Consider the following 72,089-nt stretch of genomic DNA (forward strand, 5'->3'; position numbering starts at 1 on the left):
AATAGACACAGAAGAGGCCTATCTAAAAATGATACAAGCCATGTATGACAAACCCACAGCCAACATCATACTGAATGGGGAAAAATTGAAAGCACTCCCACTTCGAACTGGAACCAGACAAGGCTGCCCACTGCCCCACTACTTTTCAACATAGTGTTGGAAGTCCTTGCGAGAGCTATCAGGCAAGAGAGCAGAATCAAGGGAGTCCAAATAGGGAAAGAAGAGATCAAACTCTCACTCTTTGCTGATGATATGATGTTATATCTGGAAAACCCCCAGGATTCAAGCAAGAGACTCCTGGAATTGATCAATGAATTCAGTAAAGTCTCAGGTTACAAAATCAATACACACAAATCAGAGGCATTCATACATGCCAATAACAGTCAAATGGAGAATCAAATTAAGGACTCAATACCCTTCAAAATAGCAACAAAGAAAATAAAATACCTAGGAATATATTTAACTAAGGAGGTAAAGGACCTCTATAGTGAGAACTATGAAACACTGAGGAAGGAAATTGCAGAGCATGTAAATAGGTGGAAAACCATACCATGCTCGTGGATCAGAAGAATCAACATTGTTTAAAATGTCTATTCGGCCCAAAGTGATCTACAGATTCAATGTAAATTACCTACATCAATGATCTACAGATTCAATGTAAATTACCTACCTATTAAATTACCAACATCATTTTTCACAGATATAGAAAAAATAATTTTATGCTTTGTATGGAACCAGAGAAGACATCGTTTAGCAAAAGCAATTTTAAGCAACAAAAACAAAATGGGAAGTATTAGTTCGCCAGACTTCAAACTATACTACAAGGCTGTGATTATTAAAACTGCTTGGTATTGGCACAAGTGCAAGGACACAGATCAGTGGAACAGAACAGAAAATCCAAAGATAAAACCATCCTCATATGGCCATCTAATCTTTGACAAACAGAAAAAAAACATACTCTGGGGAAAAGATTCCTTATTCAATAAATGGTGCTGGGAAAACTGGATAGCCACATGTAGAAGACTAAAACAGGACCCACAGCTGTCACCTCTCACAAAAATCAAATCACGGTGGATAACAGACTTCAAGCTTAGGTGTGAAACGATTAGAATTCTAGAAGAAAATGTAGGAAAGACTCTTACAGACATTGGCCTAGGCAAAGAATTTATGAAGAAGACCCCTAAGGCAATCACAGCAACAACAAAAATAAATGAATGGGACCTGATTAAATTAAAAAGCTTCTGCACAGCCAAAGAAATAGTCATGAGAGTAAACAGACAACCTACAGAATGGGAAAAAATTTTCGCATACTACACATCAGATGAAGGATTGATAACAAGAATCTATGTAGAACTCAGGAAAATCAGGAAGAAAAAATCGAACAACCCTATCAAAAAGTGGGTGAACGACATGAATAGAAATTTTTCAAAAGAAGATATAAGAATGGCTAACAAACATATAAAAAATGTTCAACATCTCTAATCATCAGGGAAATGCAAATCAAAACCACAATGAGATATCACTTAAGTCCAGTGAGAATGGCCTTTATCAAAAAGTCCCAAAACAATACATGTTGGCATGGATGTGGAGACACAGGAACACTCATACACTGCTGGTGGGACTGTAAACTAGTGCAACCCCTGTGGAAAGCAATATGGACATACCTTAAACAGATTCAAGTAGACCTACCATTTGATCCAGCAATCCCATTATTGGGCATCTACCCAGAAGAACAAAAGTCATTCTATAAAAAAGACACCTGTACCCGAATGTTTATAGCAGCACAATTCACAATTGCAAAGATGTGGAAACAACCCAAATGCCCATCAATTCATGAATGGATTAGCAAAATGTGGTATATGTATAACATGGAGTATTACTCAGCTATAAGAAATAACAGTGATATGGCATCTCTTTTGTTCTCCTGGAGAGAGTTGGAACCCATTCTATTAAGTGAAATATCCCAAGAATGGAAAAATAAGCACCACATGTACTCACCAGCAAATTGGTTTCCCTGATCATCACCTAAGTGCACATTTGGGAATAACACTAAGTGGGTATCAGACTGAGGTGGGGGTGGGGGAGGGGATGGGTGTATACCTACATGATGAGTGCGATGTGCACTGCCTGGGGGAATGGACACGCTTGAAGTTCTGACTCGGAGGGATGGGGGTGGGGGGAGGGGATGGGTGTATACCTACGTGATGAGTGTGATGTGCACTGTCTGGGGAATGGACATGCTTGAAGCTCAGACTCGGGGTGATGGGGTGGGCATGGGCAATATATATAACCTGAACTTTTGTACCCCCATGATAAGCTGAAATAAAAAAAAAATGTGGCCATAGTAGTTCATAAAACTGAAAAACTAATGATGAGTTAACAATTCAAATATATGTCCAACCATACTATTTGTGTAAAAGCAAATTAAAACCCTAGCAAGATGCTGTTCTGTGCTCACTGCTTTAGAAAACACAATATATATAAGTCTGACAAGTAAAGGCTTGACAAAAATGTGAAGAGATGAAATTTTTTTTTACTGCTGTTTGATGTGTGAGTAGTCTACCTACTTTGGAGTGTCATTTGGAAATATTTAACAGAGTTGAAGATGTGAACTTTTTTTTTTTTGCTTTGAGTGCATATATTAGTCAGAACACTGCTGTATAACATGCTCAAGTCTTTAATATGCATGAAACAATATTCTCTGATGCGACAGATGATTAAAGAACTATATTAAAGCATTCATTCTGAATGAAAATACACGGACAAGGTAATCCGAAGGCTCAGAGCAACTATAGGGAGGAATATAAGCTGAAGTAGGTCATTTCTCCCCAGAGAAATTCTACGAAGATTGCTTTCAATTTTTGGTTTTAAATCTAAGAAGTTTCATCATAGAGAGTTGAAAAATAATGTTTCTGGCTTGTTCATATGCAAGCTCTAGGTTTTTCGTTATTTATTTACTTATTTCAGAATATTACAGGGGTACAACCATTTTGGTTACATAAATTGCTTTGTACCGTTTGAGTCAAAGTTATAAGTGTACCCATCCCCAGACAGTGTGTATTGTACCTGTTAGGTGTGAATTTACCCATCCCCTCCACCCCCTTACACCTCCTTGATTATCGGGGACTACGTTCTGCACATTATGATACTATTTAACAGTGCATAGTAATTTAAAACTGATTTTTGTTCTGCCTTTTTATTATGAATAGAATTTAAGTGAAACAAGTAGCAAAATGGCTGTCCATTGGTTGTATTTAAAGTGTCCCAAACAACCAAGACTTTTATCTCCTCTTTAAAGCAAGCCAAAGATTACACATCCTTCCAGGTTGAGTAAGCAATAGGATACTACCATACAGGTTAGCTTGCTAGCAGTAGATGTAAAATTCCACACATTGTCACATGGCAAATTCCTCATAACATATTATCTAGAGGACAAGAAAATAGTCATCCTGTTTCCCCAACTCTAACAGTCACATTTCCGTGCTTCTAAAAGGTAAAAACATCATATACCTTCCATATTGTTTATACATAATTTATATATAATTACTGCTTATTTATTGAAATGGTGTTATTAAATCAAAATATTTTCTTGAATTGTAGATGATTTAGAATTGAGGACATATGGGACAAGTTTATAGAGATACAAACATAAATGTAGTAGCATTATGATATATAAATTCATACATATGTAGCTATTCAAAATATAAGCAAATCAGTATATGCATTCATTAACAAAAACTTGGTAGTTAACACATCTATTAAAAAGGCAGAATATGTCCAGACTTGTTCTTTTTGCTTAATATTGCTTTGGCTATTCAGGCTCTTCTCTGGTTCCAAACAAAGCACAGAATTATTAATATTTTTTCTAGGTCTGTGAAGTATGACATTGATAATTTGATGGGGACTGCATTGAATTTGTAGATCACTTTGTGTAGTATGGACATTTTAACAATGTTGATTCTACCTATACATGAGCATGACATATTTTTCCATTTTTTGTGTCCTCTGTGATTTCTTTCCTCAGAGTTTCATAGTTCTCCTTGTAGACATTTTTCACCTCCTTGGTGAAGTGTATTCCTAGGTATTTCATTTTCTTTGTAGCTATTATGAATTGAGCCTTTGATTTGACTTTTGGCTTGACTGTTATTAGTATGTAGAAATGCTACTGATTTATGCACACTAATTTTGTATCCTGAGACTTTGCTGAATTTATTTATCAATTCTAGGAGACTCTTGGTGGAATTTTTGGGGCTTTCTAGATACAAGATCATGTTGCCAGTAAAGAGCAATAATTTGACCTTCTCTTTCCTGATTTGGATATACCTAATTTCCTTCTCTTGCCTGATGGCTCTCAAACTATACTACAAGGCTACAGTCACCAAAACAAAAAATAGAAACATAGACCAATAGAACAGAACAGAGAACCCAGATGTAATACGATCTACCTACAACCAACTGATCTTCAACAGAGCAGACAATAATGTACGCTGGGGAAAAGAAACCCTATTCAATAAATTGTGCTGGGAAAATTGGACAGCCACATGCAGAAGAATGAAACAGGACCCCTACCTCTCACCACTCACAAAAATTAATTCAAAATGGATAAAAGACTTAGAGCTAAGGCATAAAACCATAAGAATTTTAGAAGAAAATGTAGGAAAAACTCTTCTAGATATCGGCCTAGGCAAATATTTTAAGACTAAGCCCCCCATGGCAACCATGACAGCAACAAAAATTAATAAATGGGATTTGATTAAACTGAAAAGCTTCTGCCAGCTAATGAAACAATCAACAGAGCAAATAGACAACCTACAGAATAGGAGAAAATATTCACAAGCTACACATCCAATAAAAGACTAACATCCAGAATTTACAAAGAACTCAAGCAAATCAGCAAAACAAACAAACAACCCTATTAAAAAGTGGGCAAAAGACATGAACAGAAGCTACTCAAAAGAAGAAAGACAAATGGCCAATAAACATATGAAAAAATGCTCAACATCACTAGTCATCCTAGAAATGCAAATTAAACCACAATGGATATTACCTTACCTCAGTTAGAATGGCTTTTATTAAAATGTCCAGAAGCAATAGATGCTGGCATGGATGCAAAGAGAAAGGAATGTTTGTACCCTGTTGGTGGGACTGTAAATTAGTAAAACCTCTACAGAAAACAGCATGGAGATTTCTCAAAGAACTAAAAGTAGACCTACCATTTGATCCAGCAATCCCACTACTGGGTATTTACACAAAGAAAAATAAATCATAATATTAAAAAGACACTTACACTCGAATGTTCATTGCAGCACAATTTACAATTGCAAGGATGTGGAATCAACCTAAATGCCCATGAGTGGATTAATAAAATGTGGTATATGTGTATCATGGAGTATTATTCGGCTCCAAAAGAGTTGAATTAATACCTTTTGCAATAATCTGGATGGAACCAGAAGCATTCTCTTATGTGCAGTATCTCAAGAATGGAAAAACAAACACCACATGTACTCACTACTAAATTGGAACTAATCAATGAGCACACATGTGCACAGATGGAAGTAAAATTCAGTGGAAATCAACCAGGAGAGAGGGGGGAGGAGGGAGGGGCAAAAACCTGCCTAATGGGTACAAGAAACACTATTTGGGTGATGGGCACCCTATAGCTGGGACTCAAGCATTATAAAAATGATCCATGTAACCTGAAACTTTTGTGCCCCCTTAATATTTTGAAATAAAACTAAAAAATAAATAAAGTGTTGATAAAGTAAAAAAAAAAAATTAAAAATTAAAAAGCACAATATGCTTCCACACACACATTATTGTTAGATATAACTTTAAATTTTGAATGTCTATTTTTTACTGTAAAGCTTACCAATTCAAATATTTATAAAGGTTTCCTGCTCCCTATTTTAAACTCTTAGATTATCTGAGGAACAAATGGATAGCACTGTGGGATTCTCTTCATGTCAGAAACAACAATGGTTTTATAAAATTTATAATCATCTTTTTACATCTTGGATAAATGTACCTTGGCCCCTCCTTCTGCTTTTGACAGGAGAGTGTTAGGGTCAAGGAAGGACCGCTGTCTAAATGCCATACACAAAGAACGTGGGAGGAAGGGGGTTGGTTCTAAATGCAACTGGACGTCAGCTTCGCTGTGTTCTCGAAGACTGCCCAAAGGCAAAGTGACATGTATGCAATAACTCTTTGTTCTACAGCAGTTTCTGGTCATTATACTCCTGCCCATTTTATTGAGGATTGTAGTGATGTCTAAAAAATTTAATGACTTAGCCAGAACATTGCTGGTATATCGCACCGGCTGAGTGGAACCCTAGACTTTCCTACTCACCTGGGGTCATTTTCTTCCTTCTGGCTACACTGTCTACAATTTGACTACATCAGAATATCCTTACTCCAAATTTGGCCCCTCTGTATGCCTCAACATTTCACTCGAAAGAGTAGTAAGTCAATTTTACAAAGTCAATAAAACAAAGTACACCCAATGGTATGGTGGGTAATGGGATTGAAGGAAACCTGAATTGGAGTCATGTTTTGAAACAACTGAGTTGTTTAAATTGGGGAAGCCACAAATACAATTTAATTTCAATTTACCCAAATGCAAAATCACGCTAAACAAGATGGCCTCTGCTGCCCCACCAGCTCTGAGAGCATTTCTATCCAATCCGCAGGGAGCCGCCTCACGCCTTTCAGGGCAGCCCTGTCTGAGTGGCCTGAACCCTGAGGGGCTGCGCTTTGCCCCCTTTATCCCACTTTTATCAAGAAACAGCGATCAGTGCTGAGGACAAAATCAACATTTCCTGCACCAGGAGCCAATTCCTTTCCATCCCAAGTTGAAAACAGATCTCTCCAAAATTGATTAAAATGATAAATATTTATTAAATTATTTTGTTTGCTTGTTTCATTGGGAAAAAAAGACGAAACATAATTACTAAGGATAAAATCACTTTACTCAAACAAGTCTTGATGTTTTTCTCATAAAGAGTTTGAAATGACTGCTTACATAAATCTCATGCAGATAAATTCAATTTCCTTATTGAGTAAAAATCTGAGAAATACAAGACCAACAATACCTTGGTGAAAGAACATACAGCTTCTCAATATGTGTTCACTTTCTGGAAAAACGATAAAAAGAAATAGTTCTGATGTCTTCCTCCGTGTACCACCAGAAGAAATGACCCAGTATAATACGCAACTCGGTGATGGAGAAAACCCGATGCTCACATATTAAGGCGGGAATCTCCTCCTCAGTTTCCACAGAGACGGGCCCTGGAGGCTGAGGGGTAGCAGTCCGGCTCCCAGGGAGCAGCCCGGGACGTGCTTTCGGGCGGCTGGAGACCTTCTCCAGGGCAAACGGTGCGTTCCTGCTGAAGGCGGAATACGGCGTGTGCGGTAATTGAACTCTAAGTCCGTGGGGAAATGGTGAACATGAGAGAGACAAAGGTTTTAATTAAGAGAGTGAGGAAAAGTAAGCAGAGAGCATTTTTTTAAAAAAGGATTTATATTTTCACATTTCATAAAACGGTCTTTGATAAAGTACAAAACCAAGACATTTGCGTGGACTCAGACAATAGCAGTTAGTGGCTTCGCTTTGTCAGCACGCCTGCTCAACGCGCCTACGGCCAGCGTGCAGCACAGTCGCAGCAGCCGCGTTGCACACTGCACCCAAACGCTCAGAAAAGCATTGACTGACTGCAGACAACCACTGTGCTTGTCTCCCCCCGAATCTATCTGTCCCACAACCATCAATAAACCAGGAAGGAACGAATAATGGATCTCACTAAACATAACAGTGAAGCGAATGGAAAAATCTGTCAGAGGTTTATGAGATAGATATTTCATTATCCCATTTTTCACATGAGAAAAACAAGTGTGCAAAGAAAACTCTAGACAAATTAAACTTAGTAGAGTTTATTTGAGCAAGGTGTGATTCCCGGCCAGGCAGCAGCGGGAACCAGAGGGCGCCGGGCGCTGGCTCAGCCTTGAGAACGGTGGCTTTTGCCGTCCAGACACAGAAGCGGAGTAGACAAACGGCCTGGTTAGCGACAGCTAGGACCTGCCTTATTTGGACACGGTGTGGTTTAATTTCGCCCATGCTGTAAGGTGGTGGGAAAATATTTCACATACATAGCACACATGCAGATATAGACAGACATAGGAACAGAAATATACAACAATTTTAACCATGTGCCAGGTGTAATAGTACAAAGCTTACTGGTTTATTAAAAGATATCTGGATCCAAATTGTTTATCTGGCCAATGGAATAAGGTTTTCTGTCCAGATGGTGAAGGCTTTTTATTGATATTTGTGGAAAAGATCATTAAGCTTTTTTAAAATTTGCCCAATTTCCAAACATCTTTTTCTTCTAATGTGTTGTGTACTCTAAACTTGCATTTTAAATGAATAGCTGTTATGTCTTAGAGAAAACAGCATAGAAAATTTAAATCCAAAAGTCACAGAGCTTAGACTTCAGGCTTATATACCATAATTTGCCTAAACCGAGAAACAGGAGTGTAGACAAAAGACCAGTTAAGAGAAGATAGCTGGTAAAAGACCATAAACAAAAGTAAGGCCTATTTTGTAGATGTAAGCCAGTATCTTCTCCATTGTAAGAATTTCTGTTGACTTAGTTCTCCCTCTCTTCCAGTCGCAGAAAGGGAGATCCTCTTACCAATGGAGATTTCCTTTAGAGATATGTTTCTCTTACATAAAGATCTCAAAATAACCAGCTGACAAAAGTCCTTATGCCAAAAAGTTATATTTTGGAGATCAGAGATTTTCCAAGGCAATCTGTGTCTTTTAACTAGAATACTAAAAGAAGCCTACTGAAGACCAGGACAGGTATTTATGCCTTAAGATTCGAGACTGTTACATCCTTTCTGTCTTGTTTTGTTTTCAAGATTGTATGACAGAACAATTAGGTTTCTTTTTTCAAGAAAGAATTTTGGGGCAAGGCGAAGATCATGACAACAAGAAAAAGGGAGACAGAGTTAGCAGAACATGTACTTAGCAGGGCTTTGAGAAGAGCTGTTTCAGTTGACTGAGAGGTTCTGGGGGAGAAGAGGATCAAATAGAGAAAACAAAGCCGACTAATTCCTATGAATGTTTTTTGCTTTTTTTTTTGGAAATGATTCAAGTGTCAGTTGGACAAGTTTAGGCATGAAGATCTTTCAAACTTGATTTGAAATCCAAAACACAGAAATATTCTTTTTCTCTGTGGGATTGGTTGATTATTGTAATGGGAGTGTAGTTCTTGGGAATTTTCTCCCTGGGGGAACAGTCCAGGCCAAAGGGAGTGGGTCCATCAGATGACTGGTATAAAATTTGTTTTTAAAATCTTTTCCAAAGATCTGGTTGTTTAAATTAAAGGTAGACTTCTTGGGACACAGGGTTTTGATGACAGGAAAACCAAATTCTGCCAAAATATTTAAAGAGGTCTATTCTGAGCCAACATGAGTGTCATTGCCCAGGAAAGCACAGTCTCAAAAGGTCCTGAGAAAGTACGCCCAAGGCAGTCAGATCACAGTTCGGCTTTTATGTTTCAGGGGGACAGGAATTGTAGGTAAAATTATAAGTCAATACATGAGAGACATGCATTGGTTTGGCATCTCGAAGTGGGAGCTTACAAGCCACAGGTAGGTTTAGGGATGCTTTAGTTGGCCATTGGTTGAGAGAGTTAAGCTTTGTGTAAAAACTTCGAGTCAGTAGAAAGGAATGTTTAAGTGAAGACAAGGGGGTCTGTTATTTGTCATGTAATTTCACGCTAGAGGCAGAAGACACAGAGGTTCAGCTGAATAGAAGAACTAAGAGATAAAAGAAAGAAGGAAGAAAAGAAGAAAATGGGAGGGGAGAGGTCATATTCCTATGGAGCCAGTTTGGGTAGATCTTATGTTTTTCACATAACCCACTGAAGGTCCAAGTTATTCACAGTCAAGTCGCCCGCCAGGAAACGCGGCAGGCAAGTCAGCATTGCCATGCATAAGTAGAGCGGGAATTCGGTTAACTGGGAAGTCCCCACGGGAGAAGCAGTTTCAGAGAGAACAACCAGGCCTCACAAGAAGCGGGGGGCGGGGGGAATTCAAGCACAGAAGTTAGGAAGCGAATTCCCGCTCCATACAAGGATCTAGGAAGACGAACGTACATCCCAGGAGGTATGTTTCAAAAGAAGACTAAAACTCTAACCCAGCCTCAGGGAGTATACCCAGAAATGTAAGAATAAAATACATCCTCACCATGCTTCAATACACATTTGTCCAGAACATTGGATCAGAAGTTGGACTCGCCACCAGATGCCCAAACAAGCAAGCAAACTGGGGATGGAGAAAGGGTTCAGTGTATGCAGAAAGGTCCGATCCTCCTGTCCAAGGGCCAGATGGTGGTTCCAGCCCAGATTTGATTGGAACTGCAATTCCAATTGGAACGGAGATTGCAGTGCCATATAAAAGTCAAATACAAGGTTGGAAACTAGTTAAAGTGGAAAGGTCTTATTTTAATCATTCATATACTACTTAAATAGGTAAGAGTACGGCGTGAACGAAATTCAACTTTGGTGTAGACAGGATTGACAGGGCAGCTGTAAAGGGAGTATGAGTGAAGAGGAAGGGACGTGATGGCAGGCTCGGCAGGATCATGGATGTAAAAAGCTACAAAAATTAAGAAGGGGGAGTTGGTTCCTGTGAAACCCCTCTGGGTTTAACTGATGCCTGTTACTATTGGGCACCTACCCTGCCACACAGGTTGGGAGACAGACCTATCCTCAGGTGTTGGCTGGAACAAACACTAAATTCTTTTGGCAGTGCTATAGATTGAGGGTGTCCTGGTGTAATGTGTGTGTTAAAATCACAAATCCCAATGTGATGGTATTAGGAGGTGGGGACTTTAGGAGGTGATTCGAGCATGAGAGTGGCACTTTCATGAATGGCTTCAGTGCCCGTGTAAAAGAGAGTCCAGAGGGATTTACTGCCCCTTCTGCCATGTGTGGATACTGCAAGAAGACCTGCCTCCACAAACCAGGAAGTGGACCCTTACTAGACACAAAATTTTCTGGCACCTTTATTGTGGACTCTCCAGCCTACAGAAATGTGAGAAATAAACGTTGATTAAGTCATTCATTCTATGGTATTTTATTATAGCAAAAGCATGAAGATAGGCAGCTTTAAGTCTTCTTAGGCAGTGCTCTTCCAGGGAGCCAGGCTCATCCTAGGAATGTAGACTTGAGCTGTTACAAACTATGTTAGTGTTTTGTTTATGTCTTTATAGGCCAAAGTTGAGGCTAAAGTTTGGTCAAGGAGAGAATCTTTGTCTTCAGTCATACTGGATTAGGGGCCCATTCTACTAGATTATGATCTTGTCTTCAATTAACTAATTATATCTCCAATGACCCTATTTCCAAATAAGGGCACATTCTGACATAGTAGGGGTTATGACTTCAATATATGAATTTTGAGGGACACAATTCTACCGATAAAATGTTCACATGATGTGTGAGGTAAAATACACTGAGGTAAATAGGCCTTTAGTGTGAGATTTTTGCTTATCTGGCTATGGGTTGGGCCATGTTTATGGGTCATTTTACCTGTAATGTTAGAGGCTATAATTAGTTCTAGGGCTCTTGTTTTTGTGTCCCCTGTTGTCTTTGGCTTCTCTAGAGGTCCATTCTCAAATAGGATCTGAGGATTTCGGATTTAGCCTCTGTTATCTATCACACAGGAGCTTTATTAATGAGGTTATAAGGTGTGGAAGGGAGAGGAATCAATCCATATTCCTATGAATAGGTCTGATTCAGTTTGCCAGCATATGTCCCTGAACTGCAGCCCTCATAGTGCTTCTTCACTTCCCTCCGCCACAGAGATGACACAGGTGGGTTAAGTGACCTGGAATTGGATGTTTTCCTTTTGAATATTGGTAGGGCTATGGTAAAGCCCAAGTAGATTAGGTAGGCTCTGTCAAATAGTTTCTATTGAGATCAGGTCATTGTTAAGATGAACAGAGAACTCTGGGCATATTTCAAATGGTTATTTTCCCCTCTTCCTGCCAGAAGTACAAGGAAATTTCTCTCTGTTCTTCACAGTGAGAAGCTGTTGGGCTCCTGAAGGTAAAAATCATGAAAATGTGGAAGGTTCCTTAAGACTGGGCCCCACCATAGTTTTTATTTGTCAAGTGAGTACTTGTGAATTTCCAGCAATAAATTCACCTTGAAATGTACCTGTTGGTATTGGCCTCAGCTGCTGATTGCTGTTCCTGGGCATTTATTAAAGAGACTGTCCTTTCCCTTTACCAGTGTATGTTTATTCTGCATGCTTTTTCCAAAAATCAATTGGCTATAAATACATAGATTTATTTCTGGGTTCTGTATTCTGTTCTATTGGTCTATGTGCTTGTTTTTATGCCAATACCATCCTGTTTTGGTTACTATAGCTTTGTATATTTTGAAATCTGGTGGTGTGATGCCTCCAGTTTTTTTCTTTTTGCTTAGGTTTTATTTGGCTATTTTGTGTTCCTTTTCTTTTATTATATGATCCTTGATTATTTTTCAGGTTATTTTTATTTTCTCTGTATATCATTTGTACTTAAATGTGACCATAATGATGAGAATAGTCATAATAGCCTCTAGCAAGTTAACATAGTAACTGTATTGAATTAACATTCTGACTATTTAAAGGTTTCTGTGCTGGTAAATGGAAGCTGTCCTTCCTGAGACTAAAAAACCAAAGGTTCTGAGAGGTCAAGAGACAAAATATTTTCCAGGTTTTTAGTTACAACCTTCAAGGTCAAGATTAGTCAAAATTTTATTGATGACAGTATTCATTATCTCCTTGTATGAACTACTGGGGCTAATCAGTACTTTGTCCCACTGGGCCCTCTCCTGGGCTCAAAAAAGCATATTTTACACTAATTTTGAGACCATGTTAAATCAATAAATGTGATTCACTACATAAACAGAAGAAAAAACAAAGACCATACGATCATCTCAATAGATGCAGAAAAAGCACTAAACAAAATCCAGCATCCTTTAATCATAAAAATCCTCAAGAAACCAGGCATGGAAGAAACATATTTCAAAATTATAAAATCCATATATGACAAAACCACAGCCACCATCATACTGAATGGGGAAAAATTTAAAGCATTCCCCCTGAGAACTGGAACAAGACAAGGGTGCCCCACTGTCACCATTTTTATTCAACATAGTACTAGAATTCCTAGCCAGAGCAATCAGACAAGAGAAAGATATATTTTTTTTGCTTTAATACATTAGTCACTTTCCATCACAAAGATTAGAAGCAGGAGAGGTCCAAAAGTAGCCTATATTCTCTATTAGCCACCTCAGGCTGTCATAACAAAATACTATAGACTCAGTGGCTTAATCAACAGAGGCTCACAGTTCTGGAGTCTGGAAGTCGAGATTATGGTGCCAGCTTGATCAAGTAATGGTTAGGACTCTCTTCCTTGCTTCCAGAAGGCCCTCTTTTTTATGTGTCCTCGGAAAGCAGAGAGAGAGAGCTCTGGTATCTCTTCCTCTTCTTATAAGGACACTAATTCCATCATGAGGGACTCACTCTCATAACAACAATGACTAATTATTTCCCAATGGCCCCATCTTCAATTGCCATCACATTAGGGGTTAGGGCTTCAACAATGAATTTTGGAAATACACAGTTCAGTCCTTACCAGATCCCTTATCTTTGGACTACTGTCAAATAAAGACAGGACTAATTTGCTAAGTTATATGACCAATTTCTCTTTGTATTCTCTGCTTATACATTGCCCTAAGTCATTCCCAGTATTTTTACATATTGAAGACAGTGATCCTATTGATAATCATTAGAAGGAAAAAATGGTAAGAAGTAAAAAGCCTATTTAAAGGTTGTCAGATTTCTCTTTAAAATTATATTCTGATGACCAACATGTATACCACCTTAATATGTGTAAGATCCAATTTACCTGGAAACCTAGAGTTAGATGGAGAATGGCAAAGATGCTTAAAGAAGTAGGCTAGGGTAGACCCTAGAGGGCTTTGTAGGGAAAATAATCATTTTTACTACACAGAGTTGTTAAGAGGTTTAAATTAGAAATCTCTTGTAATGCATCATAGCAGGAACCACACAATCAGCAAAGAAGCAACCTAGTAAGATTTCAGTGAGGAGGCTCCCTCTAAACCAATAACAACCAGTTATCAAATAGAGTGAGAAGAAATCCATTTCAAAAAACAAGCATCACAAAAGGCATAGAAATAGAGGTCCACATGTGTGATATCTATGATGAAGCATTACCACACTGCACAAATGGGCCTAAAAGAAGCTGGATGGAAGTCTCAACATAGTATACATGTAGATTTCACTTAAAATAATCAAAGCAAGCCCAATATGACTTTTCTTCACCTTGGTTGATTTATTGTTCTTATTACAATGGTTCCATTTTTCCTGTCAATTCTGTGAAAAATGAAATACTGCTGAAGCAAAAATAAAGTCTCTATGCTAACAGGAAAAAAAAAAAAAAACCTAAAGAACAAGGTGGCTTTCATCACACTTTCACAATCTAAATCTCATATGCCCCTCATCAATAGAACCTAAATCACAGGTGAAATCTCAGATACAATGGAGTTTGTATACATAGATTTTAGTTTTCCAGCCTTAACAGTGAAAGAAAAAGGCACATATGAAGGAGTAGGGATGATAACAAGCAAGCCAACCACAATATCCTTTAGAAATGCATCTATTTCTATAATAAATTTAGGTTTTGCCTTTAATTTAATTTAATACCCTTTCTCTTTTAATAGATATGTATATTCCATTTCTATCTATGCAAATCATAAATATGTTTGGTCTCAGAATCTGACATCTTATGTTTGCTATGCTTTTTCTAAAACTTCTTTTCTTTTTCTTCATGTCTCCTTATATATAGTCAATTATATATTTGTGTGTTTATGTGTTTGAGAGCTCAAAGTTTTTTGGATACTTAGGATTACTGTTACGGTTCAAATAATATACTTAAACATCAATTTTAATTTTCTACAGTATCTATTTACTACCATTTATATATTTTTAAAAGTACACTTACACATTCTACCTTCCTCCTCACAATGTATCAAATTTTAATTTATCCTAAAAACTTTTAGAACATTCCTATATGTAACCACTTTAATGATATAATTATATCTCCATTAACTGTTTCATCAGCTTTAAATTTGTAAATAGGTTGGTCTGCCAAGGAAGGTATTGACTTTGTGAAGGCACAAAAGAAAAGAAAGATATAAATATTGGTGAGAGGAGATGTTTTTTATTAATAATTTTAAAATCCCTCTCACCAACTTCTGGATCTTGTTTGTTATTGTTATATTATCATTTTCACATTGTCCTGATTTGTGATATTCCTATTTTATTTTAGTCATACCTTCATTTATTTAGTCATATGTAGTCACAGTTTCTTATGTGATTTTAATAAATGTTTCTAAGTCTCATCAGGAGCCTTTTTAACATTGTTTATCCATTCATCACTTGGTGAGCTAATGTTTATTCTCAACCTGTTTTATTGTAAGTATATATTTACATTCCCACCAACAGTGTATGAGGGTTCCCCTTTCTCCACATCCTTTCCAGCATTCATTATTGCCTGTCTTTTGGGTAAAAGTCATTTTAACTGGGGTGAGATGGTATCTCATTGTAGTTTTGATTTCCATTTCTCTGATGATTAGTGATGCTGAGCATCTTTTTTATATATCTGTTGGCCATTTGTATGTCTTCTTTTGAGAAGTATCTATTCAGATCTTCTGTCCATTTTTTAAAAAATTATTTATTTTTTTCTTGTTTAGTTGTTTGTGCTCCTTATATATTCTGGTTATTAATCGCTTGTCAGATGGGTACTTTGCAAATATTTTCTCCCATTCTGTGGGTTATCTCTTCACTTTGTTGATTGTTTACTTAGCTATGTGGAAGCTTTTTAGCTTGATGTGATCCCATTTGTCCATTTTGGCTTTGGTGGTCTGTGCTTCTGAAGTATTACTCATGAAGTCTTTGCCCAGACCAATGTCCTGCAGAGTCTCACCAATGTTTTCTTTTAGTATTTTCATGGTTCCAGGTCTTAGATTTAAGTCCTTGATCTATTTTGATTTGATTAGAAATAGTCAAATTATTGTTGTTTGTAGATTCTATGATGTTATATTTAGAAAAACCTGAAGACTCCACCAAAAAACTATTAGAACTGATAAACAAATTCAGTAAAGTTGTAGGATACAGCATCAACATATAAAAATCAGTAGCATTTCTATATGCCAACAGCAAACAACCTGAAAAAGAAACCAATAAAGTAATCCCATTTACAATAGCTACCAATAAAATAAAATACCTAGGAATAAATTTAACCAAAGAAGTGAAAGATCTCTACAATGAAAACTATAAAACATTGATGAAAAAAATTGAGGAAGACACACAAAAAATGGAAAGATATTCTATGCTTATAGACTGTAAGAATCAGTATTGTTAAACTGTTCATACTACCCAAAGCAATGTACAGATTCAATGCAATTCCTATCAAAACACCAATGACATTCTTCACAGAAATAGAAAAATAATCCTAAAATTTATATGGAACCACAAAAGACCCAGAATAGCCAAAGCCATCCTGAGCAATAAGAACAAAACTGGAGGATTCTCATTACCTGACTTCAAATTATACTACAAAGTTGTAGTAACTAAAACGGCATGATATTGACACAAAAACAGACACACAGACCCATGAAACAGAATAGAGTACCCAGAAATAGGTCTACACATTTACAGTGGACTCATTTTTTACAAAGGTGCCAAAAGCATACATTGGGGAAAAGACAGTCTCTTCAATATATAGCGCTGAAAAAACTTGATATCCATATTCAGAAGAAGGAAACTAGACCCCTATCTCTTGCCATATACAAAAATTGTCCTGATATTTGCCTTCATATAGATGATGATATTTTTGTCTAAATTTCCCAGAAATTCTCAATTTATATAGTCTCATATTTATGCAGAATATGTCTAGATATAGGAAATGCTATATCACATTTTGAAAAAGCACATCTGCATGTATATTTTCATTCTATTCATTAGCATATATTTTTCAACCACAGTAATTCTATTTCACATTTGACACTTTTTGTTGTTTTTCAAATGTAACGTTGGCTTTTTTTTTTTCTCTTTTCTATTTTTTTTTTAATTCAGGATATTATGGGGGTAAACATTGGCTTTTAAATCTAACTTTTCTCATTTTATTTTCCTCAGAATTTTTAAGCTCCTTTTTCAGGTCCTAACCATTGTAGCTATTTCTCTTCTTTCATTCTTAGCATAATTTTTCTTTTCATTTTATTTTTCTCCTCTATTTATTATCTGAGATTTGTCAGCTCAACATTAATCTCTATTTTTGCTTTATACTTATTCCTTTGACACCCCATGTGGTAGTATTTGTATTCTATTACAAAGATATATCACATTTCATTACAATTTTATCTCAAAGGAATCTACTTTTCATAATTTTTGTAGATATCATGTTGAAACTCTTCTATTGTGCTTTGGTTTCCTTTTTACTTTTGATGTTACCTAAAATGAAATATTTTATCCTTTAAAGAAATAAGTTTTTATTCCTAGGTATCTATGAGTTTTATTCAGCTATTAGATTTGAAATGTGTTTAAAGCCTTTTAGATATTTTATATATGCTACACAGCTTTCATAGTATAATAATTAATGAAAAGTATTATAGTCTTGTATATTCTTGTCTTATCTATTATTACATATCTATAATTAACTTTGGTTGTTTTTACCTTCTATTTTATACTTAAATACCAAAATCTTGTTTGCATAATTTTGTTTTCTCTTTTGTAAACATTGCTTTGAATTCTTCAATCTCTGCTGATTATAGTTATATATTAATACGTGCAATTTAATTTAGACTGATAAAAGATATTGTTTAAATCTTTCTGACTTTCATTTGTCCCTATTGTGTCTCCAGTGACCAGCACAGGGATGGGCACAAAATAGGCACTTAAAGAACTTTTATGGAGTGAATAATTAAACTAATGTCTGGCAAATTTTTTAGTCTAAGTAATAGATTAGTTGCTTCATTATTTGAATAGCGGATTCACTTAAAACAGTCCCCTGAAACAGTTAAAGTGGTAACTCAGTACATTTACTGAAAATCAGGGAAGCAGTTTTTATTTTCCAGGTCTTTGCAACCTCTTGGGACTAGCAGCTACTTACCTGCAAGCAGAGAGGGGCCCAGGGACCTGAGAAGCCCAGTTTTCTCTGTGTTTCTTATCCTTTTTCCCTCAGTGGGGGAAAAAAAGGGATTGCACCTTTCTTTCCATTTCCTAATGTCTACATATGTCTTATACTTGACTGGAGAGTCACTGAGCGTGGGGAGCCTGAGATCAGACCTCAAGACGAGGAAGGTCTGCAGGCGGTTCCCGGGCAGGCCCAGGAGTGACCAGCCCTGCCGCTGACCAGCTTTGCCGCCCAGGTACGCTAAGCACCTTTCTCAGGTGGAACTGTTAGAAAATGAGGAAAGAAAAGATCAGACTTGCATAATGTGGAAGGCACATCTGCCTGGACTTGAAGGGACCTTCTACTACTATGGACCTTCTATGGAACTTGTATAAGGTGGCCTAGTTTAAGATGCACAAACTACCATGGTGCCCTATTCAGCCACAAGGACTCTATGCTGTAGAATTTTTATGTTGAAGTGAAAGCACACACACAAACTCACAACACTCAAGAAAACCCCTCCTAATTGTATTTTTTTTTTTTTTGCAGAGTTCAAATATTTTATTTAGCCTAAAATTTAATCTAAGAATCATAAATCCCTGTGCTTTACAGAGAACTTCCAGGTCTGGGAGCAAGGACGTATTTTCACTTTGATTCCATACATAAAGGGGAACCCCTGTCTGGTCTCCTATCTCGAACCCACCCTAACTGTGTTTATGACTGTTTCCTTGTAGAGATTTTACTGCACACTATTTCATTTCTCATATCACAGTAGTGAATTTTTAAAATTTCTCATATGGAAAAGTGTAAAGAGTTAGATAGTGGATTGTTTACTAAAGTACAGGGTGAAAAAGAAATTCAAGAGTTTAACTTTTGCACAGTTTTGAATATTTTATATTTATCAATCAGAAACAGGGTCAACCTTAATGAACCAATGGCCTATTTAGAACTAAAATCTACATATTAAGCTATTTGTTAAATACTACTTAATGATATCACTGAAAATTTCTAGGACCATAATCTGATGACAATAAGAGAGAGAGAGGGAGGGAGACGTTCCCGTCAATACATCCATGAATTTTTGGCATAACTATAACAATGGAATGTGTGACTCTTGGCATGAGAGCAGCAGAACTCGGGGACAATACAAGCATCACAGTTGCCATTGTGATTCACAGAACTGAGAAAGGACTTTTCATTAAAATATTTCTTCTTAGTAAAAAGATAAAATTAGATTCTGTTTTTACATTTAAAATATCAAATTGATTAAAGGTTTAAATGTAGAAAATAAAACTATAAAATAAGTAGAACGTGTGTGAGTAAAGATTTACCTAAACCGTGAACAAAGGCAACAAAGAAAAGATCATGGAAAATAAAATTAGTATTTGAAAAAGAAAAAAAAAAAAACCTCTGAATAAAAAGAGATAAACCAAACATTACTAAAAGATTTTTTAATTAGGAAATTTATGTGGTTTATATGACAAATCAAAGGCTAAGGGTCAGTAATGTATAATCTCTTACATATTAATCAGACATATTAATTTTTTTAATGGCACAAACATTACAGTGAAGAAGAATTTGCTGAAAACTTGTAAATACACATGAAGACATTGATGATAAGATGCACAATAGTGTCCTACTCTCTGACATGCTGAACTGCAGAGAGGAAAATGTAGGACTATCAGCGGTGCTGTGAGCACAGCAGAAACACCAGGCACTGCCTTCTGTGGTGTGTCCGGGTAAGTCTTGATGGGGGGGCAACTTAATACAAGAACATGAAAGGGACACTAACTTTTTAATAAAAATGTAATCACAGAATAAAGAAATTCTTTACATGGACATTAAATCTTAGTTTTGTTTTAGATTAGCAAAACTTGGAAGAAATCTACATTTAAGATAAGAGGAGGCTCCTGCCTGTAATCCGGCACTTTGGGAGGCCAGGGTGGAGGCTGCTCGGGCCCAGGCGTTGGCGGCTGCAGGCAGCTGTGATCCCGCGGCTGCACTCCAGCTCGGGCGACGGAGGGAGACCGTGTCTCAACACACAAAAACAAAAATAAAATAAGATAAAAGAAGAGGAAAATTGTTACATAAATTCTGTTATTAAGGTAAAATATTATGAAACTATAAATTATATTCAAAACAAAGATGTTTCTAAAATAAAATTTTCTGCTTAAAGACATGAAAATATACACATAATTATAATATTTACACAAGTATAGAGTTATATACAGCATGATTCTATTCTAAATCTAGTATCTTTTAAGTATCTATATCTATGCTTCTATCTACATTATTTATTAAAAATTTGGTGTTCATACCACAAAGAAATGGTGTTTGAGGTGAAAAATTGTATTTTAGTTACCCTCACTTGATCATTATACAATGTATACATGTATCAAAACATCACACTGTACCTCATAAAAATGTACAATTATTGAGTTAATTAAAAACAATAAACTTGAAGAAGAAAAAAGAATGTTTAAAAAAGAAAAAATTTCATGGTAAGCATTATATATGATGGGATTAGAGATGCCTTTACTTCTTCTTTAGTTTTATTAATATCTATGTCTTAAATTGTAATACCTATAGAGTCCACAAAATATATTTATGGAATAAGAAAGATTATCTTTTAAAAAGATAATTCAAGGTAATATTACTCAAAAAACAATGCATAGTATTATCGATATGACTATTTTTTTCTTTCCCTAAGGAAAGGGCATTTATTTTATTTCAAAAACAAACTTGAACATTCTTGTCCAAATGCTACAGTTTTTGCCACATTGCACTCAGAGCATGCAATGAAATGCAGAAACCGAGAACCGGAGTCCCGCTGTCTGATAAGGCAGTGTGCACGTTCGGCAGCTAATTCGTGCTGCCTCACACAGAACAAATGAGCTCAGATCAGGGACGTAGAAAGGGAAGCAGAGTTCAGCTGTATCCGACCCCTTCCCGAGCACGAGACTTTCTGTTCTTTCTGTTTTCCTTGCATGAAACGATCTTCTGGTTCTTGCATCCTCCATTGTTATCCTCAGTTATATTCTTTTGTGTGTTTGTTTGTAGGATTTATCTGAAATAGCTGAGTCTTTCTGATTTATTTGTTCATTCCTTTAGTTGCTGTCGCTCCCACGGCCCTGTGCTCTCTACACGAGCAAGGAGACCGACCGTCAGTCTTCCGTGCATCCCCGCAGCACAGCGCAGCGCCGGACACCGCGGGCAACGGACGAACACCGCTGCTGCTGCGGAACACACTCAGTCCCCTGTGCTGCTCCTCAAACTCCAGCATTGTTTCTCCGCTTGCAAAATCTGATCTTCACAATGAACATCTCAGTTTCCTTTCACCTCCGGCATTTCTTGTGTCCTAAGCCTCTCCCGGTCTCAATAGCCTCTGAAATATTCTACAATTTCTGGAAGACAGAAAATTAATATTCAAGGAAAATATTCCCCAAATCCAATGGCCTAGTTTATAAAATATTTAGTTAGAGCCTCTATGTAATCTTTTCCCCCGTCCATGAAACAAGCTTTAATATAATCATACATTTCAGAATTTTATCACCTGGATACATTCCTACTTTTAAATTATGATTCACAGTGAAATTTACTTATTGTGCCCAGTTGATGACCGAGGACAACAATAATGGATTATTCTGGGAGCAAGAATTGGATAGCAATTATAGTGGTGATTTTTTGTTGGTTTTATTATGCTTAGTATTTTCTGACAAAAGTTGCAGGCACTATTTTGCCATTATCCCTTTAATTCATACCAAAATCTTCTGGGGGTGGTGTTATAATAGCCATTTTGTAGCTAAGAATAGTGACTTATGATTTCTTAAGTTATTTACTTAAAGTAATTTAAGTTACTTAAAGTGAAAGAGGTATCCATCCTAGGTTTGCCTCGTTTAAGAATTGCCATATTCCCTATGCCAAGGTACATCTTCAGATAACTCAGAGAATTATATTATGTTCAGGGTCTCACTGTGTAGAATCTATATCGAGAGCAGAAGGTCCTTGTTTGGGGGTAATTTCCATTTCATGTGTTCCTATTAATATCATCAAACAAAGCAAAATAACATCTTGCTACTTTGGTAGACGAATAATGTAGATAAAAGAAATATAAAACATTTTTTTCAACATTTCATTCCAAATATTTTAGGCACCTACTACATACATGGCTGAAAGGGCAATCTGGGAGGAACATAAACATGGTCCCAGGTGGTTGCACGAGAGGCCTGCTGAGGGTTTGCAGTTACAGATTGTAGAGCTGAATTCCAGGGGGTGGTATCCCACAAGTGCCCCGTTGGTCCAAGCAACACAACCTGTGGAAAAGAGATTGCATCTTACTGTTCTAATGTTAGGGAAAACACTCACCTGTCCTACCACAGGAACTCCTAGAAAACTAAACCTGTTCACCTTCTCTAAAGAAACGGTAATTTGGCGATGGTAAAGAAACGGTAAGTGGTAATGGTGATTTGTAGCAGCATCTACACAATCTGTTTACGAGAGCTTACTTACCATGACAGTCACATCTTGGTGTAAAGCAACAGGAATGAGCAAAAGGAGTTGCTCAGTAGTCCCAGTAGGCTTCCTCTTCCTTGGCTTCTCCAAGTGGCCCCAGCTAGAAATGGTCCTCTTCTGGACAGTGATCATTCCGTGCATCCTGACCATCCTCAGCAACTCCAACTTCTTGCTCTCCCGGGCAGACCCGCATCTCGACACCCCCATGCACTTCTTTCTTTGCAACCTTTCCGTCTTAGATCTCTGCTTCACCACGCTGCTGTGCCCCAGATGCTGTCAGACTTGTGGGGCCAGACTAGAGCATCAGCTACACAGGCTGTCATCCAACTCTGTGCGTCCTTTTGTCTTGGGGCCACAGAAGGAGTCTTGCTGGTGGTGATGGCCTTTGACCGCCATGTTGCTGTCTGCCAGCCCCTGTGCTACCATCATCATGCACCGTCCCCTCTGCTGGAAGCTGGCACCCATAGCCTGGCTGTCTGGCCTGGTGGAGTCTCTGACTGAAAGTCTCATCACATTCCAGCTCCACTTTTTCACCCATCACCACCTGGAGGATTTTCTGTGTAAAATCCCATCCCTCATATGACTGGCCTGTGGAGACACCTATGCCAGTGAATGGCAGGTGACCCTCTCTGCTGTCCTCCTAAGTGTGGTGCCGGTTAGGCTGATCCTGATGTCTTGTGGGTACACAGCTCAAGCCATAGGAAAAATCAAGTCGGAGGTGGGGAGGCAGAAAGCCACTGCCACCTGCTCCTCCCACCTCCTCGTGGTCTGCATGTTTTACGGGACAGGGGCAGTGGTGCACACAGACCCTAAGAACAACTTTTGTTCAAAACTTGGCAAGTTCCTCACCTTCTTCTACACCGTGATCATGCCCTTGTTGAACTCTCTCATCTATACCCTGAGGAACGAAGAGATGAAGGACGCTCTGGAAAGACTAGTGAGCAGGGGGACCAGCCTATAAAGAAATTGGGTAATCAACTATGTGAGTAAGAAAGGAAGTCAAAAAGTATGATCTCCATCCACTCCCCATAAAAAGTCTTTCAAAAAAATCTCTGAATAAAGGTTGGATTTAAAACAAACAAACAAACAAACAAACAAAAATAGCAATTTATGACTTTTTTTATCCCTGTGATTTTACATGCCATTTGTTTAAAAAAAAAAAAAGCAAAGTACGAATGTATAATAATATCAGTTTTTGGGAACTCATAAGGGTTCACATTATATTTGGCTATGGAGAAATAATAGTTGCAGAGTTGCAGAGTTAATTTTGATGGGCATAATTTATTATTTCTTAAGCAACATAAACCTCAATGAGCTGAACATCCAAGAATTAGCAAACTTATATTATTTGTATTTTAAGTTTTAAAAAAATGAAGAGAACTTTACTTCATGGATTCTTTTAAACCAGCCTGAAGGGAGGGAGAACTCCCTGGAATTTCCCTAGGTGCTTACTACGTATTCACTCTTTCTTTTTAATTTGTCTATGAGTAGGAAAACTTGGGTACCAAGGAGAGATTCTACTAGTTTTTGTTGTGTTATATTATTCTTTTATTTGGAATTTTTAGAAAATGAGTCCATCACAGACCTGTTAGGTTCTTCAATAGGTACCACCAAAAAGAGGTCTAAAAGAGAAAGAAGGAGGGAAGAAATGTTCTGGGTGGTCTCAGGCTTTGTTCTTGCTCTTTAAAGACTTCAACACTTGTATAACCAATTCCCTGCATTAATTTTCCTCTGTGTGAAGAAACTGGCTTACTCTTTATATATAATCATGCCGTATTATAAGTCATGTGAAAGAAAAAGCTGTGAGATTTTTTACTTCACACTTTAAAATCTAGCCCCAGTATGTTACCTGATATTTAGTAAAATTATCTTTAATAGTTTTATTGAATTTTATGTAAAGAAAATATGTTTCATAGCTATCTATTTTATCACACATAACCATTGATTTTTAAATGAGATTTAATGATTTATTCTTTGCAAGAAAATAAGTAATCCCAGGCTAGTTGTTACCTCTTACTCATGTTGACCTTTACTGTTGCAATTCTTGCTGCTGCTTTGGAGAGAGTTTTGTCTGTGTTTGTAACCTCAGTGTATATGGCCACATACACCTTTAAATGTGTAGTAGGTATATTTGACCATAATCAAGTGTTTTGTGTTTTTTTTTTTTTTTTTTTTTGAGACAGTCTCGCTATGTTGCCTAGGCTAGAGTGAGTGTGGTGGCGTCAGCCTAGCTCACAGCAACCTCAAACTCCTGGGCTCAAGCGATCCTCCTGCCTCAGCCTCCCGAGTAGCTGGGACTACAGGCATGCACCACCATGCCCAGCTAACTATACATATATTTTTAGCTGTCCCATATAATTTCTTTCAATTTTTAGTAGAGACGGGGTCTCGCTCTTACTCAGGCTGGTCTCGAACTGCTGAGCTCAAACAATCTGCCCACCTTGGCCTCCCAGAGTGCTAGGATTACAGGCGTGAGCCACTGCAACCGGCCCATAATCAAGTCATTTCTTAAGTGTGTCATGACAATGTGGCATATGATTGACATTAAATGTATTGAAATGTGTTTTCTTACACATATTTCCAATTGCAGGAATAGATATTAGGGACATAAAACTCAGGATACATATAGACTTTCAAGTGTAAATATCCTTATTTAGAATGTCCTCTAGATCTCATGACCTAAAAACAACGCTCTATGTAAAATCAGTGCAAACACAAAAATCAACTGATTTGAAAACTTTCATAGAACCCTCACAGTATCCATTATATAGACTGACTAATTGTTACAAACTGGCTTTGGGGATTCAAGCATATTTTCTATTCCTGGTACAACATATATGTCATACCAACTTTTGGTATCTAGGTAAGATTGTCCTAAAACCACTGTTTTCCCTACATTTGTAAAGATAAGCCACCCCGCTTAAATTTTTGTGACTTTCCAGAGTATTTAGAATGATGTGGTCACCTCTTATCTCTTATTTTCTCTGAAGTAGTGCAGATGTCACTCAGTATTGGTATTTAGATCCTTTTATCTTCCTCCTCTGCCATTTTGAGAACAGGGATTCATTCCTCTCTTTAGTCAAAGACAATTGCCTGAGCTCCTGCCATCATGTCATCCCAGCAAGCTGGAATTTGAAAATGGTAAATAAGGATGGCATATTTTTTCAGTGGGGGAGAAATATGTATGTAGGTGTGTGTGTGTGTATATATATATAGAGAGAGAGAGAGAGAGAGAGAGCGCGCACATAAATGTTATTGGTCAATATTAGGCATTTTTCTTAAGGCTGACAGAGAGGATGTGTCCTAAGGAATAGCTAGTGTTATTTTCCCCAGTCTGCTGTGGCTTACCTCGCACCTCACCCACATACATTGTACCCATTTTCATCCAATGAACCATTATGTGACATTCATTGCTTTTGTTACAGCCCACTCAGGTCCCTTGTCCACGGTCCAGTGAAGGCCAATATACTGAGACAGCAGGTGTTGCAGCAGGTAGTTTTATTTCACAAGGCACCTGGCAAGGGGATGGGAGTAATTTTTCAAATCTATCTCTTCAAAAATTTGGGAGAAAGGGCCTTTTAAGATAGTGTAGCAGGCAAAGGGCTATGCAATTGGGTCTACTAGCAGGGGATGAACTCATAGAGATTATCTTCTCGGTTGGGAGATTTCCTGGATAGGGGTTTCTCGAGGCTGTTGGATACGTTTCCACACCTGTCCATGGGTCCGGTTGGCATCAGTGGGTCCCTCTGAATGCAGGGTCTGAAAAACACTTCAAAGATCAGTCTTAGCCTTTGCAATAGCAAGGTTATCTACAGAAGCACAAATTTCTGGGCTTTACAATGGCAGTGTTATCTACAGTAGTGGGGACATCACAAACCTTGCACCTATCGGGGAGGATAGTGCCACTAAGCAACAGTTACAGTAGTAAGGAAGTTGGGGAACAATGGCTAGTTAACAGCTGGCTATATCTATATTTTTATAAAAATCAGACTTTACTATTCATACCTTATGGCTCTACATTATTTTAATATAGTTTCACTGTTCCTTAGTGCACATACACATACACATACATACTGGTTTCCTTCAATTATGCAAGAGTATTTACTAAGCTATTGAATATACATTGTAATAAATACATATTTCTTTTACATAAAATTTTAACTGAAATAGAAAACACATACTAGAAAGTCCACAAATGTTGGTCACACATGAATTAACATTTACTCAACACTCATTTATTCACATGGGTCAAGAAAGAAATTACCAACACTCAGAAACTCTTGTAATGTTCTCATTCAGTCCCCAAAAGTAACCATGATCCTGACTTCTGACATGGCATTCCATCAGTGGCATTCTTCAGTGTGTGCCCCTGCGCCTACATGCGTGTCTGGGAGCACGCTCAGAGCAGACGAAGCGGACGGCGGCATGTGCACGCCACAGTGCTCTCGTGCCCTAGCTTGCCCTCCGCAGCAGCTCTGCGGCGCACTTCCGATGAGTACTTCCGGTGAGTACTTCCGGTGGTCGCTAGCTTCTTGGCCTTGTTCCCAGGTCTTGCTCTCAACGAGGTTGAGTTGGGCTTTGCTCATGGGCGTTCTGGTGGCACGCAACCAACTAATGGCAGGAGCTCTGGATGTCAGCTAGTTTTGATGGAGAGGCGGATAACAAGGAATCTGGTTTTATTTTATGTTTATAATTCTTTTGATCTTTACCTTTTATGTGTATTTTGGCTTGAGTAATCTGACATATACTGGCATTTGGAATACACATATTTGCAATCAGGTCATGAGACTGGTTTTACTTAGATTGTTTGGTGGTGAAGGAAATTAAAATATTTTACCACAAAAATATATTTCTTTGACATATTTTGAGATGGCCGCCAGAGCTAGCAAACAGAAGTGGCCCCGCAAGGCTGTCTTTTTTTTGGTGCGGGCGAGATTTGAATCTGCAGATCTGTGAAGAACCTGCATCAATACAGCCGGCCCCCCCTTGTCCCAATCCAGGAAAGATTAACAGAGATTCTGACACTTTAAAGACCTGAAAGAAACATTTACCATCTATTCTTTCTGAGGGCTGCTACCTGTGAGGTTCATATACATAACAAGACCACCTTGTTAGCCAAGCCTTTCTCTCTCCTCTAATCTTTCTTGCCACTAAAACCTGATTTACCACCTTGACCTGCTTTGGGCCATGCTCTGAGCCCGCATTCTTTCTAAAAGGACAAGATGGTATATAAGCTTATGAACCACAGTGGGAGGTTGAGTCTTTATTCTGAAGGCTCCCATGTATAAACCATAAATAACTTTCATGCCTTTTCTCTTATAAACCTATCTGCCTAATGTCAGTGATTTTCCGTGAACCTTCAGGGAAAACCAGGGTCCTACAGTGGCCTCAATCTTGGGGTTCACATAAACTAAAAATAAAATCCTAAGCACCTTGCTGTCTGAATGGACACCCTCTTGGCCAAGAGGACCCTGGAAAAACCTTAAAACTGAGTTCCTGGCCGTGAAGGGAAGGGAGGTGGGACACACACCCCTTTCAGAGTTAAGACACATTAGCATTAATGTTAAAATAGAGATCATAAGACTGACAAAAGAGACTCTTTGTGGCTATAACACACAAAGTTGCAAACAGAACCTGAGGCCATGCCAGGCAAGGGTTAAGTCAGGCCTTACAAACCATAAAATCTCATTAAATGGGTTTTGTTGTTTTTTACTTTATCAGCCCAGAATAATGGGGCTTACATTCCAACCTGACTCTGGCATAGCATCACGTGACAGATAGCAGAACCCCTAATCTTAACTCAAGCATGCCTTTCTATAGACTCCAAGATTTTAAACAAAACTTTGTTTCATTTTATTCCCCTTGTTTTCTTTTTCTTTTATTTATTTGTTTATTTATTTTTTAATTTCAGGATATTATTGGGGTACAAACACTTTGGTTACATATATTGCATTTGCACCACCCAGGTTGGAGCTACAAGTGTGTCCAACCCCCAGACATCACACACTGTACCCATTAGGTGTGAATTTACCCATTCCCCCCCCCCCACCACCTGCCTGATGTCCTAAGAATGTTACTTCCATATGTGCATATAGGAGTTGATCAATTAGTACCAATTCAATGGTGAGTACATGTGATGCTTGTTTTCCATTCTTGTGAAACTTCACTTAGAAGAATGGGCTCTAGCTCCATCCAGGATAATACAAGAGCTATTAGTTCACCATTTTTTATGTCTGAGTAGTACTCTATGGTATACATATACCACCTTTTGTTAATTCACTCATGTATTGATGGGTACTTGGGTTGTTTCCACATCTTTGCAATTGTGAATGGTGCTGCTATAAACATTCTAGTGCAGATGTCTTTATTATAGAATGCCTTTTTTTCCTTTGGGTAAATACCCAGTAGTGGGATTCCTGGATCAAATGGTAGTTTTACTTGTAGATCTTTGCGGTATCTCTGTATTACTTTCCATAGAGGTTGTACTAGTTTGCAGTCCAACCAGCAGTGTATGAGTGTTCCTATCTCTCTGCATCCACACCAACATTTATCATTTTGGGACATTTTGATAAAAGCCATTCTCACTGGAGTTAAGTGGCATCTCATTGTGGTTTTGATTTGCATTTCCCTGATAACTAGAGATGTTAAGCATTTTTTGTTGGCCATTAGTCTGTCTTATTTGAAAAGTTTTTGTTCATGTCCTTTGCCTGCTTTCTAATGGGGTTGTGTGATTTTTTTCTTGCTGATTTTCTTGAGCTCTAGATAGATTATAGTTACCAGCCCTTTATCAGAGTGTAGCGTGCGAATATTTTTTCCAATTCTGTAAGATGTCTGTTCACTCTGTTGATAATTTCCCTGGATGTGCAGAAGCTTTTTAATTTGATCAGATCCCATTTATTTATTTTTGTTTTGCTATGATTGCCTTTGGGGTCTTCTTCATAAATTCTTTCCCTAGGCCAATGTTTATAAGAGTTTTTCCAATGTTTTCTTCTAGAATTCTTGGTTTCATGCCTTAGGTTTAAGTCTGTTATCCATCGTGAGTTAATTTTTGTGAGAAGTGCGAGGTGAGGATGCTGTTTCAGTCTTCTACGTGTGCCTATCTGGTTTTCCCAGCACCATTTATTGAATAAGGATTCTTTTCCCTAGTGTATGCTTTTGTCTGCATTGTCAAAGATCACATGGCTATATGAAGATGGTTTTCTGAGTTCTCAGTTCTGTTCCATTGGTCTTTGTCTCTGTTTTTGTGCCAATACTGTGCTGTTTTGGTTACTATACCCTTGTAGTATAGCTTAAAGTCTGGTAAATTGATGCCTCCCAATTTTTTCTTTTTGCTTAAGGTTGCTTTAGCTATATGGAATCTTCTCTGATTCCATACGAAGCATAGAATTATTTTTCCTAGATCTGCAAAAAATGATGTTGGTATTTTAATAGGGATTGCATGAATCTGTAGATCACTTTGGGTAGTATAGACATTTTAACAATGTTGATTCTGCCAATCCATGAGCATGGGATGGTTTTCCATCTGTTTACGTCTTCTGCTATTTCTATCCTAAGTGTTTCGTAGTTCTCCCTGTAGAGATCTTTCACCTCCTTAGTTAAATATATTGCTACCTATTTTCTTTTCTTTGTTGCTATTGTGAAAGTTATTGAGTCTTTGATTGGGCTCTCAGTTAGATTGTTGTTGGCATATATGAATGCTACTGATTTGTGTACATTGATTTTGTAACCTGAGACTTCGTTAAATTTGTTTGTCAATTCCAACAGTCGCATGGCAGAATCTTTGGGGTTTTGTAGATATAAGATCATATCGTCAGCAAAGAGCGATAGTTTGACCTTTCTGCTCCCATTTGGATGCCCTTGATTGCCTTCTCTTGTCTGATTGCTCTGGCTAGGACATCCAGCACTATGTTGAACAGAAGTGGTGATAGAGGGCAACCTTGTCTGGTTTCAGTTCTAAGCAGGAATCCTTTCAATTTTTTCCCATTCAATATGATGTTGGCTGTAGGTTTGCTGTATGTAGCTTTTATCATTTTGAGGTATGTCCCATCTATGCCTATTTTGTTTAGATAATGACACACCCAGTTTAATCTCTGAACCAGTAGGTGGTGCTTGTGGGTGAGAATTGATCACATGCTCTATTATGAGTAAGTAAATGCAGTAAAAGCGCATGCTAATTGACCTCTCTGTCAGTAGATGGTACTTGCCAGAAAGAACAAGCTGCAATGTTGTTTTTGGGTCCTGTGACCAGCTCTAGTTCCTCAGGAGAAGCTCTCTAGTGCCTCAGGTGGTGGGTGGAGCCTTGGACCTTCCAGGTGTGTCCTTATTTTCCACCTCGGAAGGGGCAGCTGGGGGAGTGAGGCTGGGCATGACTGGTTTTGTTGAGTTTGCCCTCAGGCTCCAAAATGCTTTTAGCAAGGGTCAAAGGTCTGTTCCCCACTTCTGTGCAAAGCTGCCATACAGGGGCTGAATGGCCCCACTCAACCGGTAAGTCTGGGTGTGGAGGGGGGGCTGTCTGAGACCCTCAATCAGGCAGTGTGGACAAGCCTCACTCCTCTCCACCCTCCCTATTCCACAGTTTCTCTCAGGCCTCTGCAAGCAGGCAGGACCTCAAGCCAACCAAGATTCCCCATGATTGTTATATCTGCTGGAAGGTTCCCTGTCCAGGATCCTGGCCTGAGCTGGGAGTGTGACCCTCCCATGGGAGGAGGGGTGCCTTGTGTGTGTCACAGGTAGGACCCACACACACTGCACTCTACCCACTGATCTTCCCCTGCAGGCACCCTCACCTCATGAGAATAATTCACGAATGTCCCCTCTGTGCCCCTGGGAAATGCGATTGAGAACTGGGTGCATGGGATCTGGCCTGCAGGATCCCAGAGATCAATCCCTGTCCCTGCCAGGGAGAAGAATGCTGGTCCCAAGTCACCCACAGGGTGCCCAAGCTGATTCAATGTCCTCTGCCTCGGGGGTTGCCCACTCTGCTGAAGTCACCAGGGCAAACAGCACCAGGAATGGCAGCAAGTAGGGAATTCACAGTCCAAGCATCCCTCAGCCTACTGCAGGACCCCAAAAGGACAGGTCCAAGCCTGTTCCCTTTGGATGCCTCCATATGGTGGTTCCATTGTCTCTCTCAGCAGCCTTGGGTAGAGGAGGGGAAGAGGCAAAAGAGTCTAGGTAGAGGAAAGTCCATCCTGTGTTCACCTCCAACCCTCTCGCTGGGAATCAGTCCACCTAGAATAACAGGGCTCTGGAGTGGCGCAGATTGCCTGGGACCCACTGAATCCCTGTGGCTCCTGCAGTCTGGGCCAGTTGGGACATTTCTGTGTGGGGACTAGCAAGACGGAACCTGAGGGGTAGAGGCCCCCTGGGGAGGGCAAAGGCACTTGGTGGGTAGAGAAGCAACATGGCACCTGCTGACCAGCTCAGGTCTGTGGGGCGGGAGGTGTCCCGAGAGAGCTGGGAGCCTGGTGCCCTGTCTGCAAGAGGCTCTCCACTCACTGGCAGCAGCAGTCTCTAGGCTGGTGTTGGCAGGTCTCTCTAGCAACTCAGGAGCCACCAGCAATCTGACATGCAAGGGAGGGGAATGTTAACCTTCCACCTGCCCTTCTCTCTGGTCTCCAAGCCTCTCAGGGCTTAGTCCCTGCCGATGCCTTTCTCCTTCCAGTTCTGCTCCACAACCAATTTCCATGGAGTCTCCTGTAGGTGCAGGCACTCTTTCTTCCAACCCTCATGCAATCTATGTCTGTCTGTCTGTCTGTCTGTTTTTTGTTTTGTTTTGTTTTGTTTTTCATTTTCACCTAAAATTTCTTCTTCTTGCAGAGACGCTCTGGCTGGTGGTGTCTTTTGCCCACCATCTTTGCCCCCTTAACTTTATTTCTTTATCCAGTTAAAAATCAAAGAACCTCTGAATCCACCTATGACTTGTAAGACCCCACTTTGAGTTGTCCCATCTTTTGGGGCAGAACCAATGTACACCTTCCATGTATTGATTTATGATTTTACCTGTAAGTCCTGTCTCCATGAATGGATAAAACTAAACTGTAACCCAACTGCCTGGGGCTTACTTTCTCAGGATTGAGGAATTCTTAAGATTGCATAGCTCTGAGTCATGGTCAGTCATATTCAACTCATAATATACCTATTTAAATTATTTTACAAAGTTTGTTTTTTTTCCATTAACATTCAGAAGTGTCTTTCTAACTCATTTTTATTTTTATCTGTTGTTGAATTGTTCTTATATTTGTTTTTTGTGCACGTGTGCATATTCATTAATAAGGGTTCTTTTCACTACAAAAATGAAGATCCTTCTCCTAAAATTCCAGCAAAACACTGTAGGGAGGAAATTCTTTTTGCCACCATAAATTCCACTGAAAAAAATCCCTGACATGAGGAAGATTGAATAATAGGAGAAAGAAGATAAAATTTTATTTAATTTGTATTCACAGGAACACTCAGCATGAAAATTCAACTCCTTATTATAAGTACAAAGGTTTTAAAAGAATGGGAGTATGAAAGCTGAAAACCAGGTTTTGGGAGGGACAGAGGAAGAGGCTTGACTACCTAGCAAAGGGTAGTCTTGTTATGTACATGAAACCTAGTAAGTAGCAGCGGATTGTAAATTATATCTTTTCTGACCTTTAAGGTTTCAGAATCTCAGTTAATCTTTTGTAGATTGGGAAAGGATAGACTGCTACAAATGTAAATTTCTCCCCACAAAAGATGACTTTGCAGTGTTACTTCTATCTGTGAGACTTAAGGTGGCCATCTCAAAATATGTCAAAGATATATTCTGGGGTAAAATAGTTCTAATTTCCTTCAACATGAAAAAGTAAAATATACAATTTTATTTATGTAATTTTCAATAGATGGTGAAAACTAAACTATAGTATTTAGGAATACATATTTACCTGGTAATGCTATAAAAAATATCCAGGAATTGATTGCTATGAAATTCATTAGGCAAAATAACCAATCAATATTCTTTAATTGTGTCAAGGTTCAACTAAGGAAATGTTTGCAACTGCAAGAGGCTAAGTAAAAATAACAACCAAATGCAATGTGGGGTTCTGAATAAGAAAACATTGTCATAAGTACAGAAACTGATGAAATGTGAATTTCTTCATTCTGGTAATTATTGTATGGTTATGTAAAATGTCAAAATTAAGAAAAATTGGTTGAGAGCTACATGGAAACTCACTGTACTAACTTTGCAACATCTCTGGATGTCTAAAAGTAAAGCAGTTCAGATGAAAGCTAGAAATATTTAGAACAGTGTTTGTCCTTGCCTGGCACATGCACGGTGATTAGCAGAAACCGGGAGGACTCTGCAGTGCTGCTCAGGTTCTATTTCTGGATGTGGCCATTTTATGAAGGGGTTCACAGTGGTTCCATTTGTAGTGATTACTAAACAGTAAGTTTGGTTTTGGCAATGTTATGTGTTATGTTGTATTTTACAATATAGAAAGAGATTAACAACTATTTATGTAATGTGATTGTCTTTCTCCAAAGCCCTGCTATTCCTGTCATTAAGTGATGGGTCAATCAGCTCCCTAAAAACAGGAAGTATCTGCAGGCAAATGTCCCCGAGTGCGAGTGCGAGTGCTAGCCGAGGACGTCAGCGAGGTGTGAGCCGGGAGGAGGGATGGAAAAGCTAGTCACCGGCTCCAACCAGCGGCCCCGGAACAAGCAGCCCCGAGGAGAAAGGAGCCAGTAATTTCCCTGCGCTGCACAGGTACAAAGTGCCCTTTCCCTCATTACATCACAATTATTGTGTAACAAATGAACATTGTGGCTTTGACCGTCCTTGTGGGGAAAACAGGGAAACCGTAAGAATGAATGATCTTTGACTCTAACAAAAACAGCAGCTGCTCGGGGTTCCGCACAGTTGCGCTTTTCGAGCCTGCCCATCCTTTCTTGAGAGCGTAATTTCGGGTGTGCACAAGCCTTTCCTAGGCCCGTCTGCTACCACTTCATACACTGGCCACCCGCTCGGTTGTGTGCATGCCCTGAAATTCCTTTCTGTGACATTAGCAGGACCTTTGTTACTGAAAGCTCGGCACTCGCCTCCACAGCTGCATCAGAAGAACAGGCACAAGTGGTTGAGGAAAAGGAAGCAGAGACTTAGTAATTTTCCAGCAAATGGGGACAGTGGCAGACTCCCATCTCATAGTACCAATTTCTCCAAAATAAGCAGAACTACGGCCCTTTTCAAGGGAGGTTTTTCACTCTCAGGGCTATTGTTGGTCAACTGTAGGCGATGATTCTGACCCTCCCATCTCCAGTGCAGACAATCCTGTGACCTGCACCCCGTCCCCCCAGACCACTGCCAAGGCCTCCCCCTCCCTCAGGGACGGTCCCCTGAGGCATCTCCTGCACCACAGAGAACAAAAGACACCCATCTGCTCCTCCTTACCACTGGTCTGGGGCAGGGATGTAGGTTTTAGTTCTCCACAAGGAGCGGGAAAATTTTAAAGAGGCAGGAAATATTTTTGCCTTTTTTCAGGCTGTCCTCTCTGTTGCACCTTGACGCCAACGACGCAAGCAAAGAATTCCTTCTTTTGTGTCGTGTCTCTTTGTTAACTTTTTTCCCTTTAAGTTTTATAAAATAAAATAAAGGAAATTGACCAAGAAAGATATTTAAAACTATAAAATTCTGTTATATTGATAATTACTGAAATATATCTGGACAAAAATAAGAAAGAAAACATTCTTAGGCAAATTTTTATTTAGCTGTAAATCAAATAGTCATATTTCAGGGTTTTCATACGATTTACTGTATTTTTTCCAGTTGCTTCTGGCACAGTGATAGGGTAAGAATGAAGGCACCACGTCTGATGGGAGGACAGGCGATCACATGACTAAGGGGGGCCAATGACAGCTCAGCACCTCAGGACTCTCGCCAAGGGCCAGCTGACATATCAGTGTCCCCACGGGTGTTCCTGCCAGGGAGTGGGGTGGGTGTCAGGATGAGCCAGGTGTACATGTGAGGAATCAGGCACCAGAGGGTGGGCAACTGCCCGCGTCCCCTCGGACTCACACTCCGGCATTCTCACTCTCAAGCATGAGGCCTCGACCTGGAACACATCCAGAATGTACCAGGTTCTGGTGACCATAATCCTAACGATGGTGATGATGACAGTGACTAACAGGTACCAACAACTGTGAGTCGGGATAGAGCCCTGCTTATGTGAACGTGTTTAATGCTCAGGCAAGTGAAGGAACTGAAGGACCCAGAGGGGAAAGGACTCACCGAGGCTGTAAGCAGTGGAGCGGGTTCAAGACCCACATCATCTGTGCTGTGAAACACAGACAGCAGCACCTCTGGTAATGACGGTGAGGACAGCAAAATACCTGCCGAATGCAGACAAAACATAATGGCAAAAACAAAACAAAACAGACAAACAAACAAACAACAGTGAAGTCACCATCAGTCCTTCAAAGGTACTCATAATGTCATAGTACTGTCACTTGTGTTTTTAAAATTATTTTAATGATACATGCTGTTTTAAAGAATACAAGAACATACAGTATTATTTTAGGATAATGTCATGTCATTAACTGGCCACAAGGTGGGAGCAGGATGATGTCATGGTGGCCCCATAGTAACACCTACTGGATGTCTAGATGGAATCTGAAAATAATAACACTTGGGACTTTTTATTCATTTATAGATGTCTTTTTCCTGTAAAGACAGATCAGCAAGACAAGGGAAAATGGGTAGAAGTATAATCCGCGATGTGGCTGCACATGTCTGAGTGCAGTGCCTGAGGTGTAGACTGTCTGGTGAACCAAGAGAGACCCGTGGTGAGAGCTGCCCAGAGACCCAGGAAGGACGCCACGGTGGCCAGGCCACGAAGGCAGAGCCCACGACCTGCAGGAGCGCCAGCCACAGACTCCGAAAATACCTGCTCTAAGCAGCCCCTCCCCGTTCCTGACGTTCAGTCAACTCGAAGCAAGATGGCAGACCACAGCACGGAGAGGTTAGGTAGGAAGCCCGAGGGACACAGCCCAGAAATAAAAAGGCTCCAAGGCTTCAAGCTCCAATCGACTTGACTCCAAGCATATGGCTTTAACAACGTGAAACTGCCTTTGAAATTGGGGGATGGGTGGAAACAATTAAAAACCAATGAAATATTAACAGGAAAATCTTATAAAAATCAAATCATTCAAGAGCTGAACAATCCGTTATCAGGCATACACAGAGATATGAGGCTGAGTATTTTAGTGAAATCTATTGGACCTTAGAGGAGATTCACTGAGTACAACTAGGTACACTCTGGACAGGGACATATTTCTACACTGAGAGGAAACACAGCCATCCCAAGAGAAGCCACAACAAAATCCAGACTACAGAGAGGATGTTTTAGGGGGTGGGGCTTTCTTTAACTTCTCAACATAAATAATCAGCATTTTGAAGTGACAGGATGTCACCTTATGGTGCCAAATAATGCTGTGTTATATAAGAAACTCCACACTGGCAAGAATTCTGGTGGAACTACGTCTAATTGCCCAAAGAGATCAATTCATTGAAACAAACAGCTATTGAACATCTATTGCATACTGCAAATTATATGCATTGGAAGTGCATAAATGAATATGACATGTTTTCTTCACATAAGGCATGATAAGTGTGTATTGGTAATGATAGTGGTTGCTGTTGCCAGTATTTTGTCATTGCTGTTATCACACTTAATTGTATTGTAGTTAACATATCAAGTGCTCACTATTTGCTGGGCACCATGCTGACTGAATATGTACCATGTATTATCTAATAAATATACTATGTTAAATTCATAAATTCAGTGCCAAAGGGAAGGGAGGAGGTCCTAAGGCTGCCCTACAATCCAAATATCTCTACCTAGTTCATTCACTTACGTGCTCTCCAAGATGATCCTTTTTATGACTTTTTAACAGGACTTTCCTGACTTCTCGTAGAATCTCTCCTTGATGCTACTTGTGCTGAGAAAGGAGAAGCATCATGTGCATGTGCTCTGACCTACCACCTACTGCAGTCAATGGACTGGCCGCACTCACACAAAATGTTAACCTCTTCATTTCTACATTGGTTTCTACACTTTCTGTCACTCTCAAAGGCCATCTTTCTGGAATTTTCCTTCATTTCTCATTCATCACCAATTTTCTCTTTGTACTGAATTATTCCTTTGAACATATAAACATCTTAATGTCATGTAACTACAGCAACATCAACAACACTTTTATGTCACATGTCCTTCTAGCTATGCTCAATTTCTTGGCTTTTGTTCACCAAAAACAAACGCTAAAACTTTATACTCAATTCATCTTGTCTACTTCCTCTCCCTGTATTTTATCGTGCATCCTCTCCAAGCGCGTCTCCACTGGAATTGCTCTTCCTAAGGTTACAAGTGATCTCCGTGTTGCCAAACACAATAATCAAGTCTCACTTCTCCTTTTAATCAAACCATGAGCTGCACTTGTTGTAGCTAAATATACCCTCTTTCTTCTAACACTTTCTTCACCTGTGTCTCAAATATTATTTCTCCTACCTCTTCAAACCCTATTTCTTTTCTCATTTACTTCCCATTTGACCCCAGTTGCCTCAGGTCTCAGTCTCAACCCTTTCTCCTAAGCAATGATCTCAAATAACCTTATGTCTTTATATGGTTTGTACTCTGAAGACTGCTAAATTTATACCTTAAGTTCAGAACTCTAATCTGAATTCCACTTGACTGAAATATCTAATAGGCATTTAAAAATTATTTCAACAGCAACCGAATTCTTGATTTCTCCTACCTTCTGCTGTAGATGTTTTCCAAATCTCAGTAAATAAATATTTTATTTTCCATTCACTTAAGCCCAAACCAATGAGTCATCCTTCATTCTGCGTTTGTCCCTACCATACATCAAATCCTGGGCTAAAACTCCACCTGGTCCAGTATTGTGCTTCATCTTTGAAACCTTCCAAGTAGTATTCTTGTATCCATGTTTGCTCCTAGCTCTATGCTACACACTATAGACATAGTGATCCTTTTTAAAATGTACAACTCATCATGTTACAGCTCTATGGAAAAATTTTCAAGGACTTCCCGTCTCACTCAGCCAAATTCAAAGTACCTCCAAGTGCTGTTGTTGAATTACACAGAACTGTGGAATTTGAAGTTTCTGGCCATGGAAATTGCCAGAGCTATTATGCTATTATTACACTCTCAAGGACTGTGACACAGTAGAGTTCCTTGATGCTAAATATTAGAATCCATTCCCTATGAGCAGTTGTGTAACACCCAGACATCCGTGCATTCATACTCAGTTCTGTTCAGTTCATCCACTACTTACTGTGGTTTAGGATACAGCTGCTATACTCAGCATGAGAGATTCAAAGATGATCACAGAACTTACAGTCATCTATAGGTGTTAATCTCTTAACAAAAACATGATTAAATTGTGTGATTTATCTTCTTTCCACTTGTAGACTGGTATTCTTTTACTTTTCTGCTACAAAAATAATCAGAATTTTTGAATATAAAATTTGATAGCTTTTGTAGGGTTTTTTGTTTTGTGTCTAACCATGAGTAAATTGTAAAGGAGACCTGGTTCAGAGTGAAAGTTTACTGTGAACTCTAATATTTGCTTTTTTTCCCCTAGAGACGAGAACCAAGACCAGACAGATTCTTTAGCTTAATAATAAATCATTTTTGATACTTCACAAAAAAGTCTCTGTATAGCAGTGAAACATCTTCCCCTTCTCCCCCTTAGGAGCAGGAATCCAGACAGGATGAACTAAGAAATTGCCAGTAGTATTAATAGGTATACTTTGATAGATGACCGAATAATCTCTAGTGAAACAGAGCACACAAGGCGGGGGGGGGTCTTAGGAAGCCCTAACCTCATAACATTGACTCCCTAAGCATCACTCGTTGCTACTGTCTGAGCAGATGAGCAACACACAAATATCTTTTTAAATGCCCCGATGACATCCTTGTTTCTGAGGCTGTAGATCAGAGGATTCAGCATGGGTGTGACGATGGTATAGAAGGCTGACACTACCTTGTCCTGCTCGGGGGTGTGGAATGACTGGGGCAGGACATACGTGTAGAAGGCAGCCCCATAGAAAATGCTGACCACAGTCAAGTGGGAGGAGCAAGTGGTGAAGGCCTTTTTGCGGCCTTCAGCGGAGCGCATGCGGTGGACGGTCAACAAGATGAGGGAGTAGGAGGCGGAGATGATGGAGATGGGGATGAGCAGCATGAGTACACAGCAGATGTACATCAGGGTTTCATACAAGGATGTGTCGGCACAGGCCAGTTTGAGAACCGCGGGGATCTCACAGAAAAAGTGGTTGATACTGCGGGAGCCACAGTAGGGGACATTCATGGTGATGGGGGTGAGCAGAAAGCCATCCAGGGAGCCCCCAAACCAGGCACCAGCAGCCAGCAAAAGACACACCTTGCGGTTCATGAGGACGGGGTACCTAAGAGGGCTGCAGACAGCCACGTAGCGGTCGTAGGCCATGAGGCCCAGCAGGAAGAACTCTGAACCAATCATGGTCAGGTAGAGGAAGATCTGGATGCCACAGGCTACAAAGGAAATGGTTTTCTCCTTGGAAACCATGTCCACCAGGAGTTTGGGGACAGTGGTACAAATGAAAAGGGTGTCCATGATGGACAGTTGGCTGAGAAGAAAGTACATGGGGGTGTGGAGGTGGGAGTCCACCTGGATCAAGAATATCATGACCAAATTTGCGGTTACAGCCACCACAAAAATAGCAAAGATAACTGTAAATACAATCCCTGTAGCCTCGCTGTTCACCAGAAGCCCCAGGAGGATAAAGTCAGAGGATGAAGTTGTGTTCCTCATTAACATTGCCTCTGCCAGCTCCAAGGAGCAGGAGGACGCAAAGACCAGGAAGGAAAGCAAGAGAACACATTCAAGGTGGGAAAAGTCTGCAGTGGAGATGACGCATCCGAGGGTGCAGGCGGGGCTGAGACTTTCCCGGCGAGAATGCTGGGGAAGAACAAACAGATCGACATGCACATTACTGCCTAAATCAAAGCAGTGATTTTGGCTCCATTTCTCGTTGTTGAGGAGTAGCCCTTTTCATGTTGTGCCTGTGTCCTTGCAGCTATAAGTGACGTTAACTGCATGATAAAGTTGCTGCACGCTCTACCTGGAGTACAGTTTTGACCATATCTGCTCTGTCCATTCTATATTTCTTACTTCCAGAAGGTTGCCCCACCCATAGCTGGGCTAAGGAAATACTGGTTGGAGAAGAGAATGATTGATTCATTGATCTACCGAATGGCTACGGGTGAGTGAAACGAATGACCGAGGGTGTGAAGGGTCAGGACAACTGTTGGGCCCTCTTAACTGAAATGCTCCCTGTCTTTCCGTTCTTCATCGTTGCCGGTACCCACATTCACTCACTGCTGCTTGCACAGTTTTGTTAACCTCCTGGCAGGTCTTTCTTCAAATCGCTTCTTTATTCTCTTATCTTCAAACAGCTTTCAGAATTAAATTCCTTTTTTTTTTTTTTTTTTTTTTTAGAACAGCCTCTCACCCTGTTGTTGCCCGGGCTAGAGTGCCGTGGCGTCAGCCCAGCTCACAGTAACCTCAAACTCCTGGGCTCAAGCGATCCTCCTGCCTCAGCCTCCAGCAGAATTAAATTCTTAAAAAGCAGCATATGCCACTAAACAGACCCCCTGGACTGCTCCCCACTGCGACTGTGGACTGGGAAATGGGCCAGGGAGGTTAAAAACAAAATATTGGAAGCTTGAAACTGTGTCACCAAGAGACGTGCAGGAACAAGAAGCTAACGGAGCTACATGTCTGCTGATGTCTACCTACTCTGAGGCCAGAGCTCAACTCGGGATTCGGACGCCCTGGAGCAGATATATAGGACGGGACAGTGACAGGCCACAGTTCAAGAAGGGATTTTCATCTCTGACTGTCAGGTGGATTAATTTCAGTGTTAAAAAAGGAAAATTAAAAGTACCACACATGTAGTGAAGTGCCCCCCAACGGTACCCCTTAGTGGCTGGAAAACCAGACGCGTGCGCGTAGGAAACCGGGAGTGCGGTCGGGGCGCGCAGGCGCACTGCAAGCCGGCTCAGCTCCTCCGTTCACAGGCTGCCAGGCAGCCTCGGTCCCACGGCCTAGGGTTGCCACATTTAGCAAATAAAAATGCAGGATGCTTAGCTGTATTTGACCTTCAAAGAGTCAAAAAATTTATTTTGTATAAGTTTGTGATATACTTACACTAAAAAAATTCCATTGTTTATCTGAAATTCAAATTTAGCTAATGGTCCTCTATCATGCTGAAATCACGCCTGGTTTCACAAAGGCACTGTTACTGGTGGAGCAAGTTTGCCAGCTTATTTTAGAAATTACCCTTCCTTCCCTTTGGTCCTTTCTACACACATAACTAAGTGTCTGTTTGCTTGAGAATTCCAAAGACTAATCCTGAGGCAATCCAGGCGTGGAACAGACATGGCGGGTACAAATCTCTCTTAGGAGAAGTTAGTCCCTAACTCGACCCCCACCAGAATGACGCCAACCAGACTTCCCAGTGGCACGTTACTCAAGATAGCCATTGGAAGACAAGCAACAGACCTGCACCCTGCACCGTTCCTGCTCATGGTCCCCATGTCGTCTTCCCCTTTCAAACCCCTTAGGCAGCCTAAGAAATTGAGGTGATTCTCTTGGACTTGAGTCTGGCCGTCTTCTCAGGCTGCTGGCACTTGAGTTAAAGCTGCTTTCCTTGCACTAACCCTCGCTTCTCTGTCTGGCTTTTTGGGCCCCCAAACATGGTTTTGGTTGCAGTACAAGAATTGTAATGACAGTGAAAAGTCACCAATACAATCAGTAAAACCTAATCAATAGAATCTAATACAAAGAAGTTATAGACCACTATCAAAATTAAGTTGCACCATTCCAACTTTCCCTTTGTTGCACATCTTCAAATTACTCTGGAAGTAGTTCAACGCTATTGCCTCATTTGTCCAGCCTCCCCAAAATACTCTGTGGTCAAAACTTTAAAGGTCTACGTCAGTGAGTCTTATCCTCCTGATCCGAATGGATTTAAATTCCATTCCATTTCCCAAGGACAATTGAAAATAAATATTGTTCAAAAATATAATTTAGTTAATTCAAGGTCTATCAGTAGAAAAGAGATATTCTATTTTAGACTCCAAAAACTTCTTAATAAAGTGAACCCACACTAAGGGGGGGAGAGTACATCTTCTCCTTGGCATATTAAGGGAATGCAAACATTTTATCCAAAAAGTATACAGTAGTTAAAAGAAAAATCTGTATTTCTTATTATACCCATGGCTAGTAGCAGCCTGGCTTAATCTGTCATTATACTTCACCTGGGTTATCCCAGCAACTTTCCCAAAGTCTCCCTGCTTCGTCCCTGCATCCCTTCAGTCTGGTCTCAGCACAGCAGTCAGAGCGATCTTGGGAAACCTGCATCACACCGTGTCACTCTCTGATCAAAACCCTGCAAGGGGGCTCTACCACACTTTTAAGGCCCACCGTGTTCTGATCATTTGCCCTCCGACAGCATCTCCTGCCACCTCCGTTTCCATGCCTGTGCTGCAGCTGAGGTGCCTCGCTGATCCTCCACCCCCACTGTGACAGCCCCGCAGGGCCTTTTCCCCTGCCACTCCCCTTGCCTGGGGCTCCTCCCATCTGTGCCAGGACATCCCCTCAAGTCCTCTAGGGCTTTGCTCAAAAGCCACCTTCTCAGAGGGGCCTATTCTGGTCTGACTTGATGCCTTTATTTTTCTTCACATTTCTTAACACCATCTACATATTATATATTCCATTTATTTTGTGTTTGTCTCTTGACACCAGAAAGTAAGCTCCACATGAGCAAGGACTTTTGCCTATTTTGTTAACTGTGTGCTCCCACTACTTAGAAGAATGATTGGCACATTGTAAATATTTGTTGAATAATTTTTAAACACATGCAGTTAGTAAAAATGCAAATTATACTTTTTGAGTTGATACATTCTAGTAGAATTCCCTGAAAATACTTCCAAGTTTGTTTTATAAAATGTGGTAAAGGGAAATAATTTTCTTTTTTTTTTTTTTTTTTTTTTTTGTTGAGACAGAGTCTCACTTTGTTGCCCAGGCTAGAGTGAGTGCCGTGGCATCAGCTTAGCTCACAGCAACCTCAGACTCCTCGGCTTAAGCGATCCTACTGCCTCAGCCTCCCGAGTAGCTGGGACTACAGGCATGCGCCACTATGCCCGGCTAATTTTTTCTATATAGATTTTTAGTTGTCCATATAATGTCTTTCCATTTTTAGTAGAGACGGGGTCTCGCTCAGGCTGGTCTCGAACTCCTGACCTTGAGCAATCCACCCGCCTCGGCCTCCCAGAGTGCTAGGATTACAGGCGTGAGCCAAATAATTTTCTTAAATGCCAGGCCTTTGTATTATATTTACCTCCATCTAAAATACAATTGCTATAAAATAGGAACCATCCATATTTTTTGAAAACAAACTTTGTTCTAGGAAACTGAAATAAATCACAGCTTTCAAAGATCATAGAGCAAAACATAAATTTTACTTCTAATTCACTGAGGTTTATATATAGTATACAGATTTGAGACAATTATTTCCTGTGGCTTAAAATCAATATACTTAGTTGTAGAGTAACTAAGATGTCAGCAAAATTTTCAACAAAAAAGGACTCACCACTTCCTTTGTCTTCTGAATCTGCTGTGATAGCTCTTCATTCAGCTCAGGTCCCAATCATTATGTAAACGATAACTTCAGCTTCAGATGAATTATATATCCCGAGGCTGTGTTATAGATGTTAATAATATGATTTGAATCCGCCCTGTGTTAAACATACAGACAGGAAATCTTTGTGCACGAATTGTTTCAGCAGCAAGTTTCCATCTGCCTTCTATTGTCAGAAAAGTTGTGTTTTTAAAAATGCCATAGGATTTATTACTAATTTGTTACTTTGTCAAATTTAATGACACTGTAATAGACTTAGCTTAGTGTTAAATAAAAGCAACTGTGGGCAGAATAACCCCCAATACACAAACAACGATGCCCATGCTCTAATGCCTGGAGCCTATGAATATTCTCTCTTTCAGGCAAAAAAAGACTTTGCAGATGTGACTAATTTGAGGATTCCAAGATGATGCGGCTATTCTGGATTTTGCTGTCGGACTCAGTGTAATCACAAAAGCTTTGTAAGGGAAAGAGGGAGGTGGGGGAGTCAGAGAAGACATGATACTGGAGAGGTCAGAGCGATGCCATCGCTGGCTTTGAAGACAGAGGGTCCCAGCCAAGGAATGCGGGCGCTCTCCAGAAACTGGAAAAAGCTAAGAAACAGATTCTCTCCTGAAGCCCCCAGAAAGGAATGCAGCCCTCCCAGCGTTGTGATTTTAGCCCAGTGAGGCCAATTTCCAATTTCTGACCTCTAAAACTATAAGATAGTAAACTGAGTGTGTGGTAATTGGATACACTGGCCATGGGAAACACGCTAATAAATAATTTTCTCAGTTTTTAAACAAAATTGAGACAAGTTGCTAATAATGAATTGGCCGGCACTCATGCAGGCATTGCTGTACGTGCCGCAGTGTTTGGACGCAGTCGCTCTTCACGGCACCTGTGTGCGGCCGGCTGCTGCCATCGTCACCCTCTCACAGCGGGAGTCGCAAAGGCTCCCTGTTCCCGCGCCTTCGGCCACTAGCGTGTGCTCCTGAAAGACGCAACATCCTTCTGAGCTCAGGTGTGCTTACAATCAGCTAACAAAAGTTAAATGAATACAGGGTACATGACCACAATCAAACTCAAGAAAAAAATTGAATTTCTGATCAAAAGTTGTCAAAAAAGTAATAAAGTAACAAAATGAAGCTAATTTTTTTCCCCAGAAACAAAATTCTTCCTAGCTCCCAGGCAAGCCCCCCGTCATTGCCTGCCCACCTGCAGGCGCCTGGCTTCAGACTGAGGGCCATGAAAAAGAAAAGTCCTCACGCCACGCACCCTGTGGAAGATCAGCAAACACCAGGTTCGCAGATCTCTCAGCTGAGCATCCGCCGCGGGGGGCAACGCCTCAGCCCCACGCAGACGCGACCATGCGCGTGCGACAGGCCAGCTCCGGTCTCCGCTGCATCGCCGCCCTCGCCTCGGCAGCGCCGCAGAGACCCCCGTCGTTTGGAGGGATTTGAGATTTGAAGATCTCTGTAACCTCAGAAGGAAGCAGCAAAATTCACTTAAGAAGAAAATAATTCAAATGTTTCTAGCATAAAGAAAAGACAAACATTTAAGATGATGGATATCACGATTACATCGGTTTGATCTTTACAAATTAGATGAATGTATTAAATTATCACATGTACCCACCTCCCAATAAAAAATAAAAAAGCAAGAATAAATGACACTTGGTGACAATACTGTTACTTACAGCGGAGTGTAGAGCAACCAGCTAAGAAAAGTTAAACACAGGGTGCCATTCAACAAACAACAAAGACATTTCAAAAATTGCATGGGAGTTTAAACCCAATTTAAATCCGGGCAGAATACAATGAAATGTTACTAGAGCAATCCTGTCAATGATTTCTGAAACTAAACCTGTGAATTAAATTCTCAATTTTTTTTTTTTTTAACATCGTAGCCCCTGTCTACTATATTTTTCTAAGTACAGATACCCCCAAGTGGGGAGAAGGAAGTTTTTAAATAGTATTTTTTAAAAGACTTAAAATAAAATGCAAACTCTAATCAGACTTCAATATCCTTATGGTTACGTTTGCTGCTGCTGTTGTAATACACCATGTCACTCGCTTACACAGAAGCTTCCCCGAAGGTACAGGTGCTCTGCAAGTTACAGGCGAGTCTCTCCTTCGGCTCTAGGACAGCGGCTGCACGGGACCAGACATTTTCAATATGATTGTTCACGACTTGAGCCAGATCAGATTCTCTAGAATTAGTCATTAAACTAAAAGTCTTCAAAAAAATTAAAGGTGTTCTTGGCCTCTTTTGCCAACCAGGTAGTCTCCTCAGGCCCCTCCTGAGTGAAGCCATAAAACAGCACCTGCTGCCCCTTCCCGTGTCTGTCCCTGCGCTTACTGTCCCGTCCCCGCCGCACACTGCGTGAGGGGCTGAAACCCGCGACCTGAGGCTGACTCTCAGCTGGCGCTGCAAGGCCAGAAGCAGAGGATGGAGCGGAAGTTCGTCCTAACCTAGGGCACAGGCACGGGGTGGGTGCCGGCGAGCAGTGGGCGCTTTTCCTTCTGCTGCGAGGGCCAGAGTGTAGGGTAGAAAGGCCACGGGGAAGAAACCGGGTTTCAGTCAATCTTTAGCAAATGGAGCCTCTAGTTGAGAGCTGGGTTGTGCAGACGCGGAGGATAAAGGGAGGACTCTCATAAATTGCAGTGGGGATTAGAATGGGTATTATCATTATTGTTGTTGTTTTCTTTTTTGAGAGAGAGAGAGTACCAACATCAACATCAGGGGTTTGAAAAATAATGTGTGTAAACTTCCACTCCTAGGGATTTTTACTATGTAATAAACCAGATGAGTGGGCAACTTTGTAATAAAATATTCACCTTGGTATTATTTGCAATAATAAGAAAGCAGAAGTGACCTCAGCATATGCTAACTGGACACAAACTCAACAGTTCATAGAACATAATAGAATTCTCAGCGGCTATTGGGATATGAGGGGAATGTGTATTTGTTATCAAGGTATGACAGTTTCGTTGTACTCTTACCTGAAAAAAGGTGGTATGTTTACAACCTCCATATGTATCTCCATAGATATAGATAGATCGATAGATCTCCTTACCACTAATTCTCTATCTTCAGACTATAAACACTCAATACCTATGCAGCATATATTGCAATCTTGTTATCTTTAAGAACAAAGATAAAGATTTTTGTAATCTTTCAAGTTAGAACCATTCTTTGCACAAAGCCCTGCCTTGCATCAAAGTTTATTACCCTTTCCCCCTTTGACTAAGTTTGCCACAATTTATATAGGGACACAGAAAGGCAGCTCTCTCTAGTAAATCTTCATTGGCTGTTCAGAAACTGAGGCCCAAAGACATGGTTTCAACTACATTCAAACACTTGTAAGTTTATCTTTCCAAGTTATAGACTACTTAACATCAGCCCTCACTGCCGTTGAGCACTTTGAGAATTCAGGGAAAGAACAGTAGTGATGATGTCGACTCACATATGCAATCCTGAACCTTGTTCTCACATCTCAATTCTCAGTCCGTGTGGAAGAAGGCGTCCTTCTGTTTCCACACGTGAGCAGAGGCCTCCCTATGTGACTTACCTCCTGTTTGCTTCCAAGAAGAAAGAATATCCATGAAGAATCTAGCAAAAGCCAATGACGTTTCTTTACATAAACCACAATTTAAAAATACTTAATAGAAATCACTTAAGAATCAGTGAAGTTGAAAAAAATTAAGTACCTTATTTCGGCTTCCAGATTTACCCTTAACATGCAATTCTATGTGAGCTTCTAAGTCACCTAATTTTGTTGAGCTTCAATTTCCACCGCAACTCTTCAAACCTGAGATGCCCAGGAAAAAATTTTAAAAACACTTAAAAAATTCAAATTTGTACTTCAGCGCACTAAGCCTTCTAAAAATGAAATGACTTTCACTCATTCACTACACAAATATTTATTGAGAGCATATTTCATATGAGGAAAATTTCTAGGTGCGTGGAATGCATCATAGAACAAAATAAAGGCCCCTGTTTTTGCTTATGTGATGAATAAAATTTAATAAAATCAAATAAACTTAAAAGGCTGATCAAAGCAAAAAATAAAGCAATGTGGGGTAATCAGAGTTGAAGCTACAGATATTTGTTTCTGACCTTTATATTCTTAGCTTGTTGTACAAACCAAAGGTAATATAGTTAAAAGAAAACCTTCAATATTTTCTTGCCGTTTCAGTTTCTGGGATTGAAAAGAGAGAATACAATGGTTGTTTGATAAATGTGTGACATGACCATGGTAGTCATTCAGGTTTAAGAAGATCTATCTCGGCCGGGCACGGTGGCTCACGCCTGTAATCCTAGCACTCTGGGAGGCCGAGGTGGGCGGATCGTTTGAGCTCAGGAGTTCGAGACCAGCCTGAGCAAGAGCGAGACCCCATCTCTACTAAAAATAGAAAGAAATTATATGGACAGCTAAAAATATATATAGAAAAAATTAGCCGGGCATGGTGGCGCATGCCTGTAGTCCCAGCTACTCGGGAGGCTGAGACAGGAGGATCGCTTGAGTTCAGGAGTTTGAGGATGCTGTGAGCTAGACTGACGCCACGGCACTCACTCTAGCCTGGGCAACAGAGTGAGACTCTGTCTCAAAAAAAAAAAAAAAAAAAAAAAAAGAAGATCTATCTCAACAAATTTCCAACTAAAATAAATAAATAAATAAAAAATGCATCTCATTTTAGGGTATTGTTTATGTGTGAAACAGTCTATTGTTTTAGCTAAATAACCTATCCATGCCATGAAATTATTAATTATAACAATTGTCTTGCCTCCTGCATATAATTTCCTGTTAGAGTCAGGATCTGATATTTCAAACATTTTGTTTTCACATAGTTGTCAGACCTCTTAGCAGAACCCACTTCATTTCAAATCAGTCACCTAACTTGACCGGGACGTACTGCGCTTTCCTAGGCAGCGGAGGGCTACATTCCCTTGTGCGTGCTAAATAATTGTCCACAGATTTTCAGTTTCTCTGATCACTCCTTCTTGTCTGAAATCTTCCTGGGTATTTAATGAAGCAGTTAATAAAGTATTTAATAGGTAGACTTTATGCCTTCCACTATTACAATTTTATTTTTATAAATACAAATATTTATTTATCGTATAAATAAAACAAATAGGTAGAGGCAAGAGTTAAGTTAATTTCATATCCATGTTCCTCACCTGCAGAAAGACTGCACAGGGGGTCTGGTTACCCCTCGACGTGGGTTGTCCGGCCCTTGGCAGACCAGCCTAGCTGGCATCCACCAGAAAATGAACCTGGGTTTTATCAGCACGTTGTTCCTGGAGGGAGCTCTGTCCCCAGGCCATTGTTAAAATTAACAAGCTGGCAGCTGCACGTTGTGCCACTTGCTTCTCTCCTTCAGAAGTTTTGTGTCAGTTAATAGTAAGTTTCGGCACCAAAACAGCAGGCCGGAAGTCAGAAGACACGGTTCTGAGGCCCCATCTGCCTCCTGCTTGAATGAGGCAATGATTTGCTCTGAGCATCAACTATTCCATCTCCTGTGGAGCTAATTCTTTCCCTAAATACTTCATGAGACTGTGAGGGTCAGATTCCACACCTGGTAATGTGGTTGAATATGTTCTAGCGCAGTAACTGCCATGAGAGTTGCATTTAACTCACTCTGGTTTTGACCCCGCGGCTGCGTGAAGCATGTATACAATCTTACTTGTTGATGTTCTTATTGTTACAATTAATACTGACAATTTAATTCTAAAAACACGGATTAAATGAATAGAAGTCAATCAATTTCATTTTTCTGTTTATGTTTACCTTTAAATTACACTTGAAGTTTTTACTCTATTTTTGTAATAAAACATTGTGGCCCTAAGGAGAAGTTTCTGTTTGTTTCTGTGTGGCAGCCATTAAAACCTGTGGGCAGTTTTCTTTTTATTTTCCCCATCATCTGGAGCAGCACATGCTATGTTGCAAGTTTACAACTTATAATATTAAAAACAATCTTAGGTTATTATAATTTATAATTTTCGCTCCCAAGACAGTGTATTATTTTTAATAAATAAGAAAATCTGGTGACTACAAATTATCTTATATAAGAATTTGCTGGCTGGGCGTGGTGGCTCAAGCCTAGCAATTTGGGAGGCTGAGGTGGGAGGATTGCTTGAGCCCAGGAGTTCAAGATCAGCCTGGGCAAGAATAAGACCCCATCTCTACAAAAAAGAATTAGCCCTGAGTGGTGACATATGCCTGTAGTCCCAGCTCCTTGGGAGGCTGAAGCAGGAGGATCACTTGAGCCCAGGAGTTTGAGATTGCAGTGAGCTATGATGATGCCACTGCACTCTAGCTCTGGCCACAGAAAGAGACCCTATTTCAAAAAAAAAAAAAATCTGCTTGTGGTTCACACCTGTAATCCTTTGGGAGGCCAAGGCAGGAGGATCACTTGAGGCCAGGAGTTTGAGACCAGCCTGAGCAACAGTCTCTACAAACTTTTTTGTTCGTTTTTAAACTAGCCAGGTACAGTGACACATGCCTGTAGTACCAACAGATCAGGAGGCTGAGGTGCGAAGATAGCTTGAGCCCAGGAGTTTGAGGCTACAGTGAGCTATGACTGGGAGACCTTGTCTCAAATTAAAAAAAAAAAAAAAAAAGAATTTGCTGAGATGACTGGAGAGAGGACTGGAGAAAAATCCCTGGGCATTTCCTTTGATGGTAGGACTAGTCTTATGTGCAAAGGAAGTAGGTACCCACCGTGTATATGATGAAATTTAAAAATTTTTATAAATTGTATTAAAGTAGAGCATAACAACAGAAAAATGCACACATAAGTGGGAAGATTGCTAAATCATCATAAAATGAACACTTGCATATAGCCACCACTGAGTTTGTTGAATAGATTCTTAAAAACATCAAATAAGTCCCCTTCCCCAATGACCTAGTCACTAATGTCCATAATTTGTCCAGGAACTTGTCTAAATGTACTTCCCTTGTTATTTTTCAGGTACTAAATATCAATCAATGTGTGAGCTAAATGCCCTTATTAAATGTGCAAAGGATTAACCTTGGAACTGTAAGAATAGAATTACTATTGGATATTAATGTCTAGCAACTGAGGAAATGGGGGAGGAAACATGTCCTGGGCGGAGCAAAGATGGACACTGTGAATGGAAGTGATTTTCTGAAGGGAAGGAAGGTCAGGAGGTCCCAGCTAAGGCAGGAGGAAGGGCAGGGACTAGACATACAAGGAGATTAAAAGGAGCTGGAACTGAATTGAAATAACAGTGAGGCTGGTTCACAAACGAATCCTGGTCTGTTCCTATACTTGAAGAAATGCATCTCTCCAGGCCTTTCTTCTATCTGTTTTCTATTTGTTTGTTTGATTTCAGGGTAAAGATCAGATTATTAATAATCTTTTGAGGCAAAACCAACCTAGTGATTAGCATATTGAAGGGAATATTCTTTGCCTAAGTCAGCATCAATCAAGGAAACCTTTTTCCTTCTATCTCTGTATCGAAATTAGAATAACTTAAGACTGAGTAACCTTAACTTAGTCTTTGTCAACTGTATAACCACTCAAAATTTGTCCAGCATTTTCGAAAATTCATATTTGATGGAGAAAATAAACAGCAAGTCAATCAGAAATTCTCTTTTGTCATATTTCACGACCTTACACAAAAGAAAAATTTAAAGGTAAAATAATGCATGATGGAAGGGTCCGGGTGGTCTTTGTTTAGTCAGTATTCTATCAAAGTTGCACACCTATCAAAACACCACGCCTAACCCCAACTAAATAAAAAAAAAGAAAAATTTGCCTGCCAGCATACCAATAAAGAGGTTGAAAGTAAGAAAATTAAACAACTTAACCCTAGGAGCTAAGTTAGCTAATGAAATATCTTGTTTTATTCATTGTGCATTTATCTATTACCACTTTATTAAAGCATAAATGGAAGTTTTGTAGGTTTGTGGCAATGTTACAGTTTTAATGACAAAGTTAATTTTCAATCAATCAATCAATGTTTATTAATATCCAGGCACATATTAGCCTCCAAGTGAATAAAGACATGGTAAGAATTTAAATGTAATTTCAGAGGTAAGAAAATAAAGACATTCAAAAAATGTGACTAAGATTACGTGACTCAAGATACAATCATGTCATTTTCACAAAAGTTTCCTAAATAAAACTGCTACAGTACCAACATTAGAAAGTATTTTACTTGCATTGAATGCTTGACAGTAAATCCTCAAGGACGTAGCAAATTTCCTTGCAATTTCCATTCAAAATTCGGACAGCAGTACGGATACAAAGGACGCATGAGCACATGGAATACACACAAGCATCTATTCAGGGCACTTTAAAGGCACGCGCGGCCCCTGCTTGGGACGATTCCTAGTGCTACTGGACTGAGAGTGCCGTCTGGAAATGTTTGCCCGTGAATCCAGACAAGCAAGTTGGGAAACACAGAGATGTCTGCTGCCATCGACCATAATACTTAAATAATGTCGCAACAGGATGATTTTGCCTATTGATGATTCTGAATTCTTAATATGACGCTGAGTAGTCTCCAGAACCAAGGCCGCGGCATTGCTGTGGCACCACGGACGTGCGCATGCGGTCCCCTAGCGCTTCGCGGACACAGTGCCCACGCTGACTCTCGGGGAGCAGGCGCGCCTCCCCAGCACTCTGCTCAGAGCTGCAGCGACGTCTTTATTCCTCAAGCTGTAGATGAGCGGGTTGAGCATGGGGGTGAGGATGGTGTAGAAGGCGGACACAACTTTGTCTTTCTCTGGCGTGTGGTAGGAGTGGGGCAGCACGTTGGTGTAGAAGGCCGCGCCGTAGAAAATGCTCACCACCAGGACGTGGGAGGAGCACGTGGCAAAGGCGCGGCGCCGGCCCCCCGCAGAGCGCATGCGGTGGACGGTGAGCAGGATGCGCGCGTAGGAGACGCAGATGATGGACACGGGGATGAGCAGCATCAGCACGCAGCAAGCATACATCAGGGTCTCGTAGAGCGACGTGTCTACGCACGACAGCTTCAGCACGGCTGGGATCTCGCAGAAGAAGTGATTGATCTCTCGGGACCCACAGTAGGGGAAACTCATGGTGACGGGCGTCAGCATGAATCCGTCCAAGGACCCACCAACCCAGGAGCCCACCGCCATGAGCAGGCAAATCCTGCGGTTCATGAGCAGAGGGTACCGCAGGGGGCTGCACACAGCCACGTACCGGTCATAGGCCATGAGGCCCAGCAGGAAGAACTCCCCCCCGATCAGGGTCAGGTAGAGGAAGATCTGCAGCGCACAGCCCAGGAAGGAGATGGTCTTTTCCTTGGACAGCAGGTCTTGGAGCATCTTGGGGACAGTGACGCAGATGTACACAGTGTCCATGATGGACAGCTGACTAAGCAGGAAGTACATGGGCGTGTGCAGGCGGGAGTCCACATGGATGAGCAGGATCATGACCACGTTGGCTGTCACAGCCACCACAAAAATGGAGAAGACAACTGCAAAGATAATCCCAGGGAACACAGGGTGGGTGATGAGGCCCATGAGGACGAAGTCAGTAGAGTTCCGGAGAACAGCCTCCACGTCCATGTCGCATGGTAGCTCCTGGGACTGGAAAGGCAGAGAACTGGTGAGTTAATTAATAACCTGGTATTTAGGAAGGGCCTGCCAGGATACTATGTCAGAAGCAGTTAGGTATAAAAGAAAGACCATCAACTTCAGAGTGATTCGAATCCTGGTTTCAATCATTAATGATCATTATGACACTGGATAGATACATTAGTCTCTAAACTAACTCAATTTCATCGTCTGTGAAAGGTCATCATAGTTCCATGCTCGATAGGCTAGATATGAGATGTAAGTGTAATAATTCATACGGTGCCATTTTTGTAATCTGCTTTACTTTTATTTTGAACCATCTTCTGTATACATTTTATAATCTTACCACTTTACACTGAAAGTTCCCTGAGGGTGGTAACTGCTTTATTCCTCATTTTATCTTGCAGTAAATATTCATGGGTTGATTGAATTTAAATTGCTCTCTGCCGTTAAGATGGTTACATTGTTAAGTTCATAGACAAACATCCACTTGTGACTTTAGAAATTGAGGCTGGGCATGGTGGCTCAGCACTTTGGGAGGCTGAGGTGGGAGGATCCCTTGAGGCCAGGAATTCAAGACCAACCTAGGTCACATAGTGACACCTCATCTCTACCAAAAACTTTTTTAAAAAATAGCTGGGTGTGGTGCTGCATGCCTGTAGTCTCACTGCAATGATAGGGAGGCCGGGGCAGGAGGATCGCTTGAGCCCTGGAGTTGGAGGTTACAGTGAGCTAGGATCACACCACTGCATTCCAGCCTTGGTGACAGAGCCTGTTGCAAAAAAAAAAAAAAAAAAAAAAAAAAAAGGATAGAAAATAGCTATAAAGTACATAAATCTAGATACCTTTAACTTTTTTGGCTGCTGTTATTACCAAGCAGCTTTGTGAAAGTTCAGAACTTCAAGGCAATACTGCTTACTTCATTTGAGGGTCAGGGTCCACACGGTCTTGTCGTTGGATGCTGTGCTGCAAAAGGAGCTCGTGCGTTAGGCGTGGATCGCTTTAAGCACTTGAGTCTGTCCTCAGAGGGTAATCTGGGGGTCATAAATCTTGAATGAGGACCACCAGGAGGAACTCTGCTTCTAAAGCAGGGCTTCAGGTTCAGCATCATGGTGATCTTTCTGGTGGACACCATGGATTCTGCTAAAATTTTATGACTAAGTACTGCATTATATCATTCAAGGATGACCCAATCCTCTCTTAAGTTATTGTTCAGCCAAAACATTAACAAAGTTTCTCTGATAGAGAGGCATTCTGAACTTACTATGGTGTTATATTATCCTAGGAATCCATTGCTGGTTGGGTTTTTTCTCTCTACGTTTATTTCTCTACGATGTTACTGATCCTTCGTGTTTACAAGCAAACATAACTACAGATGGTAAAGAAAGTTCTGAATTTAGAGGGAAAAAACACAGCAGGATTAAAACTCCCTTGAACTAAAGGGAATAAATTCTTATGCTTTTTATTCTTGAGTATGTAAATGTAAATGTGCTTCTTTGACATGTTCAGGATATTTAGGGATAAAGAGTTCACTTTTACTATCACAGTGTTCCTTGCCCCATTTCAGTGACAAGATTGCTAAAGAAGCACATTTCTGTAAAATGTTCTGGACATCAGTACTGTGAGTATACCCAGATCTTTTAGTTCCACAACAGTCAAATGTATAATCCCTGAAGCATTAAGAAGGAATATTAATATATCCCCTTATGTTGAAGCAGAAGTAATAGGAGCAATAGAGAGACCATTTTCTTCTCAGTGTTCATCAAAGATGGAGGTATATTACAAGTAATATTCCACAGAAATGAGTAAAATTCCAAAGGGAAAAAGTAAAAAGCAAAAAAACAAATACCTGAGCATTAAATATTAATTTTTGACTAGCTTGATAAAAGTTAGCTACATTTGCCTTTTTTAATATGTGGAAGGTTTTCTTGAGGTGGCCACAGCTCTGCGTTACAGGTCAAGAGACTGTGTTTAAAGATATTACAACCAAAATCCCATTTACTGGTTGAAAATTAAAATATTTTTTTATTTCAGCTTATTATGGGGGTACAGAAGTTCAGGTTATATATATTTCCCATGTCCCCCCCATCCCCCCGAGTCTGAGCTTCAAGCGTGTCCATTCCCCAGACAGTGCACATCGCTCTCATCATGTAGGTAAGTACTCCCCAGCAAATTGGTTTCCCTGATCATCACCTAAGTGCACATTTGGGAAAATTAAAATATTAATGCAGATAGACAATAACTTTATTTTGGTCAATCATCTATTGTTTTCACCTAGATGCATTATGGGTTTTATATATTAATTACTGTAGTATCAAATCGGTTTATAATAATCCCTTCAAAAATAGACTTTGAGGGACTGAAATAGCCACGCTGACAAGTGAAAACTACCTAAGAAAATAACCAGTTACTTGGCGATCAAAACACCGACCAGAGCATTTTGTTTCATATAAATATGCAGACTGCACCTCCCGTGGTGTTTAAAAGAGGAAGTAAATCACTCTGTTGTCTCAAACCTTTTCGATTAAGAAATGAAAACTTTCCCAACTCCTAGGTCTTGCCTTAGAGTAGGTCCTGGGAGAGTAGAGCACAAAGCTAAAAGAGAGAAAGGATTACTTTAGACATCTTTATTTTCATATAACCGCAGTCTCCGTGAGCCACAAATTATATCCAGGTTGCTTGTGAGTGTGAGCGTTGTGTATGTATGTGTGTGTGGTGTGTTCATCTGTGAATATGTCTGCGTGTGTGTATGTGAAAGTGTTTGTGGTGTGGTGTGTGTATGGCGGGGGCGTGTGTGAGTGTGTGAGTGTGCGTGTGTGTGTTTGGGGAACCGACCTTGCTAAGGAGCAGCACACTACAAGGCTGCCACAAAGAAGCAATTTGTTCATTTCATTGAATCAAATATTTAGGATGAGATGTAACACATGTTCAAACGCATCATTAATGTTGCTCCATATGCTATTGGGCATGTAAGTAAGCAATGATATTAATATCTGCATTATAAACAGCACGATATTTTATGAGTTATTTCTTTTGTAATCAGTTCCCAGCATCTAATTTTAACATTAGAGTTGAGACCGTTGCTTAATGTACTGCGTGGTTTGGTTCGCTCACACGTACAAGATCACGGATTCCAGACATACAAGATCACGGATTCCATTCCCCTCAGTTAGCCTTTCCTCCACTATCATCATCCCCCACTGCTCAAGGCCCTCATTTTTTCTCCTATTTTCCTCACCAATTAGAGTCTTTAAAAAAAAAAAAAGCCCTTCTATCTGCATAATCTCACCTTCAGGCCTTTCTGCCATTCAAAGCAGAGAATGCCCAGTCCCCAGAATTTGTTTGAATATAACCTAGAATATCCTGAACCTTAGGACAGACCATACCCTCACCCAGAACACTCTGACCTCCAGGACCACTTATGGCCTCACCCTGGTTAGCACGCACCTGCCTGGCAGGGCAGGGCATGGAGCCAGGGAGGGGAGGACACTCGGGCAGGGGCTCTGCATGTCTGACGTCTGCACGTTCCGGGCTGCAGGGGAAGGGACGGGTGGGTTTGGGAAGAGGCTTTTATGCCATCTGTGTTCTGCCACATGGAGAGAAGAGGTGAAAGGAACAGGGAGGGTCTCTGCAGGGCGCCCAGCAGGAGAAGCTGTAGTTTCAGGACAGCAGACCTGGAGTTGTTCTGGGAGAAGCCACAGAAATCCAGGCCCAGTTGGTGACCCTCACGGCAGATTGTATGCCGAGACTCCCAGAGAGATCAGATGGTATTCTGCCAGGGAGAAGAGCTCAGACCAGTCCGTTCCGACACCCTTCCCAGGAATCCAGCTTGACTAGAGCTGGGAGCAATAAGTTGCCGGCGTCCTTTCTGAGGCAGTCAAGTTGCTCATCAGAAGTGATCCTGACTCTTGTGCCAGGGGGACAGTGCAAGATTTCGTCACACCACTCAGAGGGGCTTGCAATTTAAAACTTATGAATTATAAATTATTTCTAGAATTTTCCATTTAATATTTTCAGACTGTGTCTGATCACAGGTAACTGAAACCACAGAAGACAAAAGCTAACGTAAGGGGGACGACTATATGTCGGAATTCTTTCCCTCACCCTAGGGCTAGAGACTGAGGTAACCTTAAAGCACAAATTATTTAAAGAGCACTGAGCGCTCACTGCTGTGAAAATGGCTGCATATGTGACAAGAACCAAGAGGAGACTGACGTCAGTTCAGTGAGAATAAGCAGTGAGTAGTGGAGCTGGAAATCGGTCTTAGAATAAGGTGTCAGGTGTGTAAGCCATGTCAGAAAAGGCTTGAAAGCGGGAACCAGAGGGGCTGGTGGGGTGATGGAGGGGAGGGACAAGGGGGTCTACCTGCGGCAAGGGCACCTGAGGGCTGAGGAGTGTGGAGCGGAGCAGTCTGGAAAGCCAAGGCTGAGAGACCCCGACGCAAAGTACCTGGACACAGGGCGTAAATGTGAGTTGCCTCAGTGAGAAAGTTACATGCTGCAACAGTTGCTTAAGAAAGACATATCTGGCAGGTTTATAATCTTGAAAGCAATATTAGTAATATGAATTACTGCTAGTAAATTTTTGTAGCTACTGTAGGCTGTGACCACTGTATTTCCTGTCCTTTCACCTACACCTGCTGTACCTGTGCTCCTTGTCTACATTTATAGATAAGAGACCCATCTGGACATTGCCGCAGATTTAAATAACAAAATGTTATGTCCCATCTGTGGCAATTTAGTGCCAATGATGTGGATTTGTCTCCTTTCCTTCACCACATCTCTAATTCGCATAGACACCCCCCACCTGCTGTGTTCATCCACATGGCCACTGGCTTCCTCGGCACAAAGAGAACCAATCTTCTACTTTCCCTCACCGTCTCCACAGACCATTTGGAAATTTTCAAAGTGGACAATTAAGCATAAAAAAGATAAAAGAGCCCCTCCTTACTTTTTAAAAACTATCACTATAAAGGCATGTAGGTAACATTTATTGAACATTTATGTGCCAGGCGTTAGTTCAGTAGGAAGAGCATGAGTTCTGATGCCAGAGGCTAACTTACCTAGACAGCAGTGCCAAGGAAATCATCAGTGGACCAGAAAAAAATAAGTATGCTTGGGTTCCTGGAGTATTGGGTAAAGGGTCTAAATTCCAAGCTACCAGCTGCCAGAAGGAGGGTCACTTTCTGATCCACAGATGCACTTCTGGGCAGTGGGTTCAGGTTGTGTGGCGGCAAACAGCAATCAAAGATCTGGCGGATGAGCCATCTGGCCCACCCTGCCAATGCCACAGAGAAGGAAGTGGAGGCTGAGGGGGAAGGACAATTACATAAGACCAGCACTGGTGGCAGAAGGTGAGAAGCAGAGACCTGCAGCTGCAAATCCAATGTGTTCATTATTGCACTCTGCAGTCTAAGTTTGCTTCACTTACTCAGCCCAACAGGCTTTTATATACCATGCTAGGAGAGCTTCCAGGGGATTTCTTTAAGGAATGTTACCATTTATCGAAAAAAAGGTTTTATCTCAATGCACATGTGTATGTCTTATGGAGTAAGAAAAAGAAGAGGGGGATAAGAATGAAAGGAAAAAGGAAAAAAGAAAACATCTAACATTTTGATCTCTTTTCAAGCATGCAGAAAATGTCACTTGCCTACCTAGATACAAAGAAGGCAATTAACAATAATTAAATGGTTATTAATTACCTAAATTATAATTTGATCATTTTAAATTATAATTAAAATTTTAATACTTAAAAATATTCATAGGACAATCCATGCTTCTCTATTAATAACATACACCTTTGGCCCCTACCCATTAGTGCCTGAAAATTCCTCATAATGAATACTAAGCACACTCTTCCAGCCATCAGCTCTTACACGCCCTTTTCCTCTTCAGTAAATCCATTCACACCGTTCCCAAGCTATTACCAGATTTCCCTGAGCTTCCCATGTTTCCAGCCCCGGTGTCTTTTTCGAATTGTCTGGTTGCCAAAGACTAACTACATGTATTTATCCTTCTTACTCTTGAAAAGACCATGCCTCGGTCATAACAGATAAGGTCACAGCAGTGTGGCCTTCTAGTTACAGAGTGATGCCTGAAGAAACATCGAGTATTTGGGTAATTTTGTCTCTGTTTTCCATGAAAATCTAAGATCCTACCTCAGAGTAGCTGAGTCAAGCCTTAGTAAGGCAACGGTGGAGCAGCGCACTTCTTAAGTACTTGGGGGTGGAGGTGAGGCTAGGTTAAAAGAAGGCTTTTCATTAATAATAGGTTCCCACATCCCCCGGGTCAGCAATTAATCCAAGTTTACAGGGTTTACGTCAAACATTAGAAGAAGCCCATCCCCTCTCGTCAGAGGGTGCACTGTTTTCCCAAGTGCGAGGCTGGAATTGTTTCTCAATATTTTACCATAGAACTTCTTATCTAATCCTGGTATCTCTCCATATAAAAAAAGTAATCTGGGGTTGAGGGACAGGTTTACTCTAAATTTAAAATTAAAGTTTTAAATTTACAGAAGGGGCTATGCATACTGAAAAACCTCTTTCTTCCAAGTCATTGGCCTATTTTGTTTGGGGCAAAATTAAATTAAAATTATATTCAAAACTATGTGTTTGACACTTAACAACAATTAAATGTTTTGTAGAATTTTTTATTTCATAGGTAGTGTTGAAGAATATGAAATTCAGTAGGGAAAAAACAAGACGTGAGAAACAGGAGAAAGGGGAAGAAGAGAATGAAGGAAGGAGGCAAAAGGGTGGGGAAAAGAATGTAGACTTCTCACTGTGGTGGTGGAGTGAAACAGGAGTCAAGATTTTCCAAAAATTCTTCACGTGAGTATATTAAGAGACTTAGATTGGGAAATGGAAATTTCTAACACTTAAATTTATTTTATTTCTCTAGAGAGGAAAACAAAGAAGGAAATAGTCTCGTTTGGGAAGTAAAACTTCAGTTATAATAAGAGTAACAGCAACAACCACAGCATACAATGCCTTCCATGCATGAAGCTGGTTAATGAGGGCATCACTTATATGATTTCTAGTCATCACAAATCTGTTAGACACACACCTTATACCTCATACCCCTATATTGCAGATGGGCAAACAAAAAGCCCTATACCTTTCCAGCCATTTGTAATGCTGTTTAAGAATAATTCTTCCTAAAGAATGTTTTATATGTCATCCATTAGTAAAAAAGTTCTTCAATTAGCAAGTGGACTGACTGGAATGGACTGTCCCTCCAGTGTGATTTGTCTCTCTGTAGAGTCACAAATGGGTTTCAACCAGGCCTGGATTGCTCTAGTGGTGCCTGAGGCCTGAGTTGGCTGCAGCCACCAGGGAGTTGATTTTGCTGTCAGCGGCTATGTCGGTTTACCCCAGTGTATAATATAACCATAATTTATTGTTTTCTTGTTGTTTCAAAATATTAAGGAGTGCAAATGTTTTTGTTGCATGGATACCTTTTATAATGCTTAAGTCAGGGCTTTGAGTGTGCCCGTCACCAGAATAGTCTTCACCGTAACCAGCACGTAGGTGTTTCTTCCCCCTCCTCCCCACTCCCCCTTCTTGATTTCCAATGACCTTTACATCTGTTCGTGCCCATGTGTGCCTTCAATTAGCTGGTGTTTGTTTCTCCACTCCTGAGATACTTCACTTAGGATAATGCTCTCCAGTTCCATCCAACATATAACTATAATTTATTTTGATACCCATGTCATGAAAATGCCTGAGAAGTGACGCTATGTCAGTTAGGTTGGGCTTCTCTCATTATCATCAGCAAATTTCCTTACAAGAGCTAAGATACGGAATCAACCTAAGTGTCCAGCAACAGATGAACAGATACAGGGAATGTGGTGTGTATACACAAAGGAATACTTTGGGCCATTAACAGAGTGAAGTCCTGTCATTTGCAGCAACATGGGTGGAGCTGGAGGTCCTTGCGCTAAGTGAAATAAGCCAGGCACAGAACGACAAATGTTGCACGTTCCCTCTGATATGTGGGAGGTAAAAACTATGGATCTCATGGAGGCAGAGAGTGGGATGGTGGCCACCAGAGGCTGGGAAGGAAAGGAAGGGGTGAGAATGAAGAGATGTGGCTTAAGGGTCACAAAAATACAGTTAGCAGGAAGAAGTTCCAGTGTTCACCAGTACGGCAGGGAAATTGTAGGGAACTATAAATATACAATAACTAACTTTGTGTATATTTCAGAATAGCTAGAAGAATTGTAATGTTCCAAACCCAAAGAAAAGATAAATGTTTGAGGTGATGGATACTCCAATTCCTCTGATTTCATCATTACACATTGTATACAGGTATGAAAACATCACATCTAACCCAAAAATATGTACAACTATTATATACCAATAGAAAATAATAAATAAGAAAAATCCTATTCAACAAAAGAAGAAGAAAAACACAAGTCTCGTTAGGATAATACCACAGGCCTCTGAACGTTGTGTTGATTGGTGTAGGTTTTTAACTCATATTTCACATTTTTTTGTCTAGTGTGGAACTTGGTTATCTTGTAAAAATAGAAAGGAGGCTAAATTATTTACATATGATATTTTGTGACCTCAATCTTCCCTTTTCATGTTTCTTGTTCATCCTTCTCTTCTTGCTCTCCTCCTTCCCACCCTTCAGCCCTTCAGCCCTTTTCCAGAAGGAGCCCTTTCACGCCATGCCAGCAGATGCAGACACCGTCCCTGGGAGCTAAGGCCGTGATTCCCAGGGTTGGGAGCTCACATCTTCAGCGTTTCACTTGGTTTCAAATTATTCCGTCTGCCCGCTCTACTCCAAAGTGCCATGTGACATTTCGAGTGAATCCTCATTTGACAAAACCCTGCTAGTTACCATAATAAGACCTAGACTAATTTTTTAAGAAAGTTCTTTCTAAATTTCTAAACATGTTAGCTCTCTGGTCGTGTCTCTGGAAGACAGAGACAGGTGCCAATAAGTCTTTAACTGGAGATTCAGACCTGATGGAATAAAGCATGCAGATAGTCCGAGACCTGGGAGAAGCAAACAGCACTGCTGACAGAATGTTGGATCTAGACGATGCCTCAGAAATCATATAATTCAACTGCCTCTCTTGAGAACTGATTAAACGGTCTCAGAAAAATGCCAAGAATCCCTGAATTTGGGATACGGATGCTTGGGATGAAGCCACAGTTCTGCCAATTCCTGTATGTTCTCAGGCACTGGATTCCACTGTTAGACATTCCGTAGTTGGAGGCTGTTTGTCCATCTTTTAAATAAGAAGTTCTGATATAATCCAGTTATCTCTGAGATTACATCAAACTCCAATATTCTTTGATGCTGAATTTAAAGGATGTGACCTTATTTTCTGTTTTAGTCATTCTTGTTTTTTATTATATTTACTTCATCTGCAGGAATCCTACCTCTATTGTGTGCTATAAATAACCAAGTGACAAAAATCATGTTTAGCGCATTTCTCATGAGATTACTGAATGTGCTCTGGGATACCACGAAACAAAGACTGGGCATTGCTGAACTAGGAGTCTACATTCTAAGGCAAAAGGTGTGATGTAAACAGTAAAAGAACAGGCACAAGCAGACCACACTGAACCTACTTAGAGCACAGGGAACGTGATCTGGCACCTAAGACAGAACACACAGTCCCAGGTTGAGGATCATGTATCATGTCTCTGTCCAGAGTTGGAAACAGCATTTTCTCTACTTATCTGACTCACTATGAAGCAGGTAGAATCTGAATATTGGGGGAATTCTGTGCTATTTCAGATGAAAAAATATTTGTATAGCTACATCAGGAGCCAAAGTGGCCTGCTGAGCACAGTGTCGAGGAGGCAGGTGTAGATCTGCCTGCCTTTTCCATTATGCAAAACATTCTTCTGGCAAGAGCTAAATGCACATGTAATTCTGACCGAGACACACACATCTGTGTTAAATCTGTTTCAATGAACAGTCTCTCCGTTAGCCACATTTTGTTTCCCTCTCGTGTCATTGCTAGCCCACTTCAACGGCCCATTCTAAAAGAATCTGAAATTCCCCTGACCCTGGATTTCCTGGTAATCCGGGATCACTGGGGCCCCATGTCCTGCGGGAGAAGGACAACATCCCCACAAAGACAGGAGTGGCCAGGATGGCAGAAAAGGTGAGGCGGGACAACGCGCATACACCAGGGAGAGGAACAATGAGAGAAAGGGGGTTGGGGGCAGAAGGTAGGGGATGTTGGTTGAGAATGGGAGAAGGAGGGATAGAAATCAGGAAGATAGAAAGAAGAGACAGAAGGAGATAGAAAAAAAGAAAAAGTGCTTAAATTGGGGAAAAGTGAAGTCCACTAATGACAAATACGCCATAGACTTGCTAACCCTATTCTAGAGGGTAGACAATGGGCTGATGTTGAACAGAACTGTGTCATCATATATGATTTTTATTTTACTCATGTGACATATTATTTCAGTGACCAAACTGTCAAGAAGTAAGCTGGAAAAACAGATAGCAAACATGCCCAAGAGGATATTCCTGGTGGCATACGGCCTCTTCTGACTCACCGGGTTGGGAAAGGAGGGAGCCGAGCCCCACCAACGTGGCTGAATAATTTTCTTCCAAGAAGAAACTTTCTTCGTGTTAGGTTGTTTTTGCCTCGTCAATTTCTGAAGTTAAAGTGGAATCAGTATTAAGGGACCAACCTCCTACAATACGTGAGAGGCAATCACCATTATTTTATTACAGGGATATGTGATGGTCAGACTATTATCAGTCTTTGAAACATTTCTATTTGTTTTATTAAAGGTCTTATGTTGGCATTAAAAGGCACTGAGCACTTCTGTAGCCTCCTCCCTGTAAGAAAGAATTCTGCTTTGAGGGCAATGTCGAGGCACAAGAGCGCCCCCGGAGTAAAAGAGGGTGAGGAAGGCAAGTTCCTCTGCCCCTCCTCTGTAGTGGCGAGTCCATCATCATGATACCCTGTGGCATAAAGCACTTTCCAAAGCTAAAATTGCTTTTGCATCGGGTATCTCCTTTCCCCTCAAAACCATCCCTCTGAGGTAGGAATTGGGTTAGGATGTCTTAATTTGATACATTGAGAAACAAGCGTTCAAGAAGTTAAATTAATTTGCTCAACCCATCACAGTAAACATCTATAATTAGAGCCTAACGAGATGTATAATGTGAAGCATCTCTATAATGAGAATGCAGTTTTCTTAATGTCTCCATTTTTTTGCATCCAGAATCCATTTATAAGGCATCCTCACTATTTCTGAATCACAAAAATGGCTAAACCTTCAAATCATGATCCAAGTCTTTCCCTCCACGTCAGAGGTGGAGAAAGCAAATTTCAAAGAGCGTGAGGGGCTGGGTGGAAGAATCGTAGGAGATCAGGCCCTGGTGGACTCTAAAAGTTGACTCCATTTTCTCCTTCATTCTGGACATCATCGGGGGAAAATAGGACCTCTATGGATAAGAAACAATGTCATCTTCTACCCATACGTCCCTTCTGGAAATGCAAAATGGAAAATAACGTGCCTTGAAAACTGCAATGAGATGTTTTGCCTCTTTTCCCAGGTGTAGAAGCATTAGATTTTCTGAAACATGTGTCAGCTCCCAGCAGACTTGTCTACGCACATTTACATTCCCAAACACTTCCAGATTTAAAAATGAGCTTATAGATAAATACATTTTGTTTTTGTAATGCAAATCATTTTCTGCTTAGGTAAGTCCCAAGATACAAAAGTAAGAAAATGGAAAGACTGAAGACTTAAAACAGAGTTAGTTTTAAGAAAACATAAAATAAACATAATTTTCTCCACTTCATCAGAATAATAGTGGTTAATATAAAATAGACTAATTATTAAATCATTAAATGCAATGACTAAATTAAAATTTAAAAAAAGAAACGTGAATAATGTATATTAATTCCCATACAATAAATCAATATTTAACTGACAAAAGTGTCTTATTATTTTGCATGAGGAACTTTGAAAATATATTAGACCATCATATAATTTAAAAATGGTGAAGAAGATATAATTTAAAATCTCCCTGTTTGTTCATGTTAAATTTTAAAAAGCAGGGAAATGAGGAGTAGAAAATGTAGGAGGCATTCATGTTGCAATGACTCTTTTTTTTTTTTTTTTTTACATTGAATCCATTATTCTGGGGTAAATTTTAGTAAAACATTATGAGGAAAAAATAAAGGTAAGTATCAAGGTGCTGGTCTCCTCTAAACTTTGACGTATGCTTTTGGGTCTAGAAGCTATATGGACACAATTCAGTTGAAGAAATTAACTATATAGAGTCACAGTAAGAACAAACATTCTATCTTTGAAATTGTGAAGAAGGAAAAAGAAATTTGTGCTAGTTTTGTTGTCACACCTCAAAATGCAGAAGTGACAGCCACAGTGCATGAGAAGTGCTTGGTTAAGAAGGAAAAGGCATCCAATTTGTGATGGGAAGACATGGACAGAAACGTATTTCGACTGACAGGAGTCTGGCCGGGTACTATCCACGGTTTCGCACATCCACTGGCGGTCTTAGAACATATTCCCGACGGCGGGATCGCTATATTTGAAATACAATCAAAATAATATTTGATGAGTCTATTCCTTGCAATGGTCAAGTGGCAGGGCGTCTGAGGAGAGGCGTTGGTGAGAAGTCAGAAGAGTAGCTGGAGACGACCTTTTCTTCTGCCGAGAGTGAGCACAGCCAGCCAGAGGTTACCACGTGATTTCCAGTAGAACGCACACTTTGTTAAAAGCAGATGGGTGACTGCCCAAACCCCGACTTTATTGCTGCTCCATCCCAAAACTGTTCATTGTTTAGGACCCTCATATCTTTCAAAAAATGACCAAATCCTGAAAACCCCAGTCAATTTTCAAATCCCATGAATGCCCCACAGGTGCTTGTCTTCAGACAGAGAATATTTAAATTTCCAGGTGATGATGAAGGCCTGCACCCTTATTTGCAACCCCCCGCGGCACGTGCAGTTTCTTTAGAAGGCGGTTACTTGCCCGAGGATGCACACCGCCCCAGAGCCCGGCGCAGGGCCCCGCTGACGTCCTTGTTCCTGAGGCTGTAGATGAGCGGGTTGAGCATGGGGGTGAGGATGGTGTAGAAGGCGGACACGGCTTTGTCCTGCTCAGGAGTGTGGTAGGACTGGGGCAACACGTACGTGTACATGGCCGCCCCGTAGAAGAGGCTGACGACCAGCATGTGCGAGGAGCAGGTGGCCACGGCCTTCCGCCTGCCCCGCGCCTCCCTCATCCTGCAAACGGCGAGGAGGATTCTCGCGTACGAGGCGCAGACCACAGAGAAAGGGATGAGGAGCATGAGGATGCAGCACACGTACATGGCCGTCTCGTAGGCCGCCGTGTCGCTGCAGGACAGCTTCAGGAGGGCGGGGACCTCGCAGAAGAAGTGGTTGATCTCCCGGGAGGCACAGAAGGGGAACTGCATGGTGACCGGCGTGAGCAAGAAGCCGTCGGCGGAGCCTCCCAGCCAGGCGGCCGCCACCATGAGCAGGCAGACCCTGCGGCTCATGAGCACGGGGTAGCGCAGGGGGCTGCACACGGCCACGTAGCGGTCGTAGGCCATGAGGCCCAGCAGGAAGAACTCGGCCCCCGCCAAGGTCAGGTAGAGGAAGTGCTGGGCCGTGCAGCCCGCAAAGGAGATGGCCCTTTGGCTCGTCACCTGGTCGGCCAGCATCTTGGGCACGATGGTGGAGATGTACAGCACGTCCATGAGGGACAGCTGGCTGAGCAGGAAGTACATGGGCGTGTGCAGGCGGGGGTCCGTGTGGATGAGAAGGATCATGACGGCGTTGCTGGCGAGGGCGACCGCGAAGACCAGGAGAATGAGGGCGAAGAGAAGCCCGGGGAGGCGGGCGCCGCGGAACAGGCCCAGCAGGACAAAGTCTGCGTACACGGAGTAATTGCCCGGCTCCATGGCGCTGTGCGGTCCACGGGGGAGAGAGGGGTATGAGAGGGAGAGTGAGAAAAACGCCCGGTTTGCCTGGGACCGTACGGTGTGGTCCTGCACGTACCGAAAGGTACAAATCTCATCTCATGAAGCCCAAAACCTAATTTCCTGAAAAAACAGGCTGAGCAGGATGCTGGATTGCATGTATCATGTCACATGACACCTTCATTCATTCGAGGACAGTATGTTTGCCTTGCTGACTACTGCCTGCTCGTTCAGAGGTGGCGATGAAGCAATTTTATGCCCTTTTGTTCATGAACACCTATGTTTTCTCTCTCTCAAGCGCAGTCTTACACTGAGGAGGCTGCACGTGAAACAGGCGGAGACGGAGCCGGCCTGACGGAGCGGAGAGTGGGGCCTGAGGAAGGCACGTCCCCTGCGCGCCTCCCTCCCTCCCCTCGGCTCCACTGTGTCATAGACTCCGCTTTGAAAACCACCCAGCGAGAGCATGCGTTTTGCCTATAGAAGGATAACCATTTTAATTTTACCTACTGTATAGCATTCTTGACACTTTTGTACATTGTAAAGCTTGAGTGCTTAACTTCTATCTAGTAGATATTGGGTATTTGAAAATAATGATCCTATGTTAAAGAATAAACCACAAGAGCTCTGGGAAACAATCTGACAATTAGTAGGAAGAAAGCAATCAAGGGAAAAATAATGTTTAAGGTCAAGTCATGTTTTTTTCCCTTCTTTTAGCAGAAAACTGCTGATTAATAGCATACAACTCAATTAGCATGATTAAGTGAGATGGGAGAAATAATGTACAACTTTTTAATAGAAAAAGGAATGGAAAAATAAACTGATTTAAATAATACTGGAGGTCTTGTCTCCCAAAAGAGGGACTTTTCTCTTAAACTTGAAGTTAGACTATGCATATATAGCTGTATTAGCTCAATAATATTTTACCACGTTTATGAACACACGGTTACTCGGACAGCACTGACTCAGCCTTGTTCGGATCTGCACTGCCCAGTATGATGGCCTAAGTCTCACGAAGCTGTGGAGCACCTGGAACATGACCGTGCCCGGCTCAGATGTGCTGTGAGTATAAATTACATTAAGAATTCAAAGATTTACAAAAGTATAGACAACACAACTCAGTAAACCTTTTTATATTGATTACATGTTAAAATCATAATATTTTAGATATATTGGGATGAATAGTATAGATTAAAATTACTTTCATCTGTTTCTTTTTACGTTTTTAATGTGGCTACCACAAAATTTAAAATTAATCTCCCTGGCTCCCCTAAGATTGCCACTGGAGAGCACTGGTCTAGAGGCATCCCTTTCCCAGCATATGACAGCCCCAAATGTCCTCATCCAAACAAGTTCCCCAGAATTGAACACATCCAAAATTAGACAGAATTGACCAAAACTTTCAGGTGTAATACCAAATTAGAAAAGTAATGATGTTACTGGTGTACACTGACCTACAAATAATAGTAAGAACACATTAATAACAGAGTATTTAGTGATTCATAAAGATCATTTACCTTTTGCAACCACCTTAACTAGACCATGGCTTTATCCATTCTACGGATGAAAAAAAGTGAGTCTCAAAGGTTAAGAAGCACATGGTTCTAGTTAACCAGTGACAGTATTATTACCCTATGCCCATTTCCCAGTAAGCCAAGGTAGACATCAATTCATTCATTCCCCAAATATTCCCTGAGTCACCCTGGGTAAGTCAAAGATTTAAGTTCTATAGGCAGTTGAAAGAATGTGTAAGGCTGGGTCCCCTGCCTTCAAGGAAGCTTGAATTGAGGCAAGTTAAAAACCCTCACAGCTTATATGGCTGCAAGTACATTTTAAAAATAGTCTTGATTGGACTTCTGGAGTTCTGACTTCTCCCTCCCTGGTGTGTTATGAAAAAGGTGAAAAGGTCAGAAGGTTGTGAGAGAAAGACAATGGAAGCAAATGGGAGCGGAGGCCCAGTGGCTGGTACATGAGAAACTCACACCAAGGCCCCTCTGTGGCTTTTGCCACAGTTAGGCCAGGAAGCACGGATGAGTAACTGTGAAAAGTAAATTCTCAGCCAGGCTTTTACTGATGTGACCCACATTATGTCCTGATACACTTTTCTGCTTTCTCGCTTTTGATGATGTGCAGCTTTACATTATAGCTTTTCACCAGCTATTTCACTGATGTGTGTCCTGGTTCTATTATTCTCCTTTTTTTTTTTTTTTTTTTACTATGTTAAACCACTGGGGAAATTAAAAGTAAACAGTTCAGCAGCAATCCACATGACGGAGAGAGGCAAATGCCCATCCTGCCCTGCCCCTCAATAATTTAATAAAAACAAGCTCCTTGGAGGGCTGTGCTCATTATTTTGCTACGAATCCAGAGGATGGTAGATGGTTAGCGGAGGCCAAGAGCTGTGACTGCTGTTGGTCCATGGGGAATATTTAATAAAGCCCAACAGGGACAAATGGACCTCAAAATCTCCCTAACAGGGTAGAGGTGTCCCCAGCTCTGACCACGAATATTCCTGGCACTGAAACTCACTAATGACACCCTGGAGATTTCCAGCACTCCTCACAGAGGGAAAAGGGAAATTTCAGTGGCTCATAATTACTCTGTAATTACTCAGATTTTAAGAGCATCTTCCTCTCACTCTGTCGGTCTTGATTCATGCCCTGTATTTAAAAAAGTACAGAGCAGTATAACAGCATTTAAGAATATTTGGAAAATAAGAAAAAAAGAAAGGAACCAACTGGAATGCTCTATGCCCCCATATAATAATTATTTTGATGTCTATGAATAATTTGAAACTTTACTGTCAATTTTATATATATATATTTGATAGTATATAATGCACCTCTCCCATGTAGATGTGCAGTCTTTACACAGAATATTCTTGTGATTGATTGATGTGACATGCACTTACTTAATTATTCCTCTGTCAGTTGACATTCATGTCACTTCTAAGTTTGCTTGCAATATACAATATTATGAGGCTAATTCTCTGGGATAGTCCATGGAAGATGGGTTATTTGAACTTAGAAGTCCATCTCCAAATTGTTAGACAAAGTTGACCAGGGAGGGTCAACTCAGCCTGTGCAGAGCACACTCAGCCTGTGCTTGCCCCAGCATTTAGTCCTGGGATCTAAACGTGCATTAATACCAATTTCTTTCATTACTAAGAAACTTGGACATATTATGTGTATGTTTTTGTCTTTCTATTACTTATTTTAGGATTTGATTGTGTATGACCATTGCACAACCTTTGTCCTTTTCTATACGGAGATTTCTCAAAATCAGTGTGTTCTCTTTATAGAATAAGGACACTCATTTGTATGTACTATTCATTGCAACTATTATACACAAACTATTATGCATAGTGGCAAGTTTACATTTAAGGCAGAAAAGTTTAAAATATTTCTGTAGTTAAGACATTTATTTTGTCCCTTTATCCTCTAAATTTATTTTGGAAATCTGTTCCCCATCCAGGCATGTGGTTAATATGCAATTCTATTTTAATTCAACTATCATACTTTTAAAAATGTGCATAACATTTTAATACATCTAAAATCTATTTTGGTCTTTGTTGAAAATTATGGAATTATTAGTTTCTTTATAAGGGCAAGCATATAACAGATTTTTCCTTTATGATCATGCCAATGAATTCTAATTTCTAGTTCTTCAAATAAGCAAAACAGTTCAAGTGTGAATGATGCATAGAAATGACTTCCTCACTGAGGCTCTACCACGTCTTTCTGTTGCTGTAGTAACACTTCATCATAGGTGAAATTAATGTAATTAATTAAATGCAGATACGAAATGTAGGTAGTAAAAAAGAGATGAGCATTAAGCGAGCCTTAAGCAAAATTGTAACAGCTGTGACAATTAAGTTTTGGAATCTTATTGTCTGTATCTTTCCTCTGTATATAGCAGAATGAATGGCAGGTAGCAAGGTTCCTTTTTTCTTTTTCTTTTTTGATGTTGTCATTCTCCTGTCAAACTCTGCTCTGTGCCCAAGGTTGGCGTACTCCTTGCTGGCCATCTGGGAACATGTCTGAGAGCGCTGAAAGGCTAACCTGGACAGGACTTGAGGACAACTGGCATAAACAGGGACTGTCTTGGGAAGACAGG

At 40.6% G+C, this 72,089-nt stretch overlaps 3 protein-coding genes across 3 annotated transcripts; all 3 read right to left on the reverse strand.

The window, feature by feature from the left end:
* Positions 1–39,637: 39,637 nt before the first annotated feature.
* On the reverse strand, positions 39,638–40,597 carry LOC138382534 (olfactory receptor 2T11). The gene has a single exon (XM_069467000.1). It carries the CDS (start codon positions 40,595–40,597, stop codon positions 39,638–39,640), a length of 960 nt encoding a protein of 319 aa, XP_069323101.1.
* Positions 40,598–53,055: 12,458 nt separating this feature from the next.
* Positions 53,056–54,030, reverse strand: LOC138382911 (olfactory receptor 2T2). Its single transcript, XM_069467522.1, has one exon. The coding sequence runs from the start codon at positions 54,028–54,030 to the stop codon at positions 53,056–53,058; it is 975 nt and encodes a 324-aa protein (XP_069323623.1).
* Positions 54,031–67,016: 12,986 nt separating this feature from the next.
* LOC138382912 (olfactory receptor 2T27) lies at positions 67,017–67,958 on the reverse strand. The gene has a single exon (XM_069467523.1). It carries the CDS (start codon positions 67,956–67,958, stop codon positions 67,017–67,019), a length of 942 nt encoding a protein of 313 aa, XP_069323624.1.
* Between the last annotated feature and the right edge of the window lie 4,131 nt (positions 67,959–72,089).

Source organism: Eulemur rufifrons, chromosome 4 (genome assembly GCF_041146395.1).
Source record: "Eulemur rufifrons isolate Redbay chromosome 4, OSU_ERuf_1, whole genome shotgun sequence".
NCBI lineage: Eukaryota > Metazoa > Chordata > Mammalia > Primates > Lemuridae > Eulemur > Eulemur rufifrons.

Coding starts and splice junctions, on each gene's coding strand:
- LOC138382534 (XM_069467000.1), bottom strand. CDS start 40,597: ATGTTAATGAGGAACACAACTTCATCCTCTGACTTTATCCTCCTGGGG.
- LOC138382911 (XM_069467522.1), bottom strand. CDS start 54,030: ATGGACGTGGAGGCTGTTCTCCGGAACTCTACTGACTTCGTCCTCATG.
- LOC138382912 (XM_069467523.1), bottom strand. CDS start 67,958: ATGGAGCCGGGCAATTACTCCGTGTACGCAGACTTTGTCCTGCTGGGC.